Genomic DNA, 72,089 nt, shown 5'->3' on the forward strand with positions numbered 1-72,089 from the left:
AAGAATATGAATACAACCAAGCCTAGTACATAGGAAGAGTGCAAGCTAATTAGCAAGTAAGAAGGGAAGAATCGACCCTTGGAACTAGCTAACCGGACTCAAGGCCATCTCTTAGGTCTTGGAGGTGGAACTTCTCGAGCTTGGTGGAGGAGGATGGAACGTAATTTCGACGGAGTGACGGGATAAGTGAACAAGCTCTCAAAGTGTTAGAGTTTGGTTACATAAAAATCTGAATGAGGAAATGAGTGCTAATCACTCTTATTTATACACATCAAGCTCGGGGGTAGAATCATAATTACACAAGTTACAAGTAAGAATTCACACTATTTTTGCAGGTTTCACAAGGCACGCCCCGCGTCTCTGCCAAATTAGCCCATTCCGTTGATAATTTCTTCCGCGTGGACCAGATTCAGACTTGTTGACTCAACCATGCCCCGCATAGACTAGAGTATGCCCTACGTGGTCGAGCTCCTAGAACTCAATTGCTTGAATTATGCCTTGCACGCCCCGCGTAGTATGGGTGACGCCCCGCACAGTTAAGCTCCTAGAACTTTTGTCTTCAATTCACACCTTGAACGCCCCGCGTGCTACGTATTACGCCTCGCGTGGTAGGTGTTGACCATGTGGGAACGCGTAATTGACTGCCGTGAATTAGGGGGCATCGTCCTACGCCCCGCGTGCCGGCTTCCGTGCCCCGTGTGTCCTCTGAATCATTACTTGTTCATTTCTAACTTGTACCTGCAAAATACGATCCTCGAGAACTGAATTAGCTTGACATTTATTTTCTGAAAATTAATCGAAAATTAAGGAAATTAACTAAAAACATAAAATTTATTTTTATTTTGTAGAACTGAATTAGCTTGACATTTATTTTCTGAAAATTAATCGAAAATTAAGGAAATTAACTAAAAACATAAAATTTATTTTTATTTTGTTATTTATTCGAAAACATACTATTTTTGTAATTAAACTTACTTATTTAGTCCAAAATTAGACCGTAAATCACGCTAAAAGATAGGGACAAATCGTCCCTATCAGTGTCTAGGAAGTAACACGCATCATCAGAAGCAGATGCATATCGAACAGCTTCATGCATTTTAAACACTACTTCTTCATTATTGATCTTTAGAATGAGATGTCCTCTATTTACATCAATGACGGCTCTTCTAGTTGCTAGAAATGGACGTCCCAAGATTATTGGAACTTCCAAATCTTCAGCAATATCCATTATTACAAAATCAACAGGTAGAATAAAATTTCCAACCTTAACCAGTACATCTTCGACTATGCCTTTGGGGTATCGGATTGATCGATTAGCTAGTTGAACCATGACCTTTGTAGGTCTTGGTTCTCCTAACCCCAATTGCATATAAATTGAGTAAGGCATAAGGTTGATGCTAGCTCCTAGGTCACGTAGGGCGTTTTGAATAGTGAGTGTCCCTATCGAACAAGGTATATAGAGAAACTCCCTAGGTCTTTTAGCTTCTTGGGAAGCTGCTGTTTGGCTTGTAGGATTGAGGAGCTATCTCTGTTCAGTTGTACCATAGCTACACTTTCCAACTTCTTTTTGTTGGTGAGTAAGTCTTTTAGAAACTTGACATACATAGGCATTTCGGATAAAGCTTCGATGAAAGGTATATTTATGTGCAGCTTTATCAGTTGTTCTAGAAAGCTCTTGTGTCTCTTCTCACAGTTTTGCTGCTTCAATCGCTCCGGATATGGTACTCGTGTTTCGTATTGAGGTGCAACTGGTCCATCTTCAACTAACTGTTTATCTTTCTTCTGTTGGGGTGCAGCTGTTTGCATCTTTGGTTCAGTTGTTTTACCTGCAGCAGATTTATCAACAGTATTAGATAATTCCTTGCCTCTTCTTAAAATAATAACATTGACCTCTTCTTTCGGGTTGGTCACTATGTTGCTTGGGAGTGCTCCTTTCTCCTTTGAGGAGATAACCGTTGCAAATTGTTGCATTTGAGTCTCAAAGCTCTTAATGGATGACTGTGTCTGCTTCATGAACTGCATCATCATGGATTCTAAATCCGGTTTGCCTTCTTATTGAGGAACTGGTTGTCTTTGGTATTGTGGGTTAGATGTGATGCCTTGTTGCGGTTGATAGGTTGTTGGTTATCATGCCTGTACGGTGGTTGAGCAGTTGGTTGCCTCTAGTTATCCTGCCATGAAAAGTTGGGATGATTTCTCCAACCAGAATTATACGTGTTCGAATAGGGATTAGGTGGTTGGCGAGCAATGAAATCGCATTGTTCTTGCATGGATGGTCCTGGTTTGATTCCCGTACAATCGATTGGTCTGTGAGGACCGCTATAGAAATCACAACCATCAGGTGATAATATCTCAACATGAACAGGTGGTTGCGTATGAACTGCAGAAACATTCATCTTTCCCATTGTTTTGACCAGTTGTTCCATCTGCGAGGAAAGTCTCGTGATAGCCTCGCTATTTTCATTGTTCGTGACCCTCTTCCCATCACTTCCTATTGAGTGCCAGTTGTAACTTGTGTTGACAACTCTTTCTATTAGCTCGTATAATGCTTGAGGTTCAAGTTCCTCTGGATTTTCATTGGCAACTGATTCAATTTGGATCTTGTACGCGTTGGTTACTCCATTGTAGAAGTTTTGAACTTGCATCCACATGGGTATGCCATTATTCGGTACTCTTCTCAACAATTCCTTGTATCTCTCCCATGCTTCGGATAATGATTCATCTTCCTCTTGGAAGAAATAAGAGACCCAATTCCTTAGCTTGATTGCTTGTCTTGGGGGAAAATATTTCATCAGGAACAGTGTAGCCATCTCCTCCCAGTTTGTGATTGAACCTGGTTGTAAATTCTTCAACCAATTCTTCGCCTTGTCCTTCAAGGAAAACAGAAACAGCTTGAGTCTGATCACCTCATCACTTTCATTTCTATGGGTGCGAAATGTGTTGCACATTGTGACGAAGTCCTAAATGTGGGAATTTGGATCTTCATTTGGGTATCCACCAAACTGCACAGCTGTTTGCAGCATTTGGATCATTGAAGCTTTCACTTCAAATAGGCGGTTTCCTTCATTTGGTAGCACAATACACGATGAATGGCCATCAGTAGATGGTCTGGAATAGTCCTTCATCAGTAATCTCTGGTTTCCATTGTTGTTATTGTTTCCATTAACACCATTGTTTTCAAATTGACCCTCTTCATTGTTCCCTGGTTGTTCAGGATCTGGTATCTCGTTTTCGTGATTCATTCTAGCACGTCTAGCTTGTCTGAGCAGTCTTCTTCTTCTTCTGTAGGTTCTCTCAATTTTGAGGTCCACAGGTAGAATAGGAATACCTGTTCTTCGCATAAACAGCTAAAAATCGAGACAAAGAAACTGGACAAACAGGTGGTTATCGGGTAACAAAATAAGCATACAAATTCTTCCAATCTTAGATTGAACAATCCCCAACAACAGCGCCAAAAACTTGGTATATTGTATATGGACTCTAGCAAGTGTACTAGGGTGGATGTAGTGCTGGTAAGACCAAGTCTCGTATTCCATAGGGATTGAAACTAGTTGGTTGAACAGTTACCTTAAGTGTTAGAATTCAAAAGGTTGGTTGGTTTGATTTTTTTTTACAATAACTAAGCATGAACAGATAAAAATAAGTGAAATGATAAAATATTTAAGTAGACCAAGATAAATGTTAAGCCCAAAATATACCTAAAATATCATCAATATTTATATCAGTTTTGTTACAAATTTGTGCTGTTTATATCTATTTAGAGTACTTTTACGTCCGAATATATTTCTTTCATGCAAGGTACCTAAATATTTGGTAAAATCCAAATAGGAGCGAAAATGATCAGAAACGAAGAAAAAACCCTACGAAAAGAGTCAAAGATGAAGAAAATCAAATGCACCGAAACGAAGACGGGAAACGGAATCGAGATAGGGAATAAACACCCGTGTCGCGACCGAGATTCCCTATTCTCGCGACATGCATCGCCCAGTCACTTCTCTCCTCCGTTCTGAAGACTGAAAACTTACCCCCCTAATCTCGGTAAGTTCAGATTTTCAGGCAGCACATTTTACACATGTTCGATTTCAAAGATACGCGTCCGTTCGAGTGGATAGAAACGTCTCTTCACAGCAAACACATCCCCTAGACACGACTCTTCAACATCTATAAATTTGGAGTTGATTTAGAGTTGAAAATATAATAATTGAGAGTTAAGATTTTAGTACATAATTTATGCAGAAATTCTGAGTCAAACGATTCAGAGTTAGAAGTTCGATTTTGTAAAAATGATATGATGTACACACATTGTTTACTCATTAATTACAAACACAGTAGCATTTAGATTTAGATTAAGATTTGTTCAGACTAGTTTACATTTTGGTAGTAGAAGAACCATCTGTATTCCGAAGATTCAGCGAGAAGATTAAGTAGCGGATTCGACTCCGGAGCCTGACAAACGAGGTTTGAGGAAAAGATTGACGACCCGGAACTCTCATGTCGTTTTGAATGCTTCCATGCTTTTTATTCTCTGTAAACTTGTATCAAATTCACACTTCATCTAATAAAGTTCATGCAATTCAATATTTTTATGTAGCACTTTTGTAAATGATCCGAAGTGAATTCTTGTGTTTTCATTAAAACGTAGTTAAATTCAATATCTTTACAAGGAAACTTTGTTGAACACTTAGTCAAATTCATTCTTCGAGAATTAATTTGGTTAAGGTAGCAATCTAACCCGACCGTAGGAGGATTGTCTGCGGTTCAAAGCCCTTTAATTGAAGGAGTTTACGTTATTATACTTTTATAATTTATACAAAGTTTAAAGTTGTTTTCTTTGCTTAATGCAAACGAATACAATTATTCTCTTATTTTAAACACTAAACGTTTCTGTTTTGTAATTCATATTCAAAACAAAATTGATTTCTAACATTCTACATATTCTAACCTAATTCTTATTCGATCAATTTCAAAACCAATTTCAAATAACGATTATCTATTTTTATAAACCTTAAGTCGTATTTAATCTACACATAAATAAGTTTTATTGAAAAACGTTCCCTCTGGGATCGATATCTTTTTATTACTACAAGAGAAACCGTGCACTTACGAAAATCGCTCAACAAGGTTTTGGCGCCGTTGCGGAGGATCGAACCCGGGTCACCCGCGTGACAGGCGGGAATACTTACCACTATACTACAACTTTTACTCTTCCTAATTAATCCTATCCCTATTCCAAAATCCATTACCCTTTCACTCTACCTTCTCTTTCATTCATTCACCCTTACCATTACCACACCCATCTCAAGCTTTTGCCTTTCTCTCTACTTTTCTTCTTCATCCTCAAACACCAACTCAACATCATGCCTAGAACCAAAGTTGCCGGCCACAAGCCAAAGGTTACCGAAGCCAATCGTCTTTGTATCCATTGCAGAGCTTATTTCGATATTGCTTCCGAGGAAGAATGCCAAAGCTTTACTCATTTTTCCAATACAAAGATGGAGTTTGTAGACATGCCCTTCCTCCATTTTGATTCGGTAAGAGAGTTATCTTTCTCTGATCGGATTAATGCATTCCTTGATACTCTAGGATGGCATACTTTTGCTTTTATGAAATTCCCTAACAATACTGAATTCATTATGGAATTTTTGGTTACATTGAAATTTGATAAGAAGAAGAATTTTATCACTTTTAGGAACAATAGTGTAACTTATACTATTGATTATGAGGCAATGAGGAATATTTTCGGGTTTCCTACGAGTGGTTTGTTGATAAGCCTAAGGATGTTGATTCTGATACTATTTGGAATGCCCTTTCGGGTAAAGCCTATTTTAATCCCAAAAACACTTCTAGCAAAATGATTCAGGATAACTGTCTGTTTTATTTTCACAAGTTTCTGAGTTTTTCATTGTTTGGCCGGGTTGAAAGTTCCAAAGTTCAAGTTCGAGATTTGTTTGTTTTGGATTGCTTATTGAAAGGTCTTAGGGTTGATAGCATTGGAATGCTATTTGAAAATTTATACCGTGCTTCAAAGTCACATACTAAGCAAGTGCCTCTAGGAAATTTTATTACCGGCTTAGTGATGGGTGCACGTGGGGAATTAGCGGATTTTGACATCACTTCCTACCAAGGCTATGTCCCTCTTTTGGACATTACGGCTCTTGACCGAGCCCATTTATTGGTTAATTTTCATCCTCCTGTTTTTGTTTCATATGAATCATGTATTGCCCATCTTAGTGGTACTACGGGAGGAGGAGCCTCGAGTTCTCAATTTGTAGGTACTGAAGAGGGCGGTGCGGAGGAGGAAGCGGCGGAAGAGCCACACAATGTACAACAAACCCAACCACAAGCTCAAGAGCCACATGATTATGATCCTATCGATTTGAGAAGGATATTGAACCAAATTAATGCACACAATAGACAAATGAATTTGAGAATTGATGATTTGGTTGAGAGCAACAATGAGATGAACAACAATATCACCACTTTGAGGAGGGAGAATAAGTCCACTCGCCGTCGGATGCTATCATTCTTCCGTCGCCAAAATATTGAAACTTCACCATCTCCTCCGGACTCACCTTCTCGTGCATATGTTTTATCTTTATCATTTCTCTTGTTGTTTTTAAGTTTAAGTTTGGTACAATCTTTTTAATTATGCTTGGTACATTTTTATTTTTCTTTAATGTTGAATGCTTTTCTTTTATTATTAATATTGAATGCCTTTATTTCGTGATTTTTCTATCTTCTTTCATATGCGTTATTTCGTATAATTTTTCGTGTTTTATCAATTTTTGCACCTATGAGGACATGGTCCAAATTAAATGTGGGAGGAGATACTACATATATCATTTTCTCTTAGTACGAATAAATGTAACGAATAAAGATAAAATGACATCCGTTTTAAACATATACTAAAAATTTAAATTTTAAGCAACCTTTCTTTTGTTCAAATGCAACACATTTTGCAACACTTTAAAAATAATAATGACATTATTTTGATTTTATTTTACATTAGTTGTTTTATGAAACCTTACATTATTTTTCTATGGTTAAAAATATATAATTGAACTTATGATTATTTTTAGGTTATCATTATCGATAGAAATAATATTTCTATACGGGCAATATTTTTCAAATTTTTCATAAATCTCCGATACGATTTTAAGTAAAAACGTCTCGAGTGAATGTATTTAAGTAAAAAAATTCTTTATTACAAACTCTATTTTATATCATGCAATTCATGATACAATACATCTTATTTTAAATTTTCAATTAGGTTTATAGGTATTAAATTGAACTAACAATTTTTAGCTCGATTTGATTTTCGTTTTACATTAATACCAATTGAAGTTTTTAAGGAAACTTTAGCCATAATACATGTTGAATTTTAAGTCAATATAGGATGAATGTGCTATTTTTCTTTTTCCCAATTTACAATTTTAATTTTACAACTCGTGTTAATTAAATCAAGTAGTCGTATTCTTAACTTTTGGCCACGATTGAGACCAACCTTATCACAATCGAGGTATGAAAGGGAAGAAAATTAAGTAAACGGTACTTTTGGTCACGATTGCGACCACCCTTATCACAATCGAGGTATGGAAGGAGCGTTTAAAGCAAAGATTAAGCGTGTTTAAGTTTAACGTAACGATTGTGTCCACCCATGGCATGGTCGGTACCTCTTAAGCGAACACAGATAAAAGCATATAAAGTTACGATCGAGACCACCATTATCTTGGGCGTAACTAAGCAAATAAATTAACCTAAGTGCTTATTTATTTATATTCATATAATAGTTTGGGAAAGGAAATTTTGTGCTTTGAAATGCCTTGAGACGAAAGACTCAATAACATGCGTGCTTATATCGTCCTGAATACTTCAATTTAAAATTGAAAATACAAGACGAATGATATATCGCCTTTATACTAGTTCGTTTGATATTTTGCGTATAAATTTGCCATGCGAAGTTAGTCTTTTCGGCTTAACTAATTTAAAACGTAATACATAGATATATGTTTTATTTCCATAAAACGATTAGTTAAAGAATAAATTCAGTGAAATTTTGCTAAGGACTAGCAAAAGATTAAGTGTGGAGATTTGTTAAGCCCAAAATATACATAAATATCATCAATATTTATATCAGTTTTGTTACGAATTTGTGCTGTTTATATCTATTTAGAGTACTTTTACGTCCGAATATATTTCTTTCATGCAAGGTACCTAAATATTTGGTAAAATCCAAATAGGAGCGAAAATGATCAGAAACGAAGGAAAAACCCTACGAAAAGAGTCAAAAACGAAGAAAATCAAACGCACCGAAACGAAAACGGGAAACGGAATCGAGACAGGGAATAAACACCAGTGTCGCGACCGAGATTCCCTATTCTCGGTCACGACACGCGTCGCCCAGTCACTTCTCTCCTTCGTTCTGAAGACTGAAAACTTACCCCCTAATCTCGGTAGAGATTTTATTATCTCGGTAAGTTCAGATTTTCAGGCAGCACATCTTACACATGTTCGATTTCAAAGATACGCGTCCGTTCGAGTGGATAGAAACGTCTCTTCGCAGCAAACACGTCCCCTAGACACGACTCTTCAACATCTATAAATTTAGAGTTGATTCAGAGTTGAAAATATAATAATTGAGAGTTAAGATTTTAGTACAGAATTTATGCAGAAATTCTGAGTCAAACGATTCAGAGTTAGAAGATTCGATTTTGTAAAAACGATATGATGTACACACATTGTTTACTCATTACTTACAAACACATTAGCATTTAGATTTAGATTAAGATTTGTTCAGACTAGTTTACATTTTGGTAGTAGAAGAGCCATCTGTATTCCGAAGATTCAGCGAGAAGATTAAGTAGCGGATTCGACCCCGGAGCCTGACAAACTCTAACGAGGTTTGAGGAAAAGATTGACGACCCGAAACTCTCATGTCGTTTTGAATGCTTCCATGCTTTTTATTCTTTGTAAACTTGTATCAAATTCACACTTCATCTAATAAAGTTCATGCAATTCAATATATTTATAGGTAGCACTTCTGTAAATGATCCGAAGTGAATTCTGGTGTTTTCATTAAAACGTAGTTAAATTCAATATCTTTACAAGGAAACTTTGTTGAACACTTAGGCAAATTCATTCTTCGAGAATTAATTTGGTTAAGGTAGCAATCTAACCCGACCATAGGAGGATTGTCTGCGGTTCAAAGCCCTTTAATTGAAGGAGTTTACGTTATTACACTTTTATAATTTATACAAAGTTTAAAGTTGTTTTCTTTGCTTAATGCAAACGAATATAATTATTCTCTTATTTTAAACATTAAACGTTTCTATTTTGTAATTCATATTCAAAACAGAATTGATTTCTAACATTCTACATATTCTAACCTAATTCTTATTCGATCAATTTCAAAACCAATTTCAAATAACGATTATCTATTTTTATAAACCTTAAGTCGTATTTAATCTACACATAAATAAGTTTTTGTTGAAAAACGTTCCCTGTGGGATCGATATCTTTTTATTACTACAAGCGAAACCGTGCACTTGCGGAAATCGCTCAACAATAAACAAGCATAGGCCTAGCACTATGCCTACGAACATCTGTATTTAGACTATTCCCTCTTAATGAAGTAAGACTGATATGGACATTTTATCCCTATCTTTTGGGATAATTTATGGTTTTTTTAACTCTAAATTGTTAGGTTTATGCTAGTTTATTGCATATTTCAATAAATTAGCAACAAGTAATAAATTATGTACCTTTAATTAATTTTCGTCATTTTGAATAAATAAATAAATCAAGTAATCTCGGTGTTCATAACTGTGCTTTGCAGGACAAACGTATGAGACAAAAAAGGCGATGAAAAAACGCCCACGCGGAGCGTAACATGTACAACGCGGAGCTTAAATCAGTGAGAAGTGTTTGATAAACGTCAGCAAATCATTCACGCGGAGCATGACCCTTTCCACGTGGAGCTTGGAACTTTTAGTGGACAAAAATATGACTTTATAAGCTCATCCACGCGGGGCATGGGGTATTCCACGTGGAGCGTGAAGTGTCGGGTCACCTTGTTCACATTGAGGACAGATTTGACACATTTTCGTATTTTCATCATATCTCCCTCCTATGAACTTGGATTGAGGCGATTCAAAATGCGTTGGAAAGATAAGAGAAATATGTACAAGTGACTAATAATGTCATCTCCAAATTCGCAGTGTAACAGGCTCAAATAATTAACCTAAGTTGCTGGACGTGTTGAAGCTTAGGAAATCTTTCATGGGTGTGAAATATGCAAGGGAGAAAATAAGAAAATAATGAAGAATCATATGCTTCATTATTCTACATCAAATTCAAAGTCTTCCTACCACTTTTACACACATTCAAAGTCTCCATTCACATTCAAAATCTCCATTCACATTCAAAGTCTTCATTCAAAGTCTTCTCTTCACACTATGTAATTACAATTATGACCCAAGCTTGATTTGTGTATAAATAGGAGTGCTTGGCACTCATTTAGGAAAGGAGTTTTAGATTTAGATTCAGATTTTATGTAACCAAACTCTACCACCTTGAGAGCTTGTTCATTTAGTCTGTCACTCCGTCGAAGTTCCGTTCCATCTCCTTCCACCAAGCTCGAGAGTTCTACCTCCAAGACCTAAGAGACAGCCTTGAGTCTGGTTAGCTAGTTCCAAGGGTCGATTCTTCCCTTTCTACTTGCTAATTAGCTTGTACTCTTCCTATGTACTAAGCTTGGTTGTATTCCACATTTTTCATTCCATATTTATAATATATGATTTGCAATTCCCGTTTCTCTATACGTGTTGATGTTTACTACTTGTTTTGATATTTGTAATTGATTATTGTGTAGGGGAACGTGATTATCGGCGCCCTTTCACGGGTCATCTTTAGGGAACCATATAGGTGTTGCCCTACCGGAAGTAACACACCGGAAACCGTAGGAATTGACAAACCACGGAACTTATGGGCCCTAGTTTCTGATCCCCAGCATTAGACACGCCTTGACTAGGAACCACGTAGTCTAAGAACTTCACGGGTCGGTCGAACTACACGTAGTCGTCTTTGCAAGAGTAAATCATCAATTGTATATATTCGGAGTTTTTGTTTATTATATTTATAACTTATCGCAACCCGTAGAGTTTCGGTTACATAAGTTTGTCTCACCATAGTTTAGGAGTAGTTTGTAGTCGTCACGCAAACCAACCTAAAGTATTCACCGCTTAGATAACGAATAAAACTGAGTAGTTTAATACTTGTGGTTATAAATCCCATGGATTCGATACCCGGTCTTAACCGAATTATTACTTGATACGACGGGGTACACTTGCCACTAAGTAGCGTCTAGTAGACACACACCTACTAGCGCCGCGCATCAAAGACCATATTCCTGATTTGGGTATCTTTCTCTTTTATCACTGAGGTTCGGTGTCCCATTTCCTAAGATTCTAAGCAAGTAAAATCAACCAAGTGTCATTGTGTTAATATACAAGCAAGCATTAAGAACCAGAAAGCATTCATAAATGAAACCCCAATATATGGTTGTTTTCGTCTCCATCCACTACAATATAAGCCAAATAGCTATTTCCATTACGTCGGAGCACCGTCATGCCATCTTTGGTAATTAGCATATAGATTGGATCCTAATATATTCTTTAAGCATACTATTGACAATCATTCATGGATGGAAATACTTCATTAATAAAAAAGAGTTACTTACAGTCGTCGTTTAATGGCTGGCTAGGCCTGCAAAAGGAATTACTCACTCATTTCCATGAGTGAGCAGCTTGTTCTCCCCAAAATCATTCTTCTGACAATAAACATAAAAATAGAGAATAAAATGAAGGTGGTGGAAAATGAGGCGCCCCCTTACATATGACTACTACAGTATTTATAGGTCCAAAACAAACCCTAAAACAAAAGGGTAAAAAGTACTAAAGGTAAATACAAAGAAAAGGACAAACAAACAATCTCCCTACACTTGGCACAATATGGAAGTTGTCTTGCTTTCCACGTTTTTGCTCTCTTTCTCTCTCTTTTAGCTTGCTCGACCCACGCGTTTATCCGTTCCTTCCAAGTTGACCCGTTAATGTCGTTGTTTATGCTGTTCTGTTCTTCTTGTAGCCTGTTCGTGAGGAATCCTACTTGAACTGTTATTTCTGCCTGTTTCTTCCATTTCTGGTTGAAAACTATAACTCTGAAGCTCTTTTCCATGAATGTTCAGCCTCTTAAACTTGCTCATTTCACTCGTATCAACCATCTTCCAATTGCATAGATTTAAAAACCAAATCATTGGCAGGATGCAGAGTTCATAACTATGTTGCCCGGACATGGATACGGGAAACGTCATTTCTATAAAACACAGGACACATAAACGTGGGGGAAACATGTAAATATTAAAAATATTGGGACACATTTATAAATATTAAAAATATATTTTTATATATAAATTTTTATAATATAACTAAATAAATACATTTTTTGTATTGATTCTCCTGTCCTTTGGTTATCTGCAGTGAATACAAATACTCTGTTTCATTCTGTTTTTTTTTATACGATTGTTATCCAATTTATAACTGCTCTAAATCTTTGTCTTTTGGTTTACCTGTGATTTTAATTTTTCTGTACATACAGATAACACAATCCTTTGTATATTCCTACTCTTTACTACCTTTAAATAACGATAGATGATCTTGCTGTTGAACCTCTGTTTTTTTTTGGAAAAAGAATCGACTGGTTTTTTTTTTTGCTAGGAAACGCGTATCCTACATAGACTCGCGTGTCCAAGTTTTTGATATTACGGAAACGGCCCGAAACGTATCCTAGAATTTTTCGTGCATTTTCGTATCCGATACGTATCAGAAACGTGATACTTTGGGTTGTTCACTGATGACCCGCGAGGCTAAACCGGGTCATATTCATTTCGCAGGCCCAGCCCATACTTAGACCCATGGTCTAAGATCGGATGGGACCCGAATAAAGGAAGCGGGCGCAGCGAGTAACCGCCCCGAATGGGACCCGAATAAGCGGAAACGGGTGAAGCGAGTAACCGCCCCGAATTCCTAAACGGAGCATCAAGACTCCCACTCAGAACCACGTTCGTTGCCATGAAAGCCACGAAAGGGACATGGCCTAAAAAGGGGGAACCGCCCTCAGAACGTGGCCCACTAAGGAGTAACCGCCCTCGGCGGTTACCTAAAAAACACCTATAAAAGGCCTTAAGAACAAGGGAAAAAGGTACGTTCACATTTTTTGCCCTACAATATTATTGTCAAATTACCAACCCTCTTACAAAAACTGACTTGATCGTCGGAGAGTTTTCCCGGAGATCCTGTCTCCGGTTCTATTTTGCAGGTAACTCCGGCAGGGAATATCAAATCGGATCCGGCAAGTTATCATTGGTGCGGTGAACGTGGACCTTTTTTACCAACGTCTAGTTAAAGGTACACAAGGAACATGTCAGAACCACCACGAACGGCCGGCGTTACAACGAGATCAACCAGTATGAACTCTAGGGGACCACGGATTGTGAATTCGCAACCTGCAAGTACACGGCCTGTGGTGCCTAGCTCGTCGGGCCCTTCGGGACAATTGAGTCCCTTATTGGAAGTTCAGGTGCAAACTGAAATGGAGATGTCTAATAGTGACTTCGTGCAGATGGCGGGACAAGTCTTGGCTTCGAATATGAGCCAGGCGGCTGGAGATCGAATGATTAATTTATTAACGGCTCTCGCCGAACACAATACCGCCGTAGCGGCTGCTCCTCAAGAACCTGTGGTCATCTCAACACAATCACTGACTATCCCTGTCATATCTGCCCTCCCGCAGCCATCTCAGGCGCCAAATCAAGTGGGCCAGAGTAGTCGCACAAACCCACACAGCCACCCAAGCAACTACTCGCACCCAGATCTCATTACGATGATACATCCGACCGGGCAGCCATCCCAACCGTTGCCAGGAGTTCCAGGAACTCTTCCGCTACAACAAGTGCAACCTTTTGTTCACAGACATTCGGAGTTGATGACGCCTGACGCAACTATGTCTGGGCGAGAGCACACTTGGAACTTTGATCCTATAACGGGACAGCGGTTAGTCCCCCAACGGATCTCAACACCGATTGGTGGGTGGATGCCACCCAGAATTCACCAGCAGCAGATGGAAGAAGTCCGGCGAGTACCCGATATTGACTTAGAAGATCAATTACGGAGCATGATGGAGCGAATGGGGTACTCGCCTAGGTCGAGAGCCGAGGTCCAGAGCGATTCACCTTTCGCCCCTTCGTTGCGGGAATTCATTCCAGATCACAGAATCAAAGCGCCCACGATACCTAAATACTATGGGGATCCAAATTCCGACCCTGAAGCACATGTCAGGAACTATAGAGAACTAATGGATGTCGCAGGAGCAAGTGAAAGCATCATTTGCCGGTTATTCTCGACGACTTTGGGTGGGGCTGCATCTGATTGGTTTCGATCTTTACCTGCAGAATCTATTCACAATTGGCAATAATATAGTCGGGATTTCTGTGCGAAGTTCGTGGGCTGTAAGGCGGCAGATGTGACGGATAGGCAGCTGAAGGAGATCAAACAGAGAAACTATAATTCCCTAAGGGAATTTGTTGTCGCATTTAACGATATTTTGGTGCGATTACAGAACCCGGATATCGTGAGAATTCGCAACATCATGGCGGATGGAACCACAGATTGGAGCATGCGGGAAGAAATCATCCGCAACAAGCCATGCACCATAGCCGAACTTATGAAGATAGCAAAGGAATTCATGGAAGTGGATGATGTCAACAGGGAACATAGGGCTCAAACCCGGCGAGAAAGAGATGCCGCTAGATCCACTTCGGACAATCGGCGCCAGATCCAGTCCAAAAGCAATTTTGTTCGAAGAGGCGATCGCCCCTTTCAAAGTGGAGGATATCAGACACCATTAAACACGACTCGCCAGGAGGTGTTACTTTGGATCGAAAAGAGCCCCCTGAAGAAGGATGTGCGGTTCCCCGAGGTAAAAGGTCGAACCAGTTTGGGGCGACATCCTAACAAATATTGCAGGTTCCACAGATTGAACGGCCATGACACGAATGATTGCTATGAATTAAAGAAGGAGATTGAAAGGCTGATCGAAAGGGGCAAACTGAGTCAATTTGTACGAAAAGAGGCTAATAATGAGAAAGCAACGTTACCGCATGAAGCAGAGGCAAGGCCCGAAAAGAAGCAGAAAAAAGGAGTGATAAACGTGATAGCCGGCGGGATCTATGAGCCTCCAACAAAAAGAGCTCGCCGTGAACAGCGAAAAAGCAACACTCATAAGGGGGATGCCCTCAACTACTCATTTGCACGAATCACGGAGCCGCATGCGGATGCTTTGGTGATCACAATGGCTGTGGAAGGCTGGGACGTCAAGCGGGTCCTTATTGATACTGGCAGTTCTTGTAATGTTATTACTCGGACTGCATTCAACAAGTTGGGAATTAATGACGAGCGAGTGGAGCACACCTTCATGGATGTAACTGGTTTTGGGGGTCAATCCTCTCAAACAAGTGGACAGGTGGTGTTGGAGGCAGAAATGGGCGATAAAAACCTAAAATGGCGAGGTGATTTAGAATTCGCATTTGTTGATCTCCCATTGGCCTACAACATAATTCTGGGACGCCCATTCTTGTCGGAAACGGAGTCGCTCATCTCAATGAAACATTTAACATTACATTTGCCAACACACCAAGGGCGAGTCATAGTTGAAGGTGATCAACTTGTATCTCAACAGGCCTATACATTGTCACTCGAACCAAAGCCAGACGGAGAGGATAAAGTCGAAGAGAAGCTGCCAGCGGAAGCATTGGGAGAAACGGAACTATTCGCCATCTCAAATAACAAGAACGTGCGAATAGCGGCTGGACTCTCAGAAGAAACAAAGAAAGCCATTACCGAGGTATTGATCCAATGCGAGTCGGCATTCGCTGCTCCGAATGAAGTGCTGAAAGGAATAAGTCCAGATATAGCAACCCATCGTTTGAATGTGGACAAAGGTGCAACCCCAGTGCGACAGAAAAAGAGAGGGCATGCTCCAGAGCGGCAGAAGGCGATTGAAAAAGCTGTGGCGGATTTGCTAAAGTCAGATGCGATTCGAGAAGTCACCTATCCGGAGTGGCTAGCCAATGTGGTGCTAGTCAAAAAGCCAAATGGAACGTACAGAATGTGCGTCGACTTCAAAGATCTGAACAAGGCATGTCCGAAGGATATGTATCCGCTTCCTAACATTGATATATTGGTAGATGGGACTGCAGGATATGAAGCTTTATCATTCACCGACGTGAAATCCAGTTACCATCAGATACCCATGGAGAAGGCGGATGAAATCAAAACATCGTTCATAACTCACCAGGCGACTTATTGCTTCAAGGTGATGCCCTTTGGATTGAAAAATGCGGGAGCAACATACCAGAGGATGATGAACAAGATATTTTCAGACAAATCCGGCGAGAACTTCTCGATCTACGTTGATGACATGATCATCAAAAGCAAGAAAATGCAAGACCACCCGCAGGATATCAAAGAAATCCTGGAAGTGCTAATCAAATATGGCCTCAAATTGAACCCAGAGAAATGCACATTCGGAGCAAGAGCGGGAAAGTTCCCGGGTTTCATTGTTAGCGGCAAGGGAGTTGAGGCGAATCCCGAGAAGGTTAAAGCAGTAATGGAGATGAAAACGCCGAGGAGCATAAGAGAAGTACAGAGACTGAATGGGAGGTTGGTGGCATTAGGGCGATTCATATCATGCTCAGCTAGGAGATGTCAACCTTTCTACAATGCCATCAAAAAATCCAAGTCCTTTGAATGGACGCCGGATTATCAAGAAGCATTCGAGGGGATAAAGCGATTACTGTGTTATCCGCCCTTAATGAGCAGGCCGGAGGAGGGAGAAGATTTATTTCTCTACGTATCCGTCACCAATATGGCGATATGCACTGTGATGGTGCGAGAAGAAGAAGGGCAACAATATCCAGTGTACTACGTGAGCAAAGTCTTGAAGGATGCAAAACTCCGGTATTCGAAGTTGGACAAAATGGCCCTCGCAGTGATAACCACGGCGGCTAGATTGAAACCATACTTTCAGGCGCATACTATCATTGTGAGAACTGGCATCCCAATGCGAAAGGTACTACAGAAACCTGACGCATCCGGCCGGTTGATGGAATGGTCAATTCGCCTGGGTGAATTCGATATTCGCTATGAAGGAAGACCGACGCTAAAGAGTCAAGTACTCGCTGATTTCGTGAATGAATTCACCTGGGATGATGAGGAATGGCCGAAAACACAAAAAGAAGAGTGGAGCATGTACACAGATGGGGCATTATCTACAGATGGAGCTGGGCTGGGAGTCGTCATCAAGGGCCCGGAGGTTATTCGCCTATGCTATGCAGCAAAATTAACTTTCAAAACTACAAATAACGCTGCAGAGTACGAAGCAATGATATGCGGATTGAAGTTGCTCAATGAACTCACCCCAGAAAGGGTGGTAATCTACAGCGATTCCAAACTCATGATAAACCAGATCACAAAAAATTATCTGGTGAAACAGGAGGAGCTAGTAAAATACCATCAGGTGGTCGGCAGATTGACACAAGAGTTAACGCACAAGGGAATCGTTTGGGAGATGGTGCATGTTCCGCGAGGCCAAAATGCAAAGGCTGACGAATTGGCAAAAGCAGCGGCAAGTAGAGAACCATGGAGTCAAAAGGCATGCAATTTGGAAATAAAATCGGCACCAGCATTCGAGGTTGATCAGATTATGGTCATCGAAGAACTGGAAGACGATGAAGATTGGCGGATGCCCATCCGCCAATATCTGGAGCAGGGAGATTTACCGGTTGATAAGAGCTTAGCCAGAAAGCTAATTGGGCAGTCAGCTCGATACTCAGTTCGGGATGGAACTTTGTATCGGAAATCGTACACATGTCCATGGTTGAAATGCATTAGTCGCAACGAAGGAGACTACGTGCTGCGAGAACTACATGAAGGAATTTGTGGCGCGCACGAAGCTTCGGCGGCGTTGGCAAGAAAGGTCAAATTGATGGGATACTACTGGCCCAAGGTGGTGGAAGATTCTCAGAAGATGGTTGCGGAATGTCACAATTGTCAAATACATGCGAATGAAAAGCATGTTCCCGGAGCCGAACAAATCGCTATAATGATGGCGTGGCCATTCGCAACATGGGGAATCGATATAGTGGGCCCATTCCCAAAAACGACAAAGAAAAGGAAGTACTTGATAGTCGCAGTTGACCACTTCAGCAAATGGGTAGAAGCGGAGGCAGTAACCGCACAAACACCTGAGCGAATGATCGAGTTCTTACGAGAGAACATTATCATGCGATTTGGAATCCCGCAAAAGCTCATAACCGACAATGGCACCCAGTTCAACTGTGCCAAGTTCAAAGCATACTGCGAAAGCATGGGGGTCAAAAATCATTTTTCTTCCGTAAACCATCCCCAATCGAATGGTATGACGGAGGTTACCAACAGGGCCATGATTCAAGGCATCAAGAAGCGGCTAGGAGACAAAAAAACAGGTTGGGCGGATGAGATACCCCATATGTTGTGGGCATACAGAACCTCTGTAAAGGCAGCAATAGGCGAAACACCTTTCTCGCTAGTTTATGGAGCCGAAGCAGTCCTACCTGTTGAAATCAAGTCGCCCACAGATCGGATAATTTATTATTGCGACACACAAAATCCTATCAACATTAGAGATGCTTTGGATTCTATGGAGGAACAAAGAGAAAAAGCTTACATGCGAATGGCAGTGTACCGCAATAGAATCAAGAAATATCATGACAGAAGAGTGCGAAAAGTAATAATCAACGAGAACGACTTGGTCTTGAAAAAAGCGGATAAAATACAATCCAGAGATGGCAAAGGCAAGCTGGGCGTCAACTGGATCGGACCATACAAAGTATCCAAGAAGCTGGGACCAGCCACTTTTGAAATAGAAGAAATGAGCGGAAAGAAGCTCCCGCGCACCTGGAATCTAGAGAATCTACGCCTATATAAAAAGGCCGAGTAGTTCGAGGAAATGACGAGTACTCTTTTTCCTTTTATGAGTTTTTCCCATTGGGTTTTCTGATAAAAGGTTTTAATGAGGCTTTGATCCCACACAGTTGGTGTACCTATGTAATAAACCTTTTCTCTTTATCAATAAAGGTATTCAATTATTACATTTATTCAATATGTTACGTCCGAATGCGGATTGTTCTTAAAAACACATAAATGTGTTGCCTATTAAAGAAAGGCGGATGCATGATTACGCATCACTCGCAAAACCCTTAGGGTTAAACTCAAAAAACACATAAATGTGTTGCCTATTAAAGAAAGGTGGATGCATGATTACGCATCACTCGCAAAACCCTTAGGGTTAAACTCAAAAAACACATAAATGTGTTGCCTATTAAAGAAAGGCGGATGCATGATTACGCATCACTCGCAAAACCTTATGATTAACCTTATGATTATATTATTTTCGAAAGAAAAATAATAGAGTAAGGCATAAAATTAAGCGAATAAACGAGTACTCAAAAATTGCAAAAAGGGTTTGGCCACTCTAGCGAAAGCAAAAATTACTATGAAGAATTACAAGTATGAAGTCGGCAAAAGGCAAGGATCATACATGAAAATAAAGTGACAATAATCGCACGTATAGGCAAAGCGGCAAGTGAAAGAAAATTAATATATACGGGCAGTTTGTTACATACAAAAAGTCCAAATATAAATTAAACTATGCTACAGCTTCCTCTCCTTCACCCCTATTGCTTTCCTCGCCCCCAGCGACTCCCTCATCTCCTCCAGTGGGCGGATCTACTTCAAGCGAATCCTCAACCCTCGAATCAATAACTGCTTCAGAGGGCGGTACCTCTTGCTCAGGCTGAGAGATGTCCTGCGGTGCCCCTTCTTTCGCATTCCGGGTAGGGATCTCGTCGATAATTGGAGATTCTTGAAAACTCTTCCAATCTAAGAGGAGCACCTCATCCATATCAGCATCCTCGGCTTCCAGCTTGTCCCACTTCTCAGTTAAATCCTTTTCAGGGATGGGAACCTTGGGGCGGTTAAGTACGAGACCCTGATGTCCATGCTCATAAGCGACATGAATCCGCTCCCCATACCAGTAGATGCGGGCACCGTCTTCAGCCAGAATTTCCTCAGCCCTCTTCTTTTGTGTCTCCTTGGAATCAGCTAGATCATCGAGGGCCTTTCGCAGCTCATCGGACTTAGCCTGAAGAGATTTAAGAGCCTCCTCCTTCTCGCTCACAGCCTTCTGAAGGGCGCCTTCTAGGACATTCACCTTCCCTTGGACATCATAATAAATCGACTTCTGAGTCGCCAATTCAGTACCAAGACCTTCCAACTCCTTGGCTCGCTCGGCATCCCTTCGGAGAATGCCCTCAGCGAAATTGATAATCTGCATATAAGACGGCTCATGAATAAAAAAGGGCGAATAGAAATAGGCGGTTACAATGGATGCAAGATCCTTGAAAGAGAATGACAAGCAACAATATACCTCTACAGAACGCTTCTCGATCCCCTCCACAGCGGTAGGGAGCGGTACTTGTTCGCGCACACGGGAAGCAGAGGGAAGCCGCCCGAGGACATTGCATATGGAAGAGACAATGTCCTTGCAAGAAAAACTCACGACCATGCCAAAGGTCCTAGTCCACCATCCGCTGATGTCGGGAATTGGCTGCAAAGGCGTAAAGAAAAATATCAAGAGAACAGCAGATAGCTCATGAGGAAAAAAGTAGCAATATAGAAAGAGGGAATAGATCAAGATACCTCGTGAATTTGGGGTACTGCTCTTTCCTTTGGATGAGGCGGATACGGGTGTACCGCCAACAGCAAGGGACACGGAGGTGTTCTTCTTCTTGGGACGAGAAGACTCTGTATCCGCACTTATCTTCCGCTTCCTCGTCAAAGGAAGATCCTCGGAGGCAGAAGCGGGACCTTGTGAAACGGAGGCCCTTACAGGAGAAGCCGCCTCAATGGAAGGAATCGTTCCTCCAGAAGAATCCGCCCCTACAACGGAAGCGGTTCCCGCCATCCGCTTCTTCCTTCTCGCTAGGGCTTTAGCCTCCCGATCTGCAGCGATTTGAGATAAAGGATCACCCCTGCAAAGGGTTAAAAGAAATCATCAACTTGGAAATAAAAAGTACCTTGTACAAAAACGCGATAAGGGATATAGACCACGCGATCCCCCTCGCGGTAGGCAATCGCTACTCGGCTCCTTAGCATATGGAAGGCCTGATCATATGTCCATACAAAAGGAGGGGTACTCTTCAGGAACTCGATGACAGCGGATTCTTCCTTGCTGGGGTAACCGAAGTTCAAACTCTTCACATTGGGCCGGCCCCAACGGCGAAGGAAGTTCAGATTTCCCTCATTAAACTTGATAAAAAAGTAAGAGCGATCCCACTCGCGGATCTTGTTCAGCTTCTCGTCAAAACCATAGTATCCGCTCTGGCGGATGAAAGTGAAATATCCCGCCGAACTCTTGAAATGATGAAGCTTGGAGAAAATTTTGAGCGAGAAAGGAACCTCCAAACAATCCGCCAGAAATTTATCCAGGGTCAAGTCGGCCCATCCATTTGGATGTAACTGCCCAGGTGCGATTCCGTAACCGCCGAGGACGGAAGCAATCTCATCCGCCAGCGGATAAGTGAAGCCGCAGATAATTTGGGCGACGAAAATGGTGAAATACCCCTTTGGGTAATCGCCCGGTCCTCTATCCTCCCCGGGAATGATGGTCTCGAAACCTTGGAGCCAAGGATATTGCACCCGCAAATCCTCAATGGTCTCGCGACAAACTAGGCTTCCCGACCTGTCCCTCTTTGGTAACAAACGGGGGGTTGGGACAGGTGGCGGAATCAACTTCTTAGGGTCAAAATCTAGACCCTCGTCGGTTGTATTCGCCAGATGGAGGAAGTCAGCGGGGTGGGAATCAGACCCATGAGAACTGGTTGAAACTTCATCAACCATCTCATCAACTTCATGAGAAACCTCGCGGACGTAGTTCTCATCGAACGGTGCGAAGTCGAGGTCGGGGTTCGACATGTTGAGGAAAAGAAATAAACAAAAGTAAAAAGCCGAACAAGGTACTAGTTATGAAGAGAAAAACTTACATGGGAAAGACAACACAGAGAAGTGACGGAAATAAGAGGTCAACGCCGGAAAAGATGACGCCGGAAAAGAAATAACGAAAGAGGAAAAATTCACAAGTTTTTGAATTTTGAATAGACAAGCAAAAACGAAGCGTCCCCTATGAACAGACCCTAAAGGGCTCTTGTATCAAACTAAAGGGGAGGCATGTGATGACCCGCGAGGCTAAACCGGGTCATATTCATTTTGCAGGCCCAGTCCATACTTAGACCCATGGTCTAAGATCGGATGGGACCCGAATAAAGGAAGCGGGCGCAGCGAGTAACCGCCCCGAATGGGACCCGAATAAGCGGAAACGGGTGAAGCGAGTAACCGCCCCGAATTCCTAAACGGAGCATCAAGACTCCCACTCAGAACCACGTTCGTTGCCATGAAAGCCACGAAAGGGACATGGCCTAAAAAGGGGGAACCGCCCTCAGAACGTGGCCCACTAAGGAGTAACCGCCCTCGGCGGTTACCTAAAAAACACCTATAAAAGGCCTTAAGAACAAGGGAAAAAGGTACGTTCACATTTTTTGCCCTACAATATTATTGTCAAATTACCAACCCTCTTACAAAAACTGACTTGATCGTCGGAGAGTTTTCCCGGAGATCCTGTCTCCGGTTCTGTTTTGCAGGTAACTCCGGCAAGGAATATCAAATCGGATCCGGCAAGTTATCATTCACGTATCCATGATTCAGAGGTTCATAATACTGTGGAGGTAGGAGAACGAATTGCAAAGAAATTAATTGGGTTGAAGCCAGAGAAAATTCTGGTTATTATGTGCTCCTTTCCAACATTTATGCACAAGTGGGGAGGTTCAATGAAGATAGAACAGTTTGGAGGCTTATGAAAAAAAATGTGCAGACCTTGCTAATGCGTTATTGAATATATAATCATATGATTCATAAGATATCTAGCAGAAAATAAATTACAATATAAACCAATTTCAGCAAAAACAAGTTTAACAAAACAAAAACCAGTTGCAAATCTAGAGTGGAAAGTTAGGTAAAACTGAAGTTGAACAAAGTAAAAACCAATAAAAGCTATGGTCTTATCTGCGGAATTAAGCGGCGAAATCGGCGTTTGGGTGAACGGTGGAATCGACCATGGTCTTATTTGAATGTTTTGAATTTGTCGTTGTTTTAAGATGAATAAAAAACTAATAGATTATTGGGTTGATCCTGCCAAAAACTTATTCAACCTTTTTATTATATGGGTTAAATGGTTCAACCTCTTTATGACCCAACCCATAAAAGAGTCAACCCTAACCTATTAAATGGTGGGTTAAATGGGTTATGACCCATTTTGACACCTCTACGGGCGGGTGCCCGTCACGTGCCGACGCGTGGCCCCCTTTCGTCCCCTTTCTCAAAAGCATTTTAACTCGAAATTGCTTTTAACGATCTCCGATTTCAACGATTCTTGTTTTGTTGGACTCGTTTCGACGAGACAGACATTTTTGTGTATAATGACCTAAGGCTAAAAATAACCCGAATTAAGTTAATTTCCCGTTTTATCCCAAATTTCACTCGAAACTGATCTTATCACAGATTCTTCATTAGACCTCCGAATTGAGTCGGGAAAAGTGCGTTGTAACACTCTCGGGAGATATGACTCACTAAGATATCCTAAAATTCAATTTGATGCTCTGAAAATTTTGGTTTTGAATGAGAATAGGGTTGACTTTGACTTTTTAACAACAGATTTTTCTGTGATCTATTTTCGATCATATTTCCAATCATCTTTAAAATGTTTTTATCATGGGGTTTTGACTCCAGTGTCTACAACGACCGATGATTTCATCCACTAGTGTCTGGTATTGAGACTCTAGTGACTCCAAGCATCCAGATTCTGGCTCAGAGTCTCCTATTTTCTTCGTGGATTTTTGATAAGAGAGTTTTGTTAGGTCATTGTGTGTGGCTTCCTCCTAGCATCATTATTTCTTTCTAAAGTCGTATGTTTGTTCGAGGTTCCACGCTCACCCACAATGCTAGCTCTGTTTCCAAAGCTCTTCTTGAGTCCTTCCTTGTAGCACCTACAATATAGAATGGACAGGAGCGGCCGACGTTCGACGAACCTGCTCTGATACCTAAGTAAAAAAAAGTTGTAAGATTGAAGGTGATGAATTGCTTGTGAGATATAATATTAATACATCTCTAGAGTTTGCTATAACTGTCAATTCATAGTGTTTTTACCGAGTCTTTCTCCTTCTAGAAATCTTTCTTTTATTAGGAGTCTTTTATTAATAGAGGTTTCCACTGAGAGATGTCGTGGCTAGTTGGCAGGAGAGTTCTCTTTATAAAATATGGTTCGTAAAGGTATGCAATATTCTAAAGCTCTCGATATTCCACGTGGCTATTGGATCCGAAGACTCGCATTGTGCATTATTTTTTTTATTTCGTATGCTATAATTCCGACAACATTGATTGAAAATACTCTATTTGCCGCAACGAATTTGTACCCTCTAGTAATTTCATTTGTTAAAGAAAAGTTAAAAGAAGTCAACCAAGGAAGGTGTGAAAAGGCGACTGCTTCTTTAGTCCTATTCCCCTCCGAAGTGGCAGTTCAAAGCGTAGACGTCTGTCTCTTTCTTTCCAATTCTTCTCGTTCTCGATTAAAATATTATATGTACTATTGCTGAATTGGTCAAAAAACGGCTACATCATGTTTCTCCGCCATTGGACTTTCTTTATTCTTCTTCGTCCTTTCTCTAGTCTCTGTTTCTTCCCTTTCTTTTCCTTATTTACCTGTTTAATTTTCATATTTGATTCCCCGTCTATTCCTCCGTTTACCAGAATCAGAATTCCAGTTACTTGTCGATCGTCGGACACGGGAGGAAGGAAGCATGGGGGGGCTCTGTTCTAAGAATTCAAATGCCAATCACAGACCGCTCTCTGGGAATTTGAATGCTCAAGTTGATGTTGAAAACAAGGATTTCCAAGATAACCAGCCGAATTTGGATGCCATTTTTCCTGAAAAGGAAAAGCCATCGGTGTTGTTAGAAAGTTTGGAGAATCAGACGCAATTGGACAAGCAATCACCGGAACCGTTTTCGTTGGACGATTTTTATGATGGAATTCCTCGTTATCCTTCTCTCAAATCAAGATCATCGCGCTCTGGCCAGTTTGCTAAAGTAAATTTCCTCCCATTTTTTACAACTTACCTCTCAAATTTGTCTATCGTGAAGAATTGGCCAGAGGATAACATACGCTTAGTTACTAATTTTTCACTATATAATTGAGAACTTCTAATCGAGTTGAAGGCAATCTGCAGGTTTCGGAGGTCAGTTCACGTTTAGGTAGAGCTGGCAGCGCTGGACTGGGAAAAGCAGTTGAGGTCTTGGACACGCTAGGGAGTAGCATGACAAATCTAAACCCAAATAACGGATTTGCATCTAGTGTGGCAACTAAAGGCAACGAACTTGCAATATTATCTTTTGAGGTGGCCAACACTATTGTCAAGGGTAACAGTCTAATGAGTTCCCTTTCAAAACGAACTATAAGACATTTGAAAGAAGTAGTTCTTCCATCGGAAGGAGTACAAACTCTAATATCTAATGATATGGATGAACTCCTGAAAATTGTTGCAGCTGACAAGAGGTGAATATTTGTTTAATGCCTGTTGGTGCATCCATTTATGGGATTTCTTTAATTTAGTTTTATACCTTCTTTCTGTTATCTGTCTTGGTAATTTTACGATTATTTTATAAACTTCTCTCTACAGGGAAGAGTTGAAAGTTTTTTCAGGAGAAGTTGTTCGTTTTGGAAATCGATGTAAAGATCCTCAATGGCACAGCTTGGACCGCTATTTTGAGAAGTAATTTTGACGGCACTTCATTTTTTGAGCATTGGATTTGTTTCATGTGCTTTTAATAAATATTTATTCATTGCATTCTTATGTTTAATTCCAGAATTAGTAGAGCTCTTACCCCTAGAAGGCAATTGAAGGAAGAGGCAGAATCTATAATGGAGCTTCTGATGACTTTAGTCCAGCATACAGCTGTGAGTTTCTTCATTGAAACCGCTAATCAATGGTCTAATGGTCACTTTAACATAATTGTCGATTTGACAATGTTAATGAGCTTGAAAACTTTAGATTGGCATGCATATTATATGAACCGAGCAGGGTTAATGAAAATTTCCTTCTTGCCTTTCTGAGGATATATATATCCATAGTCAATATCATCATTTTTGTGCTTTCTTGACTAGTCTATAAATGAAATCCTCTTATGGAGTAATGGAGTTTTACTGCAGTTGGAATCTTGTCAAACTGCTCAGTAACTCTAAGCTTGTGTGGAGGTATCTTTGTTCTATTCCTATATATAATATAGAGTATTTGAATGCCACATTGTCCACTGTATTCTTAAAGAAACCTGTAGCATACCTATATAGTGTTTTGAGTAACTGAAGAAACAACCATAGTCAAGGTTCTGTGTCCAATCATATGGGTTGGTGCATTCACATAGCAATATATTTCTTAAAATAAAAATAAAATATTATTTGATTTGCAGGAACTGTACCAGGGATTGCAAGTGTTGGACAGAATTGAACTAGAATATCAGCGCAAGCACCAAGAGGAGGATAATGCAGTTGCTAGCCAAAAAGGTAACTTCTCCTTTGAGCTAGTCAAGTTCTTGATTTAAATTGCATATATCTGTTATAGACCATGTAATGTAATACACTAGGAATACATGGGATACCATGTAGATTAAGAGACTACATTTTGTGAATCGCGACTCGTGAATTGAATTCGGATCAAATTCAAAATATTACAAAAATAAAATATTAACCATGTTGAACTTTAATTATTAGTCTAAAAATGCAAATTCGATATCAAAATAGAAAATACATCAATTTATCAACCAAATAAAAGGGGTCCCACCACAAGGGTGTACTGGGGGCAAACTTTCCCCTGCCAATTTATTTAGCAAGAGGCCGCTCCTAAGACTCGAACCCGTGACCTCTTGGTCACACGACAACAACGTTTACCATTGCGACAACAACGTTTATCAACCAAATACTTAAGTTAAAATTCAAATCTAATGCAATTCTAATAAAACTAATTGACAAAGCATTCTTCATCATCCAAAGAATCATAGAAAGAAAGAAAGAAAGAAAGAAAAGAGTTGGCTGGGAAGAGAGGGTGACCCTAGTTGCAGAGAACGAAAAGAAACAAAGAAGGCTAGTTGCAGAGAACGAAAAGAAACAAAGAAGGAAAGAAAGAGTTCGGAATTTGCAGAGTCTCCTAGTTTTCTTCAATGTCTTTTTAATTAGTTGTGCATCGTTTTTTACTCCATTTAAATTAAAAACAATAATTTTTTAATGGAGTACATGAATCAACAGAACCGGTGGACTCGGCCGATTCATGTCCGATTTCGAGTCATACCATTGATACGACTCGAAATCATATAGAATCGTTTTGACTCATACGATTCTAACAACAGTGTATACAAGGTTCTCCTTCAATCAATGAGACATTGTAGACCAATATTAGCCTACAACAGTTCTATAGCAGCCTAAGCATGCTTTAGTTGACTTAGGCATGCTTACATTTATTACATTGAAATAAATTGAATTATTATGTAATGCTCTCCCTCAAGCTTCATGCTTAGCTTGCTACAGATATAAATACAGATAGTATACTCAAGATACTTTAGAATATAAAAATATAATCCGGGGAGCGGAACCTAGAGGAACAAATCGGACATGAGAGACGATAGTGGAACATCTTGAAAACAGAGAAGCAAAACTCAGATGAAGCAACACGCTAGAGGGTGTCGACAACGTCAAGCACAAAAGGAGATTCACTGGAAAACTAACCGGACAGGTCAGAAATAGAGAGGGAAGAAGAACTGAGACTTGGAAGCCTAGGTCCAAATAGTCTGCTCACATGAATGCTGAAAAAAACAACCTAAAAATACAAACCCAGAAATGAAAACAAATCTTGGAATCTCAATCGAGAAACCCATAATAGAAGTCAAAATAAGAATCTGATACCATGTTATAGACCATGTAATACACTAGGAATACATGAGATACCATGTAGACTAAGAGATGATATATTTTACTTAAGAGCAATAAATATATTAAGGTACTCCTTCAATGAAGGAGACATTATAGGCCCACAACAGCCTAAGCATGCTTTGGTTGACTTAGGCATACTTACATTTATTACATTGAATTATTATGTAACAGTATCCATGTTATTCCACAACATAGTTGTTAAATCGAGATTCGACTCGTGACTCGAAATCTCATTTTGTGAATTGGGACTCGTGAATCGAACCGAATCATAAGATTCGGATCAAATTCAAAATATTATAAAAAAAATAAAATATTATAGAGGAGAGGACAGAAAATAACAAATAATTATCAAAATTGTGGTTGGTTTCTGAAACTCGACAAGGACAAGCCTGATCTTACTTAATTGAGCCAGTTTCTCACAGCGATAGATTGAGAAAATTATCAAAATTAAGGCAAATTAGGACATAAACAGAAAAGAAGAGGGAAGGTTTGGAATTTAGAAAGTCAAGAGTAATATGTTTCTAATTCATAACTGAAGAGAAGAGGGAAGGTTTGGAATTTAAAAACATTTTAGTTCTTCTGCACACGTTTTTTTGTTTTTAAAATTTGAAAATAGTTTTTTTTTTTTTTAAATGGTGCCATGGATCGACCGAATTGATGGACTCGACCGTTTCGGCCGAGTGACCACTGATCAGCCGAGTCCATCGATTCGGCCGAGTGACCACTGATCAGCCGAGTCCATCGATTCGGCCGATTCATGTCTGGTTCTTGATGGTTTCGAGTCGTACCATAGATACGACTCGAAATCATCATGAATCGGATCGAATCGTACGACTCGCGACTCGTACGATTATGTTCCACAATATGTTATGGGTGAGTACCAAAGTATTTGTGGGCCTGGGGTATATGGCATCAATCTGCGAATGAAATAAGTTCCTCCAGAATAATTATGATTATGATCATGGACAACTCGAAGGATAGAAAGGGGAATTCTAGTATCACCTCCTATGATACTCGCTATGTCAATGCATGATCTTATTATCTTCATTAATAATTAAGAGAAATAAAAAGAGGTTTTAAGAGAATATGTTCATCCAATAAGAGAGTGAGTATCTAGCATTCCCCTTATACAAATTGTTAAATGACATTATGGATTGAGTACTCGGTGCTCATAACCCTCTAGGATAGTAGCACTTGTCAGGTAGTGCTTCTAATCATAGTAGAGTAAGGCTAGGTTACGTTCTAACCCACCATTCGGTATTCATATAAAAAAAAAGGGCGGCCCGGTCGCACTACGCGTCCCCGCTGAGCGAGGGTCCGGGGAGGGGTCCCACCACAAGGGTGTACTGGGGGCAAGCCTTCCCCTGCCAATTTATTTGACAAGAGGCCGCTCCTAAGACTCGAACCCGTGACCTCTTGGTCACACGACAACAACGTTTACCGTTGCGCACCATTCGGTATTCATATAAACATGATAAATATGTCTTCATCTCACATGATGACCAGAAAACAAAAAGAAGCTATCGACTAATTATGGGCATTTAACTGCCGGGCTACAGGCAAAATGCAGCTTGTATTGCAACTTGTGCTCATCTAATGCCAAACTTGCTACCCTGTTTGATGATCACATTGCATACGGATTAATTAATGAATTTTTTGCTTTTCTTTTTATTAAACCTTTTTATAGAACTTTAAAAGAACATTTTGAAGATAAAAATTAATGCAGGTGACAGCCTTTCGAAATTGAGAACGGAGCTGAAAAACCAAAAGAAGCAAGTTCGAAATCTAAAGAAAAAGTCACTCTGGTCTAGAAGTTTGGAAGAGGTAGCTGCAAAGTGCTGATGTATATTAGTTTTCTTGGAGACCTTGAATTGATGAAAATTTATCTTTCTAATTACAATTTATAACTCTGCATTTTCATCACTGGGAAATTTTGTATTTTGCCCTTTGAGTGTGTACATGCAGTGGATGAATGTTTTTCACCTTAGCCGTAAGTGCAAAAACCTCAATGTTTTTTGGAAAAAACAGGCCTTTAACTTGTCAACTTAAGAGTCATCCTATTGAAAAAAAAGGACAGTGCCTGCTGCATGCTCCAACTGTTGTCTACATGTTATAGGGTTGTGTAACATATGCATCTTTTTTTTTTTTTTTTTTTTTTGAGGCTCAAGATGACATGTCCCAAGTTGATGAGTTTGAGAGGCTATTTGATGGAAAAGTTTATTTGGCACTTGGTACAAGTTTAGGGAGTTTTTATAGTTATAGCATTTTCACATTGCCATATCCATAGCTAATCTTACTTAGTAGATATTATTGACTACAAAACTTCTTTGTTTTATCTTGACATTTGTCTGATAAATTGAATTCTGGTAGTAACCTGTTCACTTGGATTATAGGTTATGGAGAAGCTTGTAGATATTGTCCACTTTTTACTCCTGGAGATGCATGACATCTTTGGCAGTGCCGGTAATGTATTTCATTCAAGGTCCTAAAAACCTGTGATCTATAGCTATTGTAGTGAGTTAGATAAAACTGTGGAAAAGAAAGGGATAAAAGCAAAAAGTAAGTAAGATAACTGAAAAATAGAAACAAAGAGATTGTCCTGGAAAAAGAACAAAACCTAGATTTCAAAAAGGTAAACTTTTTTTTTCTCTCTGTTTGTGTGTGCGTGTCTTTCCTTATATTGAACAAAAAAGTAGAAGAATAACTTCTCCACAAATCACATTCTTTCCAACTTTATTTGGGATTAGAAGTACTTGTATTAACATTTTCTATTTGCAGATGGTGACGTAGCGACCAAGGCCTACTTGAACAATCAGGAGATACTGGGACCTGCTGGTCTCTCTCTGCATTACGCTAACGTAGTTATGCAAATTGATACTCTTGTGAGTATAAAATTTCTGTTAACCGGCATTATATCAGATTTTGTATTTTTTCTTATTGCATTATTTCCTGAAACTTTAGAATTTACCATTTTTACAGGTTTTTTTGATTTTTTTTTTGTTATTACAGTTCAGGGTTTAAAGTTTTGGATTTACGGTTTAGGGTTAATCATGACATTATATTTGGAATCAAGCGGACCCAACTTATAACAAAGATTATTTTCTAATACAATTTTTTTTAAGAGGAACTGTAACAGACCATGAAAATACAGAGAAATCCATGGGATACCATGTAGAGTAAGATGCTACATTGATATATTTTACTTGGGAACAATACACAGATATATATACAAGTAGTAGCTCCTGATATTACTCCTACAGTCAAGGAGACATACTGACCCTACTAGCAGCCTAAGCATGCCCCAACAGTCCTTCAGCAGCCTTAGACATGTTATTCATTAATTACATTGACTTATACTCTAACAATTACATTGACTTATACTCTAACACTCCCCCTCAAGTTGAAGCATGGATTTTAATCATGCTCAGCTTGCTATAGATACTTATAATATAATCTTAAGACCATACAACTCAAAACAAGAAACTCAAGATACTTTGGAATATAAAAACATAATTCGGGAGATACAACCTAGAAGAACAGATCGAATAGGAGAGACGCTAGAGGAACATCAAACTTCGTAGGAAACAGACAAGACAGGTCGGAAACAGAGAGGCGACGGCAGCAGAAGAGGAACATACCATGAAAATACAGAGAAATCCATGGGATACCATGTAGAGTAAGATGCTACATTGATATATTTTACTTGGGAACAATACACAGATATATATACAAGTAGTAGCTCCTGATATTACTCCTACAGTCAAGGAGACATACTGACCCTACTAGCAGCCTAAGCATGCCCCAACCGCCCTTCAGCAGCCTTAGACATGTTATTCATTAATTACATTGACTTATACTCTAACAATTACATTGACTTATACTCTAACAGGAACCTATGAAAGTGGAGAAATAATGCCTTTCAAGGGCATGACCTATTTTTCCCTTATGATTTCAACAGATTATGTTCAAGCAAACTGTCTATTGGGTAATCAAACTGTCACGATTATTAGAGTAATTAAGGGGAGTAGTTTAGGTATTATATAAGTGGTTAATTATCTTGTTAATTAGTGTTTGATTGGTTAAATAGTTGTTAGTTTAGGATAGTTTTACGGCTGTAATAGGTGTACTATTCCAGCTGTAGGGATTTGTAACTACTGCCACGTCAGCCGTGTTATTCCTATATAGAGTCATCCTTTTGTTATGTAACATATTATCAATGAAGTTTATCTTTTTCTTTCCTTCTTTCTCTCTTTTTCTTCCCTAATTATATATTTTACCCTATTTTCTATTATTATTATGCTAACCTAACTATGTTAGAGTCATCCACCACAATCATTCCCACCAAGACTAACCCTGGCAAATCTTTCACCTCCACAGATGGGTCCTAGAGATCATGAGGTAAGAAGGCCTAACTATGTCCTTGTTCATAACGTTGATAGTGATAGCGATGGGTTTGATGATATTGGGGATAATGGCATGCTTAGAAATAGGGAGAATATGCGGGATGCTGGTCCTGTGGGTAACCGACATGTGGGTATTGCTAGGGAAGATCCATACCTAGGGAACTTTGAAAGGGATGATGTTTTAAACTTAAGATTGACTTACCTTCCTTTGGAGGTGAGTTAGATATAGAAGGGTTCCTAGACTGGTTATCTGAAGTTGAGCGTTTCTTTTAATACTGGTGGCGTATCGTTTGAAGGGTGGGGCATCAGTTTGGTGGGATCAGTTGAGGGAAGAAAGGAGAAGAGGGGGAAAAGATCCGATTAGATCTTGGCTACGGATGAAGGCGATGCTTAGGGGGCGGTTCCCACCGCCGGATTATGAACAGTATATTTATAGTTCTTATAGAGGATGTTCTCAAGGGAACCGAAGTGTCCATGAATATATCTCTGAGTTCTTGAGACTTTCGGCAAGGGCTAACTTGTCGGAAACCGAAAGTCAAAATACTTCTAAGTATTTAAAAGGGTTGAGATACAACATCCAGGATCGCATTGGCACACAGATGGTGATTCGAGTGCAGTATGCCAGTAATTTAGCCCTTAAGGCCGAATCCCAACTGACTGTTAGATCTAGGAGATCCACCACTGCTGATTATATGCCTGGAGGAAGAGATGGTGTGAAGCACTATGACAAAGGCCAACAGGTGGCGGGTGCCAATGGGGCAAAGGTCAGCAATGTGGGAAGAGAATCTGGAGGAGATACCAGACCTTACAAAGAGGGACCTGTACCGCCTAAGAGCAACAACCCATATGCCAGACCCGCACCTTTTAAATGCTTCAGGTGGTCTCCAGCCAAATAGGGGGAGATCAGAGGCACCAACTATTCAGGACTCACTGTCTTGTGAAAGGAGGGCGATGCAATGTTATAAGACAATGGCAGCCAGGAGAATATTGTGAGCAGCAGCGCCATTCAGAAATTCGGGCTGTTGGCGGAGGCACATCCTGAACCCTATAGGGTTGGATGGATCAAGAATGTGGGTGAACTTAGAGTGGACTAGAGGTGTAAAGTGTCCATTGCGATGGACGCCTGCCACCTCTTGTTGGGAAGGCCATGGCAGTTTGATAGAGACGCCATCCATGCAAGAAGAAGAAACACTTACAAATTTATAAAGGATCGGGTGAAGTTTGTACTTACGCCATTGACAAAAGAGCCAAAGATCAACGAGAAATCTACCTTGATATTCTGTCCCACGCACAAATCTTTCATCAGCGAAAGTGAAGAGAGTCGGTTGCTGTACGTTCTGATGGTTAAGGCGAATCACGAAGTATCCCTAGAAGGCGTAGGGGAGATACCAAATGAAGTGACCTGCCTACTTGGTGAGTATCAAGACCTCTTCCCTGAAGAGCTACCAAATGGCTTACCACGTTTGAGGGACATCCAACATCATATCGATCTTCTGTCTGGGGCTAGTTTACCAAGCCTCCCACATTATCGAATGAGTCCAAAGGAGAATGACATCATGAGGCAGAAAGTGAAAGAGCTCATTGAGATGGGTACGTTAGGGAAAGCATGAGTTAGTGCGTCGTTCCTGCATTACTCACGCCCAAGAAAGATGGTTCGTGGCGGATGTGTGTTGACAACAGAGCTATTAACAAGATCACCATAAAGTACAAAGTCCTTATCCCACGACTAGAGGATATGCTGGATCAACTTGGCGGATCCAAGGTATTCTCCAAGATTGATCTCAGGAGTGGTTATCATCAGATATGGATTCGAGCTGGGGACGAGTTGAAGACTGCCTTTAAGACCAGAGATGGGTTGTATGAGTGGCTAGTGATACCATTTGGGATGACTAACGCCCCTAGTACATTTATGAGGTTGATGAATCAGGTGTTTCGCCTAGTAATTGGAAAATTTGTAGTAGTGTTTGACTTGTTGAGGAAACACTAGCTATACGCTAATACTAAGAAGTGTGATTTTGTCATGGAAAGCCTGGTTTTCCATGGGTTCGTGGTTAGTGGCGATGGGATCCAAGTGGATGGGGAGAAGGTGAGAGCTATCAGATAGTGGTCTACTCCTAGGAACGTGGGGAATATCAGGAGTTTTCATGGACTAACAACATTTTATCAACGATTAATTAAAAACTTCAGTTTTATAGTAGCTCCGTTGACGGAATGCTTGAAGAAGGGAAGAGAGTTCGAATGGACGGATGCTCAGGAGGACAGCTTCGCTTTGATCAAGGAAAAGTTGAGCACATCACCTGTACTGGCCTATCCTGATTTTGATAAACTGTTTGAAGTTGAATATGATGCCAGTAGAGTTGGGATTGGTGGTGTCTTGATGCAGGAAAAGAGGCCCATTGCGTACTTCAGTGAGAAATTATGTGAAGCAAGGCAAAAGTGGGCTACCTATGATCAAGAATTATATGCAGTGGTCAGGGTGTTGAAGACATGGGAGCACTACTTAGTGGGGAAATAATTCATCCTCTACACTGACCACCAAGCTCTTAAATACTTGGGGAGTCAGAAGCAGCTTCGAAGCTCCATGCATGTCCGATAGTCCGCCTTCATAGATAAATTCCCCTACAAACTTATCCATAAGGCTGGAAAATAGAATAAGGTGGCAGATGCCCTAAGCCGAAGGGTGGCACTATTGAAGACAGTGAACATGGAGGTCGATTGCTTTGAACACATCCGAGGAGAATACATGGCGGATCCTGATTTTGGCAGTATTTGAGAAATTGTCAGCACCAGCATGTAGATGAGGTGTATAACTTGATGGATGAGTATCTTATGAGGGCAATCAGCTTTGCTTACCATGCACTTCCATCCATGAGAAGGTTATTCGGGAGTTACATGACGGATATCTGGGAGGACATTTTGGGTGGGAAAAAATTATGAAGCAGTGAGTTCCCGTTACTCCACTACCTGTGCCAGAAACTATATGGGAGGACTTATCTATAGATTTTGTTCTTGGTTTGCCTAGAATCCAGAGGGGCATGGATTCCATTTTTGTTGTGGTTGATAGATTCTCTAAAATGACGCATTTTATACCCTGTCGAAAGACGAATGACGCGTCGGCTATCGCCAAACTATTCTTCAAAGAGATCGTTCGGTTGCATGGGGTGCCTAAGAGTATTATTTCGGATCGAGATACGAAGTTCCTAAGTCATTTTTGGCGGACATTATGGGCTTTTTTTGATACGACCCTAAAGTTCAGTACTACGGCCCATCCGCAAACAGACGGTCAAACAAAGTGGTTAATCGGACGTTGGTAAACTTGCTTCGAAGCAAATGTAAGGATAAGCCCAAGATGTGGGACATGGTTTTAGCCCAAGCAGAGTTTGCCTATAACAGATTTGTACACTCGGGAACGGAGAAGTCACCATTTGAGATGGTATATACGAGAGTCCCAAATCATACTCTTGACATAGCAAAGTTTCAAAAGGAAACAAAGGAAATGAGACCGCCCGCCAGTTGGCGAATGACTATGTGAACATGCACCAAGAGGTGAAGGAGACTCTAGAGGAGCGAAACCAGAAGCTAAAAGCCAAAATGGACAATCACCGAAGAGAACTTCAGTTCGAGGTAGGAGACGAAGTAATGGTGTACCTAAGCAAAGAAAGACTCGCCAATGCCCCAAGTAGCAAGCTTCGACCCAGGAAATACGGCCCATATAAAGTCACCAAGAACAATGCCAATGCCTATCACATAGCTTTGCCAAATTGGTTAGGCAAGATGTCACCTGCTTTTAACATTCCTGATCTCAGTCCATGGAAACCAGATGGTCTCTTGGAACTTAACAAAGGCAAGTTGGAGTCCAGCTCTTTTGAAGAAGGAGAGAATGATGCGGACATCCAGTCCGGCGGATCTCACTTTACCCTGAATTCTGGCGGATCATTTTCAGATGTGAGCAAGACGAACAACACGTGCACTTGATGACATATGCTAGATGAATATTGAGGCGAATCCTAGAGATTACTTCCTTTCCAAGGAGTGAGCTTTCCTTCCTTGTGAAGGAAGGATAGCCGCAAGCTTTCTTTCCTTCACAAGGAATGATATATATTCTGCCTATTTTACAAGTTTTCTTTCCTTCACAAGGAAGGATATACAAGCTGCCTAATTTACAAGTTTTCTTTCCTTCACAAGGAAGGATATACATTCTGCCTATTTAAACCTTTATTTTCTTTCTTTATTTGTAACCTTAGTAAGGGTAATTATGTTTTTTAGTTTTCTTTAGGGGAAGTATTTAAACCCTATCTTTGTAAGGAAGAAGAATTTTTTGATCAATCTAAACTTTCTTTTTGAGAATTCAAGGTTTATACCTTTATCTTGGGATTCACTCCTTCTAGTTTAGCTAGAGAAGAACATCTTTGTTGGTTTACGATTAAAACCTTCACCTTATCGCTTTCAATCTGTATCAGATGGCTTAATGCGGATGGTTGGTTTCGGTTATATAACCCATTTAAGTTCACTATTTTCCAGCTAGAAATTCCATGGAAGAAAATCCTGGATGCCCCTTTGGGAGGACCACGCAATGGGAAAACTTGGGAAGTTTCAGTGTGTCTGTCAATGTTCAGTTAACTGTATGAGTTTTAAGGGGAATTAATTAGTAGGTTATTTGGTTTGTTTTATGACTTTATTAGTTGTTTATTGCTTTTAGTATTCTGTTAGGGGATTAGTTAGACAGTTAGTTTTCCCCTATTTAGTCTCTTCTTCAGCTGTGTGTCGACATCATAAGAATTATTAATGAAAATTTGTTTTCTCCCTTCTTCTCTCTTCTAACTTTTCCCTAATTCCCTGTTCTCTCTTCTCTTCTCTTCTATTCTTCTCTTCTTCTAAGATCAGTTTCTGCCCTAATCTTCTACTGTCAGAATCTCAAATTCTGACAGATTGAGTCGTTTTTCACCTATTAGTGGTTACAATACTGGAAGAGACATGGCACTGATTTTGGATGTCGCACAAGTACCCTCCAAATTGGGTTCCTCTACAATTTTTTTGGGAAGCTATGAATAAAATTGATGAGGCAACTATGCAACACAGAGGATTCATGCTTATATCAAGACCTCACATTGAGCCGGGACGAGCTGCGGATATGAGAGTTGGGCTAGTGTTGCAAACTATTTAATGGACGATGATCCTCTTCTCTTGAAGTCCGAAGATGTGAAAGACATCCCCAAATTGTTCTATGTTGTTCTTACATCTCTCCCATCAGATTTTGGAGAATTTATTATGTGGGTTGCAGAAGTTCGAAGACAAGAAGATAGTGGTATTAGTGTAAGTTAAGAGGCAGGGGAAGGCTTGCTATCAAGGAACAAATGTTAAAACAGGTGCAAGAAGCTAGACTTTTTAAACATGTTGCTGAATTTCTGTTTTCAGTAAATTCATGTTGGGGTGACATGCGAATTCGGAGTCAAGAAGATGATCTTCCTCATATTGCTGCTAGTGTCTGTTGTCAAGGGGCAGAGATTTTGGCAGGGAAGCCTGTCTCTTCAAGTCACTGTTGTAGTAAAACGTGCATGAGATGCATGACGACCAATGGACACAAACGTGTTTCTTTGCTTGGGTTTCATACAACTTGTTTTGGGGCTCTTTCTCATCTCAGAGATCATTGTTTGGCTTTCCTATGGGAAGCAGATTTAATGGTTCAAATCATCATGGTTATTATGAAAATCGCCTTTGTTGGTGTGTCGAATCCTAGACGTCACTTGGAAGGACGGGTCAATAGAGACAACTCAATTTCTAGACTTTCTACATTCTTGGGGACAAGAATGCTCTTAAGGAGGGAGTAATTTAGGTATTATTTAGGTGGTTAATTATCTTGTTAATTAGTGTTTGATTGCTTAAATAGTTGTTATTTTAGGATGGCTTTATAGCTGTAACAGTTGTACTATTCCAGCCACATCAACAGTGGTTATTCCTATATAGAGTCATCCTTTTGTTATGTAACTTATTGTCAGAATATTGTCAATGACAAACTAAGTCTTAAATTACACCCAAATGACTTCAAGACCAAAAAGTTCAAGAACTAAAGTTGCTTAGAATGTCATTTCTATTAGCTTTACAATGGAAGGTTACCTGCTCTTGTAGTGGTCAAAGGTTAAAGGACTTTTTTATTAGTAAAGAGCAAATTTTAAGGATTTTTATGTCCGATTTTGAAGTTTAGGGGTGAAAGACCGGATATGGGGATAATATTTTGCTGTAAATATTATTAACAATTAGGTCACACATTTATACACATACATATCCTTAGGCAAGTCTACATAGACTTCTAGTTGCCTTAGGATTCAGAATACGAAATTAACCCTAACTAGGAGACAAGTCGCAAACTGACTTCTCCTCAGACAACACGTCTGGTGACTTGGTCATCATATTCAACTAGGATTCTATCATCCCCCTCAAGTGAAATAGGACATGCTTGAACTGTGAGCTTGGTGCGTAATTGCTGAAACCGTCCCCGATAAAGTGGCTTTGTAAAAACATCCGCAGTTTGATCTTCGGTCGAAATATATTTAACAACCAATGTTTTACCCCATACCTTGTCTCAAACAAAATAAAAATCAATTTCTAGATGCTTGCTATTATTGTGAAACACATGATTGGCAGAAAGGTAAACAACACTAAGATTATCACACCATAGAATAGGGGCTCGTACTACTAGAAAATCCAATTTCTTTGAGCAACATTTGTAACCAGCTAACCTCTGAAGTAGCAGAGGCAAGAGATCGATACTCAACCTCAGTGGATGACCGTGAAACTGTTCGTTGCTTCCGACAAGTCCATGAAACAAGACATCTCCCCAAATAAACCGCATACCCACCAATAGGTTTACGGGCATCCGAGAAATAGTGTAACTGTTGTAATGTCCCCAACGTTGTAAACGCAAACCAAAACTGAGAGTACCATTGACATATCGAAGGATTCGTTTAACTGCTTGCCAATGCGTGTCAGTCGGTGAATGCATGTATTGAGAAACTTTGTTAACGGCAAATGCAATGTCAGGACGTGTAAAAGTAAGGTTTTGTAAACTCCCAATGATACATCGATACATTGTGGGATCGGTCATAAGAGACCCCGAATCCAAACTGAGCTTTTTTGTTGGTGTCACCAGGCTTGACACAGGCTTACATAATGAGCATACAAGGATTTATAGAGTTTGCAAACGTGATTTGGTTTTGTCGGATCGGCAAACCCTAGAGGTTGAGTCATGTAAACAGTCCAATGGAGATCACCATGGAGAAAAGCATTCGAAACATTAAGTTGTATGACATTCCAACCAAATGAGATAGCCAAAGTAAGAATAAGCCGAATTGTAGTTGGCTTGACCACCGGGCTAAACGTTTATGTGAAATCAAGGCTAGGACGTTGGTGAAATCCCTTAGCCACAAGACGTGCCTTATAACGATCAATACTCCCATTTGCTTTTGTTTTAGCTTGAAAATCCAACGACAATCTATGATATTTGCACGTTTTGGTGGTGTAACTAATTCCCAAGAACCATTCGTTGCAATTGCATTATATTCTGCTGCCATAGCAGCCCGCCACTCGGGACTTTTACAAGCTTGTAAGTATGTATGTGGTTCAACTAGAAGGGTAGTAAAAATGGTTTCGGCTTGAAGGTTCCGACTTGAGACCGTGTAACCATTCGGTGAGATCGTGGAGGTGGTTCGTGCAAGGACCGAACCAAGGAAGACTATGGGGTATCAGCAACTGTACTTCTATCAACAACCAAAGGAGCAACTGGAGAATCAGCAAGATCAGAAACAGAAGTCGCAATGAACGTCACAGCTGGTGTGACAGGCGAGGCTGGAACTTCGTCTGCCATGGAGGACGCTTGAGGAGACGAGGGCGTCGATGGTATGATAGGAATGATGCTTGTAGCAGGTGCCAGATTAGTAATCTGCCGAGGACCTGATGTCCGTTTCTGCATTCCTGAGAGTAAAGGTAGCGTGACTAGTTGGTGTAGGTAAAACTGTCGGCCTGGGATCATGAACACGCGAAGCTTGTTTAGTAAGGACTTCGTACGGAAAATCATGTTCTTCAAACAAAACATGTCAAGAGTAATAAATTTTCCGAGAGGCAGGATCAAAACATTTATAGCCTTTACGTAGGCGACTATAACCCAGAAACAAGCACTTTGTAGAACGAGGTGCTAATTTATGTGGACTATAAGGGCGGGCCATGGATAACACAAACAACCAAATATATGAAACAAAGAATAATCAGGTTTTCTTCCAAATAAAACACGATATGGATTATCATAAGCAAGCGTAACAGTCGGAAGACGATTAATCATGTAAAGAGCAGTATCAAAGGCATATGTCCAAAATGTTGCGGGAAGATGAGCATGGTTAAGCATAGCTAAACCGGTTTCAACTATACGATGATGCTTACGTTCAGCACAACTGTTTTGTTGAGGAGTGTATGTACAAGAAAATCTATGAACAATACCATGGGTGGCAAAATACTAGTGAGGGATCTAAATTCCCCTCCCCAGTCTGATTGAAAAGTCTTGATGGGTACCCCAAATTTTTTTTCAACAACCCTATGAAATTGTACAAAAATATGATATACTTCAGACTTCTTCCGCATAAAATAAATCCATGAATATTTAGAGTAATGATAAAAAAAAGAGCACATAATGCGAGAAGCCATCATGTGACGGTATTTTAGCAGGACTCCAAACATCCGAGCAAATCAATTCTAACGGTTGTGTAGCAACATAATCAGACTTAATAAAAGGCAATTTATGAATTTTACTGGGAGAACAAGGTTCACAAAGAGAATTAATCTTATTAGTATTAGCTAATATAACATTGGATGAAACTAATTTCCAAACAATCGGAAGAGCTACATCCCCAAGTCCTTCACCAAAAAACAATGAGCAAATTTTTTATTAATGGCGGTCAGTGAGCGAACAGAAATTAAATTTTGAGATGTAGAGGGAACAAATAAAACATCTCGAAATTTAAGATTTCTACCATTAAGGAAACAATCAAAAGAACCGATCGAGTGAATAGAGAGTTTAGACCCATTACCAATAGTGACTTCCTCAAGACCTTGATATTCAGATTGAAGAGCAAGATTTTCCATATCTTAAGTTAGGTGATGAGAAGCCCCGGTGTCCATGATCCAGTTTTGTGGTTTACTAGTAGAAGCAAGATTACAAGTTGGTGGGATATTGTGCTGAATAGCCCCATAATTCGGAGAAGAGCATGTTCGAGAGTAAAGACCACGTCCATGACAACCTGTAGATTGCTCACTGAACCAATAGGCACAGAATGACCGGTAAATCGACCAGCCAAATTGGACCGTCCTCCACCACAAGACTGCCGTCCATGTCTCTGTTCCCTACCACGAGGAGAAAAAGCACCACGGCTCATGTGGTTGGCTGGAGGAGTAGATGTCAACTCAGTAGGAACATCTTTTGTCAATTGAATTTCCTTATTAATCAATAAACCAAGCAAGGTTTTAGACGAGATAGGTTCTTGTTGAGCCTCCAAAGACCTACATAATGGTCGATAGCTTGGACCAAGACCTGCTGCCATAACAGCATCAACAAAATCTTCCATCTCCATTGGATGTTGTAGTGCTGCTAACTAAAAAAAGGGCGGCCCGGTCGCACTACGCGTCCCCGCTGAGCGAGGGTCCGGGGAGGGGTCCCACCACAAGGGTGTACTGGAAGCCTTTCCCTGCCAATTTATTTGGCAAGAGGCCACTCCTAAGACTCGAACCCGTGACCTCTTGGTCACACGAAATAAATCTTTGGCTCGTTGCATATAAATCGTAATCGAGTTAGAATTCTTCTGTAAGGTGAGAAGTTGATTATGGATCAGTTGGGGCAGCAAATTTTTGGAGACAGAACCAAACAGAAGCGCCATGACATGAGAATCCGTAGAATCCCAATCATTTTTATCAACTCCTTCAAAAGGAGAACTAGAAGTTACATGAGAGAAGAGCCGAGACCTTTTGAGAGTATTGGTCATCTGCGTCTTCCAAAGAACGAAGTTTGCAGAAGTTAATTTAACCGACAAGCTATGTGAAATATTTGCCGTCATCGGAGAGTGCAAAATCGAGTTCGAGTTGGAGGAGTTCGAACCGCCAATGGTAGAGCCGGAGTTCGGTGAAGAAGAGTTAGTTGAAGCAAATTGTTTAGTCGACATAATTCGGTATTGAAACCCTTACAGCTCTGATACCATGAAAGACGGATATGGGGATAATATTCTGCTGTAAATATTATCCACAATTAGGTCACACATTTATACACATACAGATCCTTAGGCAAGTCTACATACACTTTTAGTTGCCTTAGGATTCAGAATACAAACTAACCTAACTAGGAGACAAGTCGCAAACTGACTTCTCCTCAGAACATATATTGAATTTTTTGGATGATCAAGGTCTTAAGTTTTGACGTGGTTTCAACATTTATAGCATTGCCTTTTTAGCAGTTTTAGTTGCATTAGGTGTGTCTAGAATCCTTATAGACATATGTTCATGTAATCCAAAGAGGATTTCTTTTGGCAGAAATCTTGTTTCTTGAACACACACGCACTCTCTCTCTCTTCTTTCTTTACTTGTTTGTTTGGTTTTGAAACTTCAATTGGAGAATATCCATTAACTTCTCATGGAACTAGATGGCTTTTTTGGCTTCTATGCAGGCCTTTGGTTCTGAAGCTTTTAGGCTTTTCTTTTTTCCCGAGAACTTCTTGCATAAACCTAAATCCAACTTGTATATGATGTAATCAACATAAATTGTGCCACATGACCTTTACACTAGTATAAATAACAGAAATTATGGCACAATTTTAGTTAATTTTTCTAATCCCAAATGCTTTTGATTTTTTTTTTTTTTTTTTTTTTTAACAATTCAGTCTGCATGATGTTATAGAAATATTAGTCCATAATCCTGGCTGCGGACCGAGTTCGACGAAAATTTTCTTGTTTCTTAAGTGATGTCCAATATGATTGGATCTTTAATCTCTGTGAAATTTCTTTCCTGATAGTGAATACCAAAAACTAAAAAGATTTAAGTATTACTTTGATATCAGCAAACACAAAGAAGTAACTCTCATAAGTTTCAACCAGATAGATTGACTCGGTTTAAGTGAATTTTTAAATTACATGCCCTGCTAAAATGCTCATTATTCTCATGGATACTGATTACATTTTGTGGCTAAAGGAATTTATTAAAAACAGTAGCATTATTTCAGGTGGCACGATCAAGTTCTATGCCTCCAAGTACTAGGGATTCATTATACCAGAACTTGCCACCCAGTATAAAATCAGCTCTGCGCTCCAAATTACAATCTTTTCATGTTAAGGAGGAGGTATAAATGATTTGATGATAGTTCTTTTTAATTTTGAAAGCAAATTAACTATCATTGCAAGTATAATAGCTCAGCTAATATATCCTGTTAGTTTACTTCAGATGTGATTTCTACGTGCAGCTTACCATAACAGAAATTAAAGATGAGATGGAAAAGACTTTACGATGGCTCGTTCCAATGTCCACAAACACAGCTAAGTAAGAAACATGGATTTTCTATGCATATATTTATTTTGTTGCTTTTATCTCATCTTAATTGTAGTTTTGGTTGTAATTGTATGAAACAGAGCACATCATGGTTTCGGTTGGGTTGGAGAATGGGCAAATACCGGGTGAGCCACATTCATATTATCTTTGAAATTTTTATTTTCTCATGTGAGAAATATCTATGTGATAGCAAGGTCTGAGAAAAATGCGGTTGTAAAAGACACATGGATTTGATTCATGCAGATCTGAGTTAAATCGGAGACCTACTTCTGCTACAGCTGATATAATTCAGATTGATACACTTCATCATGCCTGCATAGAAAGAACAGAAGCCTACATACTTGAACTAGTACTTTGGCTTCACCATCTGGCAAACAAATCCAAGAATGTTGGCAAGAAATTGCCCACTAGCGAAAAGTTGAATCAGGCTCGAAAAGATGAGTTACCTGAGAAGTTGAATCAGGCTCCAAATGGTGAGTTAGCTAATCCACCGGCATTAACTATTCAGGACCAGGTATTGTTGAAGGAAACAATTCCACAAAAACAGATACCTGGAAATTGTAAGAGTTAAGCCGTAGAGTAGACACTGGTTGTCTTTTGATTTGAAATGGAATTGGATATGCATATACGCTGTATGTATGTATGTATGTATGGGTTGAATTTTGACTTGCACGTATATCAAATCCAAATCCTTTCGGTACATGTATTTAAATTGGTTCACATTGCATAGAGCAGAGTTGTTGCTGTGAGTGTTTGCATCACGATGATACAATGGTCTACACGGTGAATACTATTTTTGTTTACTGTTTTGTTTGGAATTTTGCATAGAGTGCTCTGTTAATATTTAAACAGAGAACATTCTACTTGTAAGTTTTAAAGTCTTGGGCTTCTGGTTTTATGTGCTTTATTTTTTTTTCTTTTGGCAACAAAGAACAGCAACCAGGTTACTAGGTGTAACCAACACTTATGGGGAGTTGAACTCCAATATAATCTTCAACAAGAGAAGATAATCCTGTCTCCAATATCATGTTCCTATCCCTATTTCTAGGGTAAAACCTTTGCTCCATTTCAACCTTTGGTGTACAATCTTCAATTTGTCTCACTAATATGTACGAATTTATAGGTGACCTCCCATTATGGTGTACAGCAGGTAAAAATGACCGGTCAACTCGAAGTCAACGCGCCACATAAGCATTTTTCATCAAATTAATTAGTAAAAGTGGGATCCACAAATTATAAAAAAAATTAATTTTATCATTCTCTCTTTTACCCTCATCCCTTTCATCTCTTTAAATTATTTATAATCACAGAAAAAGGAAAAAGAGGGATAATGTAAAGGAAAGATAATTAGTGATATAAATAAAACTAAGCTAAAACACATTGAAACAATCCTTTGTAACATGAAAACAGCTCAACACCTTTCACTCTCCAATAAAATGACCTCTCTTTCTTCTTATATAATCACCATTTTTAGGCGAAACAGAGAGACATCATCTGTTTCAGCTACAAAAATGGTGGTCTCTAATCTGGGTTCTGCCTTTTTCTTATTTTTCTCTTTATTTACTGTTTTGGTTTCTGGGTCTTCAACTACTTTACCGATTATATCATTCGATGAAGGATACACCTAACTTTTTGGGGATGATAATCTAATCCTACATAAAGATGGAAAAACAGTTCGTATATCACTTGATGAAAGAACAGGTTGTTGGTCCCTTATAACGTGACAAGTTAGTTCCAAGGGGGGATAGGAACTATTTAAAATTTTGTCCGTTAAGGCTGACTTCTTTTCTTATGAAAAGGTTTACACAGCGTGACTAAGCAGTTCGAAGACACAAGCTTAGTCAACTTGTGACTAAGTCTGTTTCTTTCCTTGAGTCAGGAAATAGCACTTAGAGTCTATTCCTGAACTCAGCTTCTTAGTATACTTAACTCAGCGTGAGCTCGTTACTTAGTCAGTTTTATAGCAAGCAATATGTAAAGGAGTTTAAGGGTTAGAAAGATATTACTCAGCAGACTTATCCTGGTTCGGCCTCTCCGCCTACGTCAAGTCCCCGGAACTCGTTCCGAGCTTTTCGAATTCTCTACTGAGCTCTTTAAAGGTAGAGCACGAAACTTTTTACAATAGAAGCTGAGTATACAAGAGTACCTTCCTCTCTACCTCTACTCACTCCTATATCTACCGCTGAGTACTATAACCGAGTACTCAGCCTCTCCTTTCTATTCTTCTAGAAATGATAAAGTGTTTGTCCTAAACAACAATTGCTAAGACGCTTTAGATGATTGAAAATCACTCTAGACTTTTACACAATAATATGGAAATTGGTGTAAGGTTTTTGCTTTGCTTTTCTCACAGAACTTCGTGTATGAATTTGGACAGCGTTTCAGCTAATTGAAGATCTGCATAGAATGAAGCAAATGAGAGGCCTATTTATAGTGACACTTGAGGCACCTGGTCATTTCGAATTTCGAAATAACCGTTGGAGGGAAACGGCTTCCTGTCGTTGTCATTCAGTACGCGCTCAGTGTCGTTGGCCAATGAGATTCATGCATCTTCTATCCACGGCAGTGCTCGGCAGCTTTTCGTGTAGCAAACAGAATGTTTCGATATTTTTGGCAAAGTCTTCCAGACAGCTTCATGCGCCTTCTGAACTTTACCCAAAGTAGAAATACTTTGTCTAGAAGTTGATTCTTGTCTGCCGCTGTCCTGATTGCTTGTCGCTTGACTCAGCAGCTTCCTCTTGAAGCTTTTGTTAGAAGGCTTCTCGATCCTTTTTCACGCTGAGTCGTCGTTTTGCTTGAAACGGCTACGTTTCATCTTCTTGGGCCGTGAGGTCTTGATTATGTTGACTTGGGCTTGACTTCCACTCATGGGCTTTTAGACTTTTAAATCTTAATGTCTTATAGATAAATAAACTCAACATTGAACAAACACATTAGTATAAATAAATCAAAGCATTTAAATTTAATATGTTAGAATATTTTTTATCAATTACTTAAATAATTTTGTCAAATCAAAATCATGTGGAAAGGTGTTTCAACAAACTCCTCCATTTTGATGTTGGCAAAAATATTCAGTCAAGAACTCAGTGTTGAGCTCCCCCATGATTGTTGACCTTATCTTACTCAGTATACTCCCCCGTAAGGGTTGAGCGACTGACTTAGATTTACTTTAAACATTTCAAGGTTTAATCAAGTAAGTATAAGGTCAGTTTTCAGAGTTAGGTCAGCTCATGGAACATATTCTATTTAACTCAGTTTATGCGGAAGATTTAGATATCAGAGAGCGCTGAGTATTTCTTTGTTCAATGTGTTTAAGAAGACATGTAAAAGCGGTCAACATATTGATCAACACAGCATGCAATCATAAAGCAATGTAGACAAGTAGCACAGTTGATTTAGTGAAGATGCGTTTAACTATTCAATACAAAACATAAGTAAGCATCACATAAGATTGGTTAATTTAAAAGGATAGATGCATCAAAGTTTTGTATTCAAGGTCAGCACAGCAAAAGTACACAAGGGAAAGACTACAAGTTTTAACAAAGTCTAATCTAGTCAATCCTAGTAAAGCTAAAGCTATTTCTTTTTGTAGTTGAGTTGGGCTTCATGCTCTTTAGCTTTACCCTTTCCCTTTTGTCTTTGCTGACTACCTGAAGCTTCTTCTTCTGAATGTTGGGTTCTTTGAGCTTGAACTTTCTCCCTCGTTTTGCCACCATCAGCTGGAGGAGGAATGAAAGTGTCTTCAATGGCAGCTTGAGTTAGGCGTTTTGAGAATGCCTTTAACTTTCGTGTGCTGGTATTTATGCCGTCAAAAATGGGAACACCATCATCCAGAATATCTTGTGGAATCCTGACATCAGCAGCACTCAGCATACTCAGAACATATGCTTGATACTTTCCAACCCAGTGTATGCTGTCAGTGAGCATTGCAAAAGCTTGATGAAACATCTTTAGCAAAGACGAATCAAAATACTGACGCTGAGCGTTGGTGTGTCGCACGTGGTTGAAAGTAACTCGAGAGTACTTCAGGATCTCGTTTGTTTTGAGCTGATCAGTTTCCATCTCTTCCTTGCTTAAGTTTAGCAGACGCACAGCCTCACTAATTTGCTCAATGGAGCATTGGGAGGAGGAAGAGAGTTGGTGATTGGTTTTCTCTTGCTCAGTATGAAGCTGGTTGAATAGATGATGAACTTCGGCAGAAGTTGCATACATTGAGTTCGCAGCTGACAATTGATGAATTTCACCCTGTAGAGAGTTTATGTGGTTTACCATAGTCAGCTGGAGTTCGGCCAGCTTCGTTATAGAGTCATGTCTGGGCTATTGAGATTGTAATGAAGTCATGACACTTAGAAGATCCTTCAGACCTTTGATCTCAGTAAGAAGCTGAGTGACAGACGAAAGCTGAGTAGGCTCAACATTAGTAGACCCAGCGGCATTGGTGTTTGATTGATGAAGGTCCTGGATAAGAGCTTTAGCTGAGTCAACGATTCTTCGACCAGACTCAGATGCATTTAGATAGCTAAAGGATCCATCATTTGTTGGCCTAGATGCTGGAGGAGGAGTAGAACCGAATGAAGGCGGTGTTTGGTTCTACTCAACATTTGAAGTGCCAGCATTATCAGCGGCTGGTCTTGAATTAGGATTTCCAGTAGAAACTGACTGGATTGGATTCTGCACTTGGAGTTGTGGAAGAGGAGGATCGGTAGAATGTGTGACTTGCTCAGGGTCAGGCTGAAGCTGACTAGGTGTTGGAAGTTGATGAAGTTCAGTGTTCACCTGAGCAGGTAATTCCTTAGCTTGCTCAACGTGTTGAGGAGCGGAATCTTCGAGTACTTGCTCGGCATCATTTTGGCTGGGGGAAGCAGTTAAGTCGGCATGTTCCTTTGGCTGAGAAACAGAGGCTTGATTTTCTTGTTGCTCTGGTTCAGACTCAGGAGGGTTTGAGAAGAACCTAAGGTGTACATCTGTAAGGTCAGAGATCTCATCCCTCAGCGGTGAGTCACCCATGAGGTCAATGATGGGTGCTCGATATGCCTTCTTCTTTCTCAGTCTCTTTAGCTTTGGAGGAGTAGGGTCAGCAGGAATGGACTCAATGGAGTCAGTGGGTGAAGCTTCCCTTTGAAAAGCAGGATGATTTGCCGTTGGCTCATTGTCTTCTTCGTCAACCAGCTCAGTGTTGATCGGTTCATATTGCTCATCATCAGCTATTTCCTCAGTGTCTTCCTGACCACCCAGTTCTTCTTCTACTTCAAACTGACCACCCAATTGGTCTTCGTCTTCCTCTTCTTCAGACTGACCACCCAATTGGTCTTGTTCTTCCTCTTCTTCTGACTATTGTTCAATGTCAATGTCTTGACTTTGTACATAATGTGAGTTAGGAGGAACGACGACGTCAGTTGGAAGGGCATCGATGGGTCTTAACTCAAAAGAGAGTTTCTTTTTCTTCCTTAGTGGTTGCTCATCAGCGTCCACTCTCTCCTCAGGCTCAGCTTGCCTTGGTCTTTTCTCAGCTGACCTAGATCCACTCTGACCTTGTTGAATTTGAGGCTTAGTTCCTCCGCATACAAATTTTAGCTTCTTTGGTGTAGAGGCAGCTCCTTTAGAGGTGCTTTGCACAGCTTTCCTCTTTCTTTGCGTTCTTCCCTTTCGAGTCACCATCGGCTCAGCTTCCTGGTCAGCGGCTGCTTTCCCTTTCTTGGGCACTATTGGTTGATCGTAGAATAGACCAAACAGTGCCGCAGCTGTGATCTCTGTCCCTATTGTGTGGATTTCTTCAACTAAGCTCACCCTGTGATCCTTAAGGATTTTGGTGATGATAGAGCCTAGCCTTAGAGTTCCAGTACTCATTTGAAATTCACCGATTATGAATACAGGCATGTTTATCGGTGTATAGGTCAGCATATGCCATATGAAACACTGCTCGAAGTTTGTCGCTGAGTTGGTGTAGTTGATTTTGGGGAAGAGGAAATTGGTCAGTGTGTAGTGGGCCATGTTCTGATTTCGACCCATGGAGGTACTTGGAATTTCCCCTACATGACCAGGAGGTTTGCAGAACTCTTCCCCTACATGACCAGGAGGTTTGCAGAACTCAACTTTGTATTTGGTTTTGTCTTGGTCACCAGATTTACGAAGAATCGCTCCTTCATTTTTCAGTTGGAGTAGTGAGGGTTGATGAAGATGTCATTCCCTTTAACCTAGGTAGCCATATAGTCCCGATCATCATCTGCGACCTTTAGGTTAGCATAAAATTCCTTAACTAACTCTGGGTAGGTATCTTCGCGAACTGAGAACAGCTCGGTCCAGCCGTTGTACTTTATCCATTCACAAAAGGGTTGCTCAGCTTCCACAAAGCCCTTTGAGAACCATCTGGAATGGTCTACCTTATACCCCCTCACACTCTCATAGACTTGAGTGTAGGTGCATTCTACAGGCTTCTTTGCCTTATCCTTCTGCTGTTTTCCCTTTGAGGAGCCAGCTTGGTCAACTTTGGTTTGCTTGCTCGGCGTAGTGACCTTAGAGTGGTCACGCTGGGCAGTAGATGAAGGATTTTCATCGGACCGATTAACGACACCGGAGACATTCTGAGAATCTTTCATCATGATTCTTAGAGAAGTTTGAGAAGTTTGGGAGATTTTAGAGAGAATATGAGAATACCAGAAATTTCTAAGCGTAAAGAGATAAAAGTGGGAAATCATCCACTATTTATAGAGGTGTCGAATTGATCCTACGCGTTGAGGTGGCCGTTTGACCTCGAGATACTCAATCGACAAATATTCTGGCATTTATGACACATTCGGTGCATGTGTTTTCTAATCATCGTGCCTACGTCATCCTAGGTGGCTATTTATTTCGCGTGTTATGCATTAAAGTTTGCAACGGATCTTTACTCAGTGTTAAGGATCTCAAACGTTTAAGATTCTGAGTAGTCAATTGTTACGCACAGGAATAATTCTTATGCTTAGTTGCTCAGCTTAAGATAAACACTCAGCATGTAAATCTACTCAGCATGTGATAGTAATTGATTTAGCATAGATCATTCAACATGGTAATTCACTCAGCATGCATACTATACTTGGAATTTATTGAAGAGGATTAAACATACCAATGGCTTCTCTAAGTATGTTGAATTGCTCATGAGCCAGTGGCTTTGTGAAGATATCAGCAAGCTGCTCATCCGTTGGGACATATGTCAGCTTGATCTCTCCCTTAAGTACATGATCTCTGATGAAGTGATGTCTTATGCTGACATGCTTCATCCTGCTGTGCTGGATTGGGTTCTTTGATAAGTCAATGGCACTCTTGTTGTCACATTTGACTTCAATTGTTTTAGTCCGAACGCCAAAATCTTCAAGCTGTTGCTTAATCCATAGGACTTGAGCAACACAGCTTCCAGCAGCAACGTACTCAGCTTCAGTGGTTGACAGGGCTACTGATGCCTGCTTCTTGCTGAACCAGGACACAAGACAGCTCCCAAGGAAGTGGCATCCACCTGATGTGCTTTTTCGTTCAAGCTTGTCTCGTTCGTAGTCAGCATCAGTGTATCCAATGAGTGTGAAATCATGAGTATTGGGATACCACAAACCTGCATTCACTGAGCCTTGCAAATATCTAAGGATTCTTTTTACAGCTATGTAATGAGATTCCTTAGGGTTAGATTGATATCTAGCACAATAACATACTGAGAACTGAATGTCCGGCCTACTAGCAGTTAAGTAAAGTAGATAATCAATCATACATCGGTACAATCTGCTGTCTACTGACTTACCATTCTCATCAGCGCATAGGACAGTGTCAGTGCCCATTAGGGTAGATATTGACTTACAATTCTCAAGTTCATACTTCTTCAATATCTCCTTAGCGTACTTAGTTTGACTGATGAAGATGCCATTTTTCCCTTGTTTGATTTGAAGTCCAAGGAAGAAATTGAGTTCTCCCATCATTGACATTTCAAACTCAGTCTGCATCTGCTTACTAAATTCCTTGCACATTGACTCGTTAGTGGCACCAAAAATAATGTCATCAACATATATTTTAGCCAGCAGGGTATCTTTACCCTTCCTCTTAATGAATAAGGTTGTATCAGCTTTACCTCTGACATAATTTCTAGTCAGTAGGAAACTGGTCAGCCTCTCATACCAAGCATGTTGTGCTTGCTTGAGACCATACAGAGCCTTTTTGAGCTTATAAACGTGATTTGGGAATTTAGGATCCTCAAACCCTGGAGGCTGGTTAACATAAACTTCCTCGTTTATAACTCCATTAAGGAATGCACTCTTAACATCCATTTGAAACAATTTAAAGTTCATATAGCTTACATATGCACATAAAATTCTAATAGCCTCTAGCCTTGCCACTGGGGCAAAGGTCTCACCGTAGTCAATACCTTCTTGCTGACTGTAGCCCTGAGCTACAAGTCTTGCTTTGTTTCTGACCACGTTCCCTTGTTCATCCAGCTTGTTGCGGAAGACCCATCTTGTTCCTATGGTCTTCTGGCTTCTTGGTTTTGGCACTAAGTCCCATACTTCATTTCTTCTAAACTGATCAAGTTCTTCTTGCATTGCATTCATCCAGAATTCATCATACTTAGCTTCAGCGAAATTCTTTGGTTCCTGGATTGAGACGAATGCTACGTTGCTGAGGTATCTCTTGAGTTGATTCCTCATCATCAGGGTGTTCTCAGCGGCATCAAGAATGGCACTCTCTGAGTGACCTCTTGGTATTCTGATCTCTTTTGGTAGATTGATGTCTTGTGCTGGTTGTGTTTCAACAATCTCTGCAGGTGTAGATTGGTCAGTGAAAACAATTTGAGTTTCACTTTTACCTTTGGTCAGCCCTTGAGGCAATGACTCAGCGGTTGTTTCTTGGTCAGCAGAAGCTGAGTGTGGATCATCCTCAGTCAGCCACATGTCTCTTCCTGCAGGGTTAGTTTCATCGAACTCAACATGTACTGACTCTTCTAAGACCTGAGTTCGTTTATTGAAAACTCTGTATGCTTTGTTGTTTGTTGAGTAGCCTAAAAAGATAGCTTCATCAACTTTTGAGTCAAACTTAGCTAGGATGTCTTTGGTATTCAAGATAAAACATTTACAACCAAAGGCACGAAAGTATCCAATGTTGTGCTTTCGTCCTTTCCAAAGTTCGTAGGGGGTCTTCTTTAATATAGGTCTAACTAGAGCCCTATTAAGAATGTAGCACGCTGTGTTAACAGCTTCTCCCCAAAAGTACTTTGGAAGCCTATGCTCACTCAGCATTGTCCTGGCTATTTCAACCAAGGTTCTGTTCTTCCTTTCAACAACCCCATTTTGTTGAGGCGTTCTAGGAGCAGAAAAATTATGGTCAATGCCGTTGGCTTCACAGAATTCAACAAACTGTTGGTTCTTGAATTCTCCACCATTATCACTACGAATGTGAGCTAACTTAAGGTCTTTATCATTTTCAAGTTTTCTTACTAAATTTGAAAACGTCTCAAAGGTTTCATCCTTGCTATTCAGCAAGATGATCCAAGTGTACCGAGAAAAGTCATCTACAATGACCAAGGAAAATCTTCTTCCACCCAAGCTCAGCGGCTGGACTGGACCGAAGAGATCTAAGTGTAGTAACTCTAATGGACGCTTAGTTGAGACAATGTTTTTACTATGAAAAGATTGTTTGGTTTGTTTTCCAGCTTGACAAGCGTGGCATAATTGATTTTTTTCAAACTTAAGTTCTGGCAGTCCCTCAACCAATTGCTTTCTTGCTAATTTGGCCAGGAGGTCCATGCTTACATGACCAAGTCTCATGTGCCATAGCCAGGAATTTTCTTCCTTTGACACTAAGCATACAGTTTTTGAAAACTTCTTTTCTAAGTTCAGCATAAAGATATTATCAATACGAGGGGCAGTTAAAATTAACTCATTTGTTTTACCCTCGAATATTTTACATCCAGTGTCATCAAATATAACTTTTCTCCCATTGTCACATAGCTGAGCTACGCTGAGTAAGTTATGTTGAAACACCTTTCCACATGATTTTGATTTGACAAAAGTATTTAAGTAATGATAAAAAATATTCTAACACATTAAATTTATAATGCTTTGATTTATTTACACTAATGTGTTTGTTCAATGTTGAGTTTAATTGTGTATAAGACATTAAGATTAAAAAGCCCAAAGGCCCATAAAGTGGAAGTCAAGCCCAAGTCAACACATCAACACCATTCGGCTTAGAAGTTCAAAACGAAGCCGTATCAACCAAAACGACGACTCAGCAAGAGAAGGATCTGGAAGCCTTCGTGGCAAAAGCTTCAAGGAGAAGCTGCTGAGTTGGACGACAAAGCAGTCTGGACAGCGGTAGGCAATGTTCAACTTCTAGACAAAGTATTTCTACTTTGGGAAAGATTCAGAAAGCGCAGAAAGCTGTCTCGTGGACTTTTCCATAAATGGCGAAACATTCTGCCGAAGACTGACGAAGACAGAAGATGCAAGAATTCTATTGGCCAACGACGCTGAGCACGCCCAGAGTGACAACGACAAGAAGCCGTTTTCCCTCCAACGGTTATTTCGAAATTCGAAATGACCAGGTGCCTCAAGTGTCACTATATAAAGGCCATCCATATGCTTCAATCAATACAGAACTTCAAGTTGTAAAAACGCTGACCAATTTCATACTCGAAGATTCTGTGAGAAAAGCAAAGCAAATACCTTACACCAATTTCCATATTTTGTGTAAAAGTCTAGAGTGATTTCCAATCATCTAAAGTGTCTTAGCAATTGTTGTTTAGGACAATCTTATTATCATTTCTGGAAGTATAGAAAGGAGAGGCTGAGTACTCGGTTATAGTACTCAGCGGTAGAATAGGAGTGAGTAGAGGTATAGAGGAAGGTACTCTTGTTATACTCAGCTTCTAGTTGTAAAAGGTTTGGTGCTCTACCTTTAAAGAGCTCAGTAGAGAATTCGAAAGCTCGAAACGTGTTTCGGGGACAGGACGTAGGCATAGAGGCCGAACCTGGATAAATCTGCTGAGTAATATCTTTCTAACCCTTAAACTCCTTTGATATATTTTGCTTGCTCGAAAACTGACTAAGTAAAGAGGTCACGCTGAGTTGTGTGCATTGAGTATCTAAGTTCAGGAATAGACTCAAGTGCTATCTCCTGACTCAAGGAAAGAAGCTGACTTAGGCACAAGTTGACTAAGCTAGTGTCTTAAATTCACTCAGCGCGCTGTGTAATCTTTTTCATTGTAAAAGAAGTCAGCCTTAACGTACCAAAATTTTAAATAGTTCATATCCCCCCCCCCCTTTGGAACTATCTTGTTACGTTATAAGGGACCAACAAGTTATATTTGAGTCCGCTGACTAGGGAGACTGACTCAATAGTAGGATTACCACCAATGGTTCCTGACCCTACTATCTTACCCTTTTTGTTGTCTCCAAAACTTACACTTCCTCCTCATTTATGCACAAATGTGATGAACTGAGTTTCATCACCAGTCATATGCCTCGAGCATGCACTGTCAATGTACCACATCTTTGACTTCTCAGCACACCCCAGGCTTACCTGCAATATAGCTAGTTGCTTTTAGGTACCCAATTATTTTTAGGTCCTTGTTTGTTAGGTTCAACAGGTAAAGCATCATATTTCATTTTATGACGACATACTTGGACAGTATGTCCATTCTTTCCACAGAAGTCACAGCTGACCTTCCGTTTAGGATATCTCACTAACTGGTCAGCACCCCAGTGCTGAGCGTGCCAGCACACCTTTGTGGTGTGTCCTTTCTTCCCATAGAAGTCACACTGGACATTCCGCTGAGGATTCCATCTCTATTGACTAGTACTTCGGTACTCAGTGTTCAGAGGAATATTTCTTTTATTCGGAACCTTAAGTTGGTTCTGAATAGATGTGACATCCTTTCTCAGTTTCTTAGAATCTGATTAGACCTCAGAGACAAACTTTTGCATAATTTCTACATTACTATGCAAAGTTGAGTTGTCCTGGAGAAGATATCGAAGGTCACTCAGTTTGACCTCCTCAACCTCGTCACATCGCCTGCTGAGTGCTCTAACCTTTTTATTACACTTTTTGACAAGTGTGTAGAGGTCACTCAGGGCATTAACCATTTTATTTCTGAGCAAGGGTAGTGATATTACCTCAGTTGAGTGTTCCTCATCGTCAGATGCAATAGAGGGGTCAGCATGCTCAGAAACACATGGCTCAGCAAGTTCGTCAGCCATGAAAGAAATCTTTGCTGACTTAGTGGCATCAGCTTCTGATGATGAAGACTCATCACTGTCGCTCCAAGTTGCCACCATTGCCTTCTTGTTGTTCTTTCTTTCTTTCCTCAGCGTGGGACAGCTTGACTTGATATGGCCAGTTTGATGACATTCAAAGCATGTAATGGGCTTTGAGCTGTCCTTCTTGTACTTGCTGTCACTGGACTCAGCTTTGTACTTATCAAACTTCTTGTAAGGCTTCTTAGAATAGTTGTCATTCTTTCTGAACAGCCTTTTCATATTTCTAGTGAACATAGCCATTTCTTCATCGTTTGTTGAGCTCCCATCAGTGGAGTCAGCTTTCATGACAAGAGACTTTTGCTTCTTATCTTCAGACTTCTCCTTCACCTCGAAGTTCTTCATTGATATCTCGTGGGTCAGCAGCGAGCCAATGAGTTCATTATACTTGTAGGTGGTTAAGTCTTGAGCTTCCTCAACAACAGTTTTCTTTGCTTGCCAGCTTTTAGGAAGACTCCTAAGAATCTTCTTGACTTGCTCTTCCTCAGTGAAGATCTTTCCAAGTCTCTTGAGCTCGTTGATTATGTTTGTGAACCTTGCGTTCATGTCAGAGATTCCTTCATCATCATTCATTTCAAACAGCTTGTACAACCTCATGTGCTGGTTGACCTTGGATTCCTTCACCTTGTTGGTTCCTTCATAGGTGACCTCCAGCTTCTTCCAGATCTCCTACGCTGACTCACAACCTGAAATCTTGTTGTATTCTGCAGCATCTAACGCACAGTGAAGCATGTTTATAGCCGAAGCATGATTTTGGAGCTTTTTAAGATCATCTTCTGTCCATCTAGTCTCAGCTTTAACAACCGTTTGGCCGTCAACAGTTTCAACAGGAACAAATAGGCCTTTGACTATAGATAGCCATGCACTCATATTTGTTGCCTGAATGAAATTTTTCATTCTATTCTTCCAAAAGGTATAGTTAGACCCGAAGAATAGAGGCGGCCGAGTAATGGACAGCCCCTCAGGTAAAATCTGAGTTGTCTGATTTCCTGGGAGGAACCGAGTGCTGTTCTCAGCCATAGTGGGGATCAGCTCAAGATAGTTATATCTTGCACAGTGAGCTATAGAGCTCTGATACCACTTGTTGGTCCCTTATAACGTGACAAGTTAGTTCCAGGGGGGGGATAGGAACTATTTAAAATTTTGTCCGTTAAGGCCGACTTCTTTTCTTATGAAAAGGTTTACACAGCGTGACTAAGCAGTTTGAAGACACAAGCTTAGTCAACTTGTGACTAAGTCTGTTTCTTTCCTTGAGTCAGGAAATAGCACTTAGAGTCTATTCCTGAACTCGGCTTCTTAGTATACTTAACTCAGCGTGAGCTCGTTACTTAGTCAGTTTTATAGCAAGCAATATGTAAAGGAGTTTAAGGGTTAGAAAGATATTACTCAGCAGACTTATCCTGGTTCGGCCTCTCCGCCTACGTCTAGTCCCCGGAACTCGTTCCGAGCTTTTCGAATTCTCTACTAAGCTCTTTAAAGGTAGAGCACGAAACCTTTTACAATAGAAGCTGAGTATACAAGAGTACCTTCCTCTCTACCTCTACTCACTCCTATATCTACCGCTGAGTACTATAACCGACTACTCAGCCTCTCCTTTCTATTCTTCTAGAAATGATAAAGTGTTTGTCCTAAACAACAATTGCTAAGACACTTTAGATGATTGAAAATCACTCTAGACTTTTACACAATAATATGGAAATTGGTGTAAGGTTTTTGCTTTGCTTTTCTCACAGAACTTCGTGTATGAATTTGGACAGCGTTTCAGCTAATTGAAGATCTGCATAGAATGAAGCAAATGAGAGGCCTATTTATAGTGACACTTGAGGCACCTGGTCATTTCGAATTTCAAAATAACCATTGGAGGGAAACGGCTTCCTATCGTTGTCACTCAGTACGCGCTCAGTGTCGTTGGCCAATGAGATTCATGCATCTTTTGTCCACGGCAGTGCTCGGCAGCTTTTCATTTGGCAAACAGAATGTTTCGACATTTTTGACAAAGTCTTCCAGACAGCTTCCTGCGCCTTCTGAACTTTACCCAAAGTAGAAATACTTTGTCTAGAAGTTGATTCTTGTCTGTCGCTGTCCTGACTGCTTGTCGCTTGACTCAGCAGCTTCCTCTTGAAGCTTTTGCTAGAAGGCTTCTCGATCCTTCTTCACGCTGAGTCGTCGTTTTGCTTGAAACGGCTACGTTTCATCTTCTTGGGCCGTGAGGTCTTGATTATGTTGACTTGGGCTTGACTTCCACTCATGGGCTTTTAGAATTTTAAATCTTAATGTCTTATAGATAAATAAACTCAACATTTAACAAACACATTAGTATAAATAAATCAAAGCATTTAAATTTAATGTGTTAGAATATTTTTTATCAATTACTTAAATAAGTTTGTCAAATCAAAATCATGTGGAAAGGTGTTTCAACACAGGTGCCCTATTTTTTAATTGATAACTATTGATTTTGAGGTTATTGATTCTAAGTGTCTTTTGGATTATGAACAGGGTCTGGATTCGTTTCTCATGATTTATACTTACATGGCTACTTCAGTGCTTCTATCAAGTTGCCTTCTGATTATACTGCTGGAGTTGTGGTTGCTTTCTATGCGAATAATCCGATTCATTTTATTTATTAGGATTCCATAGAACCAAGTAATTAAATTAAGTTGCAATTTTCGTATTATTACCAGATGTCAAACGGTGACATATTCGAGAAAAATCACGATGAAATAGATTTTGAGTTCTTGGGTAATATAAGAGGCAAAGATTGGAGGATTCAGACTAATATTTATGGTAATGGAAGCACCAGCATTGGCAGAGAAGAAAGATACAGTCTCTGGTTCGATCATTGTGATGATTATCATCAGTACAACATTCTCTGGACTGATTCTCAGATCATGTATGTGTTTTTATAAAAAAAAACCCCAATTTTTTTTGTAATAATGCTAGAAATAGAGAAGGTTAGAGAGAGAAAGAAATTTGAAGAGAGATAGAGGTTAGAGAGAGAAAATTAAAGAGCGAGAAAGAAATAGAGGGAAGAAGATGAAGAGATGATGGTAAAAGAGAGAAAATGATAAAATTAATTTTTTTTTATAATTTGTGGGTCCCACTTTTACTAATTAATTTGATAAAAATGCTTATGTGACACGTTGACTTCGGGTTGACTGGTCATTTTTACCTGTTGTACACCATAATGGGAGGTCACCTATAAGTTCGTACATATTAGTGAGACAAATTGAAGGTTGTACATCAAAGTGTGAAATTGAGCAAAAGTTGTATACCATTGATGAAATTTACCCCATATTTCTATCACACACACACAAAAATATATATTTATTTATTTAAAATAATATATTATGCACGTTAAGAGGACTTACTTAGAAAATTGAGGATTTTTTATGGGTAAATAATTATAAAGTCACTGTGTTTTTACCTAATACAGTACTTAGTCCCTGCGTTTTTAGAAATAGTTATATAGTCCTCCAGTTTTTATTTTTGATAACTCCTTAGTCCTTATGCTTGGGTCAATGGTCGAACTATACTAAATAAACTTTAAAATACCAAAATTACCCTTTATTTTATATTTTAATAATAAAACATCTATTTTTCCTATTTTATATTTTTTCCTATATAATCACAATCTCTCCAATATAAAGTAATTGATTTATTAATTTTTATATAATTATAGAATTTTAATTTAATAACGTAATATTTATTGACTAAAAAATATTTCAAAAATTATTAAAATAGGAGTAAGACTATCATTGTAAAAAAATTTTACAATTCTAGTTAATTTTACGAATGAAAAAAAATAATATGATTTTTAAAAAATTATAAAAAAATTATAATAATATTTAATGTTAGTTTAAAAATATTATATTAAAAAAAAATAAATAAATAATTACAATTGAAGAAAATTAATAATACATTTTCAAGTATATTAATTTCGGTGTATATGTAGGTCAAAACTTTCATTAAAATTAATTAGATTAAATTTGAAACTAAAAGGTAAAAAAAATTATGTATATAATATAATTAGAGGTAATTTTGGACTTTCATTTACAAAAACAAATGGAATGATTTAAGAGATTACTTTATTTTTTATCAGTAAAAAACAGCTAAGAAAATTTATAATTTAATAATTAAAAGCATATTCTATCCATATATGAAAAGGCTTCGGGTCAAACGGTTAACTTCTCGAAATCCAGAATTAAGTGTAGCAATAATTTGAACCCTCTTCTAGCTTATGCTATGTCACAAATCATTGGGGTTGATAATTCAATAAATTCGGGCAAATACCTTGGGCTCCCTTCCCTTGTGGGTAGGAAAAAATCCGCTATTTTTGCTCACTTTAGAGATAGGCTTTGGAATAAACTTCAGAGTTGGAGGGGTCGTAATCTGTCCAAAGCTGGCATGGCGACTCTCATTCGGGTAGCTGGATAAGCCATTCCTATCTACTTCATGAGTGTATTTCTATTGTCGGTCTCTACCGCTACTGAACTTCAGAGAATGCTTAACTCCTTCTGGTGGGGTAATAAGCAAGATGGGTCTCGAGGTCTTAATTGGATGTCTTGGGTGCGACTCTATATTCCCAAGTGTCAAGGAGGGTTAAGTTTTCGTGATTTCACGGCCTTCAATGTGGCGATGTTGGGTAAGCAAGGGTGGTCTATGCTATCCTCTCCAGATTCTTTAACCAGTCGTATCTTCAAAGCTAAATATTACCGTCAAACAGATTTTTTGAGAGCAGGACTTGGTCACTCTCCTAGTTTTATATGGAAAAGTATCTAGGGATCTCAAATTATCATTCGTGAAGGTATAAGGTGGAAAATTGGAGACGGTAATTCTGTTAATGTTTGGTCGGATCCGTGGCTGAGAAAAGTTAATGGAAAAATGATTGAAACCCCGACGATTGCAGGATTGGAGAATTTAAAGGTCTGTGATCTTTTTATCCCGGGAACTCGCGAATGGGATGTGGAAATGTTGAACGAAATATTTATCCCCAGGGATGTGCAAGCAATCCAGAACATTCCCATGAACAGACCTGGTACTGTCAACAAAATTATATGGAATGAAAAGCGAAATGGTCTCTACTCGGTTAAGAGTGCATATCGACTGGGAACGGAAGTAGTGGCTCAAAATGACCAGTGGAGGGCAGCGGGTAATTGGAGGAAAATGTGGAGTATGGAGATTCCAGCAAAAGTTTGTTACTTCTGTTGGAGAATTTCCCGAAACTGTTTACCGGTACATGCTAATCTACTGTCACGAGGTTTGTCAATTCCCTCTACTTGTGTGCACTGTAATACTGGATATGAGGACCTTTGGCATCTATTTGTTGCATGTCCATATATAAGGGAGATATGGGCTGACAGTAATCTCCTTAATCTAATTGATTCTTTGTCTTTGGATGCTGATGGTTTTAACTCTTTATTCTTCGAAATCATCAATACTCAATCTAAAGATATATGCTGCAAATTCTTAGTGATTTTATGGAGTTGGTGGAAAGCTCATAATGATAAGCTATGGAAATGCAAAATAACTAGGAGCCGTCAGGTTATTATGAGGGGTTTGGACTGCTAATCCAATTGGGTGGCTGCCCGTAATCTTAGGAATATTGCTATTCAGCAGGATCGGCATGTGGTCTGCTCGAAGTGGCATCACCCTCCTCAGGGTCTGGTTTGCTGCAGCAAGAAAAATTGGTTCTGTTGCTGTTCTTCGATCAGATGAGGGGCGCTTTTTGTCTGCTCGGGTTAATTCTGCAGATGGTCTTCAGCTGGTGCACGAAGGGGAAGCTACGGCTATGTTGAATGCACTTAATTAGATTAAATCGACTGGTTTTGAGCATGTGCTTCTGGAATCAGATTCGTTAACTGTTGTTCAAGCAGTTAATTCGTCTCTACCCGACAAAAGCGAGTTTGGTGATATCATTGCTCAGTGCAAATCTTTACTCAGTCTCAACAACAGTTTTTCGGTCCATTTTGTCAAACGTTTAGCTAACGGTTTAGCTGATGCTTTTGCTCGACTTTCCTGTTTACATGTTATTCCTTTTATTTATGATGTTATTCCGGATGCAATCTCTTCTAGTTTGTTGAACTTTTGCCCGATTGTGGCTCATTAATCTATTCCGTTTTCAAAAAAAAAATAATGATATAAAAGTGTTATTTGAAGTAAATTTTATTATTTTTTATATATTTATAGTTACTTTAAATTATCCTTTCATAGATAAATATAATAGTATAATTAAGATTAATATATTATATTATATTTTTTATCAGTAAAAAATGAGGAAGTGACACCTCAGCTCTATTGTTACTGTTTTATATTAGGGTTGATTGCAAGTAGATGTCATGTGGTTACACAGATTTGCAGATGGATACATGTGGTATTTTTCTTTACAAACGCAATCACATGGTTTGCAAAATTTTGTATTTTTAAGAATTAATTATAAATGATTACCCTGTGGTTTGATCGATTTGCAGACCGATACCTAAGGTATTTTTTTTGCAAACGGAGTTCTGTGGTTTGCAAAATTTTGCATTCGAGTTCACTTTGTGAGAATTTGGCTGATAACGACCTCGAAATAAAAATTTGCAAGAATTAAATTATATTTTAAGCAACTTTAATTTTTCAACTTTTTAGGTTTGAGGTCATTTAGGTGTTGTTTTTTTATGAGAGAGAAATATAATGTTTAGAGAGAGAAAACTCCAAAAATAGTGATTTTGAAAAATAAAAAATATGGTTTCATAGTAAATATGATACTATACAACTTTAATTCTTGAAAATTTTCATTTTGAGGTCGTTATCAGTCAAATTTGGTAAAATAAAAAAACATGTAAATTTTGTAACCATATAGTTGTGTTTGTAAAAAAAAAAACCATAGGTACCGGTCTGCAAATCGGTCAAACCATGGAGTAGTTATTTGTAATTAACCTTTTTTTTACTTTGACAAATTTGACCGATAACAACCTTAAAATGAGAGAATTTTATGGAAGAATTTAGGAATTAATCTAAATTCTGTAGAACTTTTAGATTTAATACGAATAAAATAATCTTTTTATAGATAAATAATAATATAATTAAAATTAATATATTATATTATATTTTTTTATCAGTAAAAAAGAAGAAAGTGACATCTCGGTTTCATTGTTGCTGTTTTATATTATATATAGATACGGATAAATAATTTTTTTATAAGTAAATATAATATAATTAAAATTAATTTATTATATATTATATTATGTTTTGTATCAATGAAAAAGAAGAAAGTAACACCTCAACCTCATCGTTACTATTTTATATAGATATACAGAGAATTAGAGAGATTCTAGAATAAAGTTTATGCATTAATCTAAATTCTATAGAATTCTTCGATATAATATAAATAAAATAATATTATAGATAAGTATAATAATATAATTAAAATTAATTTTTTATATTATATTTTTTATCAGTAAAAAATTAGAAATTGGCATATTATTTTTTATTGTTATTGTTTTATATTATATATAGTTATTAAGAGAATTAGAGAAATTTTAGAAGAGAATTTATGAATTAATTTAAATTATATAGAACTGTTAGATAAAATATGAATAAAATAATATTTTTATAGGTAAATATACTAATATAATTAAAAATAAAAAAATAATATATTACATTATTTTTTATCAATAAAAAAAGATAGGTTCTGTTCTTTTTTACTGAAATTAAATTAAATTAACTGAATTGAACTGAATGCTAAACTTAACAATAATAATAATATTAAACTTTAAAAGATAATAATAAAAAATAATAATATTAGATGAATAATATATATAATTATAATTATAATAAATTATACATATATATAACAATATGTAAATAATTATAATAATAAATTATATATAAATAATTATAATAAATAATGATAGATTATATATAAATTATAATAATAATATATATAAATTATAATAAATAATAATAAATTATATATTGATAATATAATTATAATAAATAATTATAAATTATATTTATAATAATAAATGATATATTATATATAAATAATTATAATGGTTTTGGGGGAACTTTTTATCGTTCCTTTTGGGATATTGTAGGGAATGATGTTTGCAGTATGGTTCAGGCTTTCTTTGATCATGGTTGCATCCTGCCTGGTTTAAACTCTAGTATTATGGCTCTAATTCCTAAAGTTGCTGAAGCTGACAGAATTGAGAATTTCCGTCCAATTGTGATGAGTAACTTTGGTTTCAAAATCATCTCAAAAATTCTTGCAGATCGACTTGCAGTTATTGCAGCAAGGATTGTCTCTCCCAACCAGTATGGTTTCCTTAAAGGCCGAAGCATACATCAGTGCATTGCCTTAGCTTCTGAGGGAGTTAATATGCTTGACAGAAAACTTTTTGGTGGTCACATGGCCTTAAAAATTGATATTCGTAAGGCTTTTGATACTTTAGATTGGAACTTTCTCTTGGCTGTGTTGGACTCTTTTGGTTTTTCTCTCACTTTCAGAGATTGGATCCTAAACATTCTGGCATATGCTCGTATTTCTGTGATGATTAACGGTTCTCCAAAGGGTTACTTTTCTTGTTCTAGAGGGGTTAGACAAGGGGACCCCCTCTCTCCTCTTTTGTTTGATATTGCTGAGGATTTTTTCTCTCGTTGGCTTGATAAGATGGTGAGGGAGGGTTCCTATTCTTCTATGTACTATTCTGGAGGAATTTCTTTTCCATCTCATCTTCTTTTTGCTGATGACATGCTCATTTTTGGAGTGGCATCCTTAAGCAATTTGCATGCTCTCAAGAATTTCTTCCTGTTATATGGAAAGATCTCTGGTCAGCAGGTTAGTTGGGACAAATCTGCTATCTTTTTTGGTTCTCGGGTGAGTACTCCGAGGAGGGTTCGTCTTGCTCACTGTCTTGGCATCCGTCTGGAGTCTCTCCCCTTCAGTTACTTAGGAGTCCCTCTATTTAAAGGAGCTCCAAGAGCTCGTCATCTCAGCAGTCTTGCTGACAAATTTCTCTCTCAATTTAGCAAGTGGAAAGGTAGCTCTCTCTCCTTTGCAGGGCGTTTAACCCTAATTAAATATGCTTTTACTGGTTCTCTGGTTCATTCATTCTTGATTTATAAGTGACCAGTGGGATTGTTGAATAAGCTCAATAGAAGTGTTAGAAATTTCCTTTGGACGGGTTGTGTGGATCAGAGGAAGTTAATAATAGTTCCCTGGCAAACTTGTTGCAAAAGTTTGGAGGGTGGAGGTTTGGGCATTAAGGACTTCAGGATCTTTAACCAGGCTCTCTTGGGTAAGATGTGTTGGGAATTAATTCAAGGTACCAGCCTAGCTATTTCTCTGTTGAAGTCTAGATTTCTGGCTGTCTCTGGTTTGCCTAAAGCTACCATTGCTCCGTCCTCGATTTGGTCTTCTTGTAAGTTTGCTTATTCTTCCATTTGGGACCAGACCTTTTGGTGGATTGGCCAGTCTACAAAGCTCAATTTTTGGACTGATAGGTGGATCATTCCAACGGTGGCGGATAGATTGGGTCTTAATCATCAGGATAAGCGTTCACGCTTTAATTCTGTTGATGATTTTTTGGTAAATTCGGAGTGGCTTGACTTAAGTACTCTTCCTTTGGTTGTTCAAGACAACATTCGATCTATTCACAAGGGTTTGGATGATTTTGATTTCTGTGCTTGGCAGCCCTCTACGAAGGGTATTTTCTCTGCCAAAGAGTACTATTCGACTATCAGTCCTAGTTCCTCCTCGGTGGATTGGTATAAATTTGTTTGGAATGCTCACACTCCCCCCTCTCGTTCCTTCACTTTCTGGAGAGTTTTGCATGGCCGGGTTCCAACTCACGACCTCCTTCAGCGTCTTGGATTCTCCTTTGCCTCTCGTTGTGCTCTTTGTGGTAGGGATGCTGAATCCATTAACCACTTATTCATTAGCTGTTCTTTTGCAGATTCTCTTTGGAGGGCACTTGAGATTCATTTTGAATGCTCTTTGCCCCGGTATTCCCAATTCATCCACTTCCTCAGCGCTCTTCGTAGCATTCATTTTGGCTCTCAGGTGTCGATGATCTGGCGTGTTGCCACTGTCACTTGCATATGGTTAATCTGGCATTGTAGGAATGAAGCAATCTTTAAGGAAGTTTCTCCTTCTATTCAACACTCGAAGGTCACCCTTTTTCGAATGATTCGAGAGTCCTTTGCCGTTTCTAAAGGTTTTTGTTCTTCACGGAGAGATGATGTTATTTTATCCCGTCTTCTAGCTTCTCCTAGGCCGCCCCCTGCTCCCAACATTATTCCGATCCATTGGCTTAAACCTCCTCCGGGCTGGGTTAAAGTCAATGTGGATGGCTCTGCTTTTGGCACTCCAGGCGAGGCAGGAGCGGGAGGTATTTTTCGCAACTATCGAGGTTTTTCCAAAGGCTGTTTTGCTTTTTCTACCTCCCCTTCTTTTGCTTATATGGCTGAATTGAGAGCCGCTATTTTCGCAATTGATCTTGCTTGGGAGAAAAATTGGCATCAGCTTTGGATTGAGTCAGACTCATTGTACGTTGTTAATATGCTTAGACATCGTTCCATGGATGTTCCTTGGAGTATTCGTCAGGAGTGGTTGCATTGTCTCAGCATTTGCTCTAGGATGAACATTATTTTTTCTCACATCTTTAGGGAAGGAAATAGAGTTGCTGATGCGCTGGCTAAGTTTGGAGTCTCTTCCTCAGTGATCAATTGGTGGCCTTTAGCTCCTGCTTTTTGCCACAAGTTTATCAATGATGACATTTGTAGTATTTCTCACCTGCGTTTTTCTTGACTTTCCTATATTTTTCTCCTTCCCCCTTCTTTTTGTTTGTTCTCCTTCTTCTTCTCTTGTTCAAACACTCAATTTTTTATATATATATTTATTTCGAGTTTGTCAGTTCTTGGGCCATGGGTGCTCACCCCGCCCAAGTTCTATCTCGTCCCAATTTCTATCAAAAAAATATTATTTATAATAAATAATAATAATTACTAAAATTAAATTACTGAAGTGAATTGAATATTACTAAACTGAATTAAATTTACTTCTGCTGAAATTAAGTTAAACGGAACGGGGCATATTAGTAATTCATAAGAAACAAAGAAAAGGAAATACATATGCTTTTAATTAAGGGTTAATATACATATTTACCCTTGTATTTGTCTGTTTTAGCACATATACCCCTATATCAAATAAACACATAAATATATCCCTATATTTTTCAAATAACACCAAAAATACCCTAATCTAACAGTCTAATATATGACACTAACAGTCAACAGGTAAGACATCAACTAAAGCTTCAACACCTTCTTCATCATCACCAAACGATGTCGTTTTCCTAACCTCACCATTTCAGTCCTTCTCCATTCTATCTCTTCCTTCACCCCCTCATCCACGTCTACCTCCACTTCCATAGCCCTTCTGTTTGTGTTTCCGTTCGACTCCCAGCAGCGTGGTATTGAAATCCCATACGGGAAATTTTGAGAAAATGAATTAATTAAAGATCCCAGCACCGTTTTCTCTATCAGTCCAGCTCACAATTTTCACCTCTTTACCTTTTTCTATCTATCTTTGGCCTTCCTTCCCTTATTAATTCACCCGTGTCTCTTCTGTATTCTTTTTTTCATCTTCTTCCCTCCATTATTTTTCTTTATTATTTCGCTCTCTCTCTCTCTCTCTCTCTCTCTCTCTCTCTCTCTCTCTCTCTCTCTCTCTCTCTCTCTCTCTCTCTCTCTCTCTCTCTCTATATATATATATATATATATATATATATATATATATATATATATACATGAGTTTACTCTGTTTCTCCATTTTTATTTACCATGATGACTTTCTGTAAGAAGAGCGTTCACTCTAAGCTCGGTCTCTCTATTCCGATGAATCTGGATTTTCGATTTTAAAATTAAACCTTAGGTAAATCCTTACCTTCGTCTTCCACCGCCGGAACGGGTGGAATAAGTTTGATTACTGCTACTGGTGATTCTTATAAAACTCCTAATGTTCTAGAATCTGCTTCTGTATTGATCGTACTTTTCATCTCCGGCGCCACTTGAAGACTGCACACTGTTTCCAGAATCAATTTTATTTAAAACAGATATATGGAGAGAGAAAGAGGGGGTTTGAAGGTCCTATGATCTGCAGAGAAGACAACCTCTGGGTTTGTCTTTGGACAAAAGATATGTGTAAAGAAGAAACAGTCCACTTTGTTACGCCGTTAGTTAGTCTGTTAGATTAGGGTATTTTTGGTGTTATTTGAAAAATATAGGGATATATTTATGTGTTTATTTGATATAGGGGTATATGTGCTAAAACGGACAAATACAAGGGCAAATATGTATATTAACCCTTTAATTAATTATTAAAAAGACAGCAGCAAAGACAGTGGAGTTGAACGAGAAGAGGAATGGCAGGTGGGAAATTACCTTCTCACATAACGACCTTCTGAAAAAAAAATAAAATAAAATCATACACTTGTACAGTAGTCGTCGTCTAGGGTTCTTCAGATCAACATTCCCTTCCTTAATCAACATCCAATCTCATTTCTACGATTCCCTAATTATTCTGTATAGTATTCATTTCTCAAATTCAATCTAATGTTTAGATGTACTCGAGCAATTTGAAAGGGTTTATACTGGCTGTCCTCTCCAGTGCCTTTATTGGCTCTAGCTTCATCATCAAGAAGAAGGGTCTCAGGAAGGCTGGCGCTAATGGCGCTCGTGCTAGTAATTTCACTTTCTTTTCCTTTTACTTTTTCAGATAACCACTTTCTCTTTTTCATTCTCGATTTTCTTTTCTGCAACTTCATAGGCGTTGGAGGATACGGTTATTTGTTGGAGCCACTCTGGTGGGTGGGGATGATTACCAGTAAGCTAAGCCAACTCTTCTGCTTCTTCTTCGGAGCTACTAAGATCACAATCACATTGAATTCTTTTTCCTGTTGTTGATGACATCACAATCACATTGAATTCTTTTTCCTGTTGTTGATGACATAACCTGGTTTAAGCCAATTGAAGTGAACTATGTTTCCTAGATTCTATCTAGTTATAAATTGTATCTGCTACATTTGACTTTATTTATTTATTTTTTTGAACTGGCAGTGATCGTGGGGGAGATTGCCAATTTTGTAGCTTACATTTATGCTCCTGCTGTTCTTGTGACACCACTTGGTGCTTTGAGTATCATTGTTAGGTAACTTTACATTTATCTATCTGCTTCCTTACTAGTTCAAAGCATTATATCTGATACTTTGTCACACTCAAATGTCCTGTTGATCCCTCCATGAGCATCTTGACCATCAATTTGTCTAATGCTATCAACTTCAGTTTAGGTGGTTTATGTTTATGTTATGCGCTAGTTGAATGCTTTCAAAGTAAACCTGTGTTTGGAAGTTGGTTGTCTTTGGTAAGGTTCTTGTGTTTTCTTGTGTGCACTATAGCTAGTAATTTCAGACAAGGTAATGTAGCTTACTTCAAGGGAAGCCCTGAGAAACCTCGCAAGAAGATTTTCCTAACAACACGTATTTCTGTTGAATTATCAAAGCATATTTCTAAGTCAACACCCAAGTAAAATGTGATAAAACCTCATGAAATAATAAAAATATATACACGCCATTGTAAACTACTACAACAACAACAACAACAACAACAAAGCCTTAGTCCCGAAATGATTCGGGGTCGGCTAACATGAACCATCATATAAAACCGTGAAAATCAAGTCGTGTCAGCGACACAGATTCGCTCCCTCCACTCCGTCCTATCCACTACCATATTTTCCTCAATTCCCAGTAAACTCATATCACTCTCGATCACCCTCCTCCAAGTTTGCTTAGGTCTTCCCCTACCCCTCACCACTACATCCCTTTGCCACTCTTCGGTTCTCCTAACCGGCGCATCAAGCGCTCTACGTCTCACATGGCCAAACCACCTTAGTCGGTTTTCTCTCATTTTATTCTCAATAGATGTGACCCCTACTTTTGTCCTAATTATTTCATTACGCACCCGGTCCTTTCTCGTATGACCACACATCCATCTCAACATACGCATCTCCGCCACCGACATCTTATGGATGTGGCAGTGTTTCACTGCCCAACACTCCGTACCATATAACAATGCTGGTCTAATTGCCGTCCGATAGGATTTTCCCTTCAATCTATTAGGCATGCCGGGATCACAAAGGAAACCCGTAGCACTCTTCCACTTCGACCAACCAGCTTTAATCCTATGAGCAACATCTCCATCTACTTCTCCATCCGTTTGGATAATAGATCCTAAATACCGGAAGCAATCCGAGGCCTGAACAACTCTCCCATCTAGGGTGATTGTCCCTGCCTCCCTACTCCTACGACCGCTAAACTTACACTCCAAATATTCTGTCTTACTTCGACTCAACTTAAAGCCTCTAGATTCTAGAGTTTGTCTCCATAGTTCCAACTTCCTCTCCACTCCTTCTTTCGTCTCATCAACCAACACAATATCATCTGCAAACAGCATGCACCATGGTATACCATCTTGAAGTGAACTTGTTAGTTCATCCATAACGATGGCAAAAAGAAATGGGCTTAGTGCGGAACCTTGATGCACTCCAATCGTAATAGGAAACTCTTCAGTCTTCCCAACACTAGTACGTACACTCGTGCATACTCCCTCATACATGTCTTTTATGATGTCAATATATTTCCGCGAAATGCCTTTCCTTATCAAGGCCCACCAAAGTACTTCCCTTGGTACCTTATCATATGCTTTCTCCAAGTCAATGAAAACCATATGCAAGTCTTTCTTCTTATTTCGATAGTGCTCCATTAATTGTCTCATTAGATGGATGGCTTCCATAGTTGATCTTCCCGGCATAAAGCCAACTGGTTTTCCGAGATCTTCACCGTCCTCCTTAGCCTTTGTTCGATCACTCGCTCCCAAAGTTTCATAGTGTGACTCATTAATTTGATTCCCCGATAGTTGGCACAATCTTGGACATCGCCTTTGTTCTTATACAAAGGGATTAAGGTACTTTTCCTCCATTCTGATGACATCTTATTGTTTCTCCAAATTTTGTTGAAGAACGTCGTCAACCATTCGATTCCTCTTTCTCCCAAACATCTCCAAATCTCAATAGGGAACTGCTTTCTTCAACTTCATCTTACTTAATGTCATTTTGACTTCACCCTTTTGAATTCTCCGCAGGCATTCATGATTTATCATATCGTGATGGATACTTATATCTCCAACATCTTGTTGGCGATCTCCATTAAATAAGTCATCAAAATAGGACCTCCATCGTTCCTTGATATCTTTATCTCCAACTAGGACTTTCTGGTCCACATCCTTCACACATTTAACTTTTCCGAGATCTCGCGTCTTCCTATCTCTCATCCGAGCAATTCTATATATGTCTCTTTCCCCTTCTTTCATATCCAATCTTGTATACAGATCCCGATTCACCTTTGCTCTAGCATCTCGTATGACCTTCTTTACTTCACTTTTAGCCTCTTTGTATTTTTCGTAGTTCTCGTCACTCCTACATTTCCCCAATAGTTTATAGGATTCTCTCTTACTCTTTACTGCTTGTCGTACTTCTTCTGTCCACCAAGATGTGTCCTTACCCGGTGGCATG

The 72,089-nt window shown here is 39.2% G+C and overlaps 2 protein-coding genes, 1 non-coding gene and 1 pseudogene across 4 annotated transcripts in view; all 4 read left to right on the forward strand.

The window, feature by feature from the left end:
- The first annotated feature begins 2,655 nt into the window (after positions 1–2,655).
- Positions 2,656–2,762, forward strand: LOC136231628 (small nucleolar RNA R71). Its single transcript, XR_010689999.1, has one exon. It is a non-coding gene; the product is annotated as a small nucleolar RNA R71 (small nucleolar RNA).
- A 22,106-nt stretch (positions 2,763–24,868) lies between these two features.
- On the forward strand, positions 24,869–45,092 carry LOC136229321 (protein PSK SIMULATOR 1). The gene is made up of 12 exons (XM_066018030.1): positions 24,869–25,345; positions 25,486–25,811; positions 25,936–26,028; positions 26,123–26,213; positions 26,723–26,816; positions 29,962–30,059; positions 30,629–30,698; positions 31,014–31,117; positions 43,888–44,004; positions 44,125–44,201; positions 44,291–44,335; positions 44,454–45,092. The coding sequence occupies exons 1-12, from the start codon at positions 25,058–25,060 to the stop codon at positions 44,779–44,781; spliced, it is 1,731 nt and encodes a 576-aa protein (XP_065874102.1). The 5' UTR covers positions 24,869–25,057; the 3' UTR covers positions 44,782–45,092.
- A 592-nt stretch (positions 45,093–45,684) lies between these two features.
- LOC136231257 (probable xyloglucan endotransglucosylase/hydrolase protein 28) lies at positions 45,685–59,385 on the forward strand (annotated as a pseudogene).
- A 9,491-nt stretch (positions 59,386–68,876) lies between these two features.
- LOC136229393 (probable magnesium transporter NIPA6) overlaps positions 68,877–72,089 on the forward strand; it is a 13,719-nt gene continuing 10,506 nt past the window's right edge. Inside the window, exons 1-3 of one of the 2 annotated variants that reach the window (XM_066018152.1) lie at positions 68,877–69,205; positions 69,291–69,347; positions 69,581–69,671. In XM_066018152.1, the coding sequence (XP_065874224.1) occupies positions 69,085–69,205; positions 69,291–69,347; positions 69,581–69,671 (269 nt within the window). In that variant the 5' untranslated portion in view covers positions 68,877–69,084. The remainder of the gene's footprint in view (positions 69,206–69,290; positions 69,348–69,580; positions 69,672–72,089) is intronic. The other variant, XM_066018151.1, reaches the window with a different exon arrangement.

The sequence above is a fragment of the Euphorbia lathyris genome, chromosome 5, assembly GCF_963576675.1.
Source record: "Euphorbia lathyris chromosome 5, ddEupLath1.1, whole genome shotgun sequence".
Classification (NCBI taxonomy): domain Eukaryota; kingdom Viridiplantae; phylum Streptophyta; class Magnoliopsida; order Malpighiales; family Euphorbiaceae; genus Euphorbia; species Euphorbia lathyris.

Excerpts from the sequence above, each read along its gene's own strand:
- LOC136229321 (XM_066018030.1), top strand. The coding sequence starts at position 25,058 with ATGGGGGGGCTCTGTTCTAAGAATTCAAATGCCAATCACAGACCGCTC. Across the intron at positions 25,812-25,935 it reads ATTGTTGCAGCTGACAAGAG|GGAAGAGTTGAAAGTTTTTT; the intron begins GTGAATATTTGT and ends TTCTCTCTACAG. Across the intron at positions 30,699-31,013 it reads TGACATCTTTGGCAGTGCCG|ATGGTGACGTAGCGACCAAG; the intron begins GTAATGTATTTC and ends TTCTATTTGCAG.